The 72089-nt window shown below is 32.2% G+C and overlaps 4 protein-coding genes, 1 long non-coding RNA gene, 1 other non-coding gene and 1 pseudogene across 15 annotated transcripts; 5 read left to right on the plus strand and 2 right to left on the minus strand.

Annotated features, from left to right (window-relative positions):
• The first annotated feature begins 3584 nt into the window (after positions 1-3584).
• LOC136217216 (squalene epoxidase 1-like) lies at positions 3585-6776 on the plus strand (annotated as a pseudogene).
• Positions 6777-13236: 6460 nt separating this feature from the next.
• Positions 13237-19149, plus strand: LOC136224313 (uncharacterized). 4 transcript variants are annotated; one of them, XM_066012616.1, is made up of 4 exons: positions 13237-13356; positions 13851-13890; positions 14034-15650; positions 16564-17084. In XM_066012616.1, coding segments are annotated over exons 2-4 (2013 nt in total). In that variant the 5' UTR covers positions 13237-13356; positions 13851-13889; the 3' UTR covers positions 16959-17084. The 4 variants fall into 4 exon arrangements, with proteins under 4 accessions (XP_065868688.1, XP_065868695.1, XP_065868703.1 ...); XM_066012623.1 differs by lacking the exon at positions 13237-13356 and adding an exon at positions 18431-19149 and having other exon boundaries at positions 13423-13890; positions 16564-16634; XM_066012631.1 differs by lacking the exon at positions 13237-13356 and having other exon boundaries at positions 13423-13890; positions 16564-16634; positions 16831-16968.
• A 4359-nt stretch (positions 19150-23508) lies between these two features.
• On the plus strand, positions 23509-27473 carry LOC136221681 (uncharacterized). The gene is made up of 4 exons (XM_066009133.1): positions 23509-23777; positions 24036-24088; positions 24355-24519; positions 27080-27473. The coding sequence occupies exons 1-4, from the start codon at positions 23618-23620 to the stop codon at positions 27242-27244; spliced, it is 543 nt and encodes a 180-aa protein (XP_065865205.1). The 5' UTR covers positions 23509-23617; the 3' UTR covers positions 27245-27473.
• Positions 27474-30424: 2951 nt separating this feature from the next.
• Positions 30425-34188, minus strand: LOC136224328 (hydroxyproline O-galactosyltransferase HPGT1). The gene is made up of 12 exons (XM_066012644.1): positions 33813-34188; positions 33648-33711; positions 33140-33189; positions 32840-33033; positions 32056-32119; positions 31870-31942; positions 31487-31610; positions 31243-31330; positions 31120-31170; positions 30946-31017; positions 30747-30859; positions 30425-30657 (listed from the first exon to the last, which is right to left on the minus strand). Exons 1-12 carry the CDS (start codon positions 33920-33922, stop codon positions 30635-30637), a joined length of 1026 nt encoding a protein of 341 aa, XP_065868716.1. The 5' UTR covers positions 33923-34188; the 3' UTR covers positions 30425-30634.
• Positions 34189-45049: 10861 nt separating this feature from the next.
• On the plus strand, positions 45050-47821 carry LOC136221762 (uncharacterized). 4 transcript variants are annotated; one of them, XR_010685316.1, is made up of 4 exons: positions 45050-45159; positions 45277-45838; positions 46704-46772; positions 46997-47820. It is a non-coding gene; the product is annotated as an uncharacterized lncRNA (long non-coding RNA). The 4 variants fall into 4 exon arrangements; XR_010685337.1 differs by having other exon boundaries at positions 47002-47820; XR_010685311.1 differs by having other exon boundaries at positions 46952-47819.
• Positions 47822-49770: 1949 nt separating this feature from the next.
• Positions 49771-49850, plus strand: TRNAL-UAG (transfer RNA leucine (anticodon UAG)). Its single transcript has one exon. It is a non-coding gene; the product is annotated as a tRNA-Leu (tRNA).
• A 16149-nt stretch (positions 49851-65999) lies between these two features.
• LOC136221892 (uncharacterized) lies at positions 66000-67567 on the minus strand. 4 transcript variants are annotated; one of them, XR_010685465.1, is made up of 4 exons: positions 67409-67567; positions 66684-66921; positions 66315-66555; positions 66000-66230 (listed from the first exon to the last, which is right to left on the minus strand). XR_010685465.1 is itself a non-coding variant. In XM_066009441.1 (4 exons), exons 2-3 carry the CDS (start codon positions 66919-66921, stop codon positions 66315-66317), a joined length of 423 nt encoding a protein of 140 aa, XP_065865513.1. In that variant the 5' UTR covers positions 67409-67567; the 3' UTR covers positions 66000-66230. The 4 variants fall into 4 exon arrangements, 2 of the variants coding, with proteins under 2 accessions (XP_065865513.1, XP_065865471.1); XR_010685478.1 differs by having other exon boundaries at positions 66315-66569; XM_066009441.1 differs by having other exon boundaries at positions 66315-66499.
• Between the last annotated feature and the right edge of the window lie 4522 nt (positions 67568-72089).

Genomic DNA, 72089 nt, shown 5'->3' on the forward strand with positions numbered 1-72089 from the left:
CATGGAGTTTTTTTATTGAATAAGAAACTGATTTCTTTCCAAAGTTCTGTTGAATTTTAAAGGTTCATTAATTAATGAGTATTCGTGCATCGAATCAATTTTTTTTAACATGTCCTTGTTATTCCTATATCTCTAGCATTTGTAGATTGATAGCTTTATAGAAACATACCTTTCTAGCATTCAACCGAATCTACAAACGGCTAGCAAAACCGATTAATTATTCTGTATCAGCCATGAATGTTAAGAAGATGAACTAAGAAATGAATAAAAAGCTCTCATTTGTTTTTTATATTTTTTTTAAGAGGATGAGTTTAAACCCACAACATCACACCTCTGAATTCATAGGTATACCAGCTACAGCTACGCTCCTTTGATAAAAACTCTCAATCTTCATTGCTGAGAAACATATATGTTACATGTCTTTAAAGTAAAAAATTAGCTATAATACAAAACTCTAAAAAAGAGAAAATAACTAACTTAAAGCCGATAAAAGTGTAAATACTAAAATACTAAGAACATAACATTTGTTTACTAATATACCTATTAATACTTCCCCTTAAGCTAATGAGAGAAGGGAAGAGGAAGCTCTCAGCTTGCTAACTGTAGAAAATAATAAACCACAAACAGGATAAAATAGACAATTTATTAACAATAAAACGATTACAGAATATAAATATATATTTAGAGAGCTAAACTGGAAATGGAAAACACAACAACAAAATAAATAAAGAAAACAGAAACGAAATCAAACTGTAAAGTGAAGGTTAACCCGAAGCCTGAACTACCAGTTCCCTTAAGACAAATTGCACCGATTTGGTGACAGTCTCTCAAGGTACAATAGATTACTGAGGTGAACTCTGACCGTGTGTGAAGGTATCACCAGAAGCAAAAGAACAACAGCAAAAAAAACGAACTACTTAAAATAAGATTTTCAGAGAAATTTGTTTGTTTGTGTTTTGGACAAAAGAACACATACTCATAATATATAGGGTTGTCGGATTCCACTAATTGAATGCAATTCAATTTGAATTCGTAACCTTGAATTAATTATATTAATTCTAATTTGAATGCAATTCAACATAGAATTAATTTGGTAATTAATTTGTACTTGATTGTTGCAATTCAATTAGATGTACAGATTATAGTGGTCACCTTTGAGCATGAATATCTCATTCAATACTCCATCTTTTTGAGCATGTAATATACCGTTAAAAATCTCTCATGTAATAGAATATGTTTATGGAAAATATCATTCAAATTACCATTTTAACCTTGTGTATATAAGCCTCAAAAGTGATGAAAAATTAACATGTAAATTATTATTTTTCTCTAAAATTTCCAACAATCCCCACATGAATGATATTCAAAGCGAAAGAAGTAAAACGATGCGATGATAACTATCTACAACTGGTATCTGCATAGTTAGCACCTTTGAACTTTCCTTTGTGAAAGCATATTTACTCTATTTGCTGACTAGTAGACGCGATGTCCTTGAACTATTCTGTTGTTTGTGTAAATGATGATATACTTCACACAATACCAACATAACATGATTCTTGGTTCTCGTGGTTATGTTCGTTATTGTCACGTCCGTGTCCATAATTTTAGTTATTGTAGCCTAATATTATGTTACATTATAGTTATTTATTGATTGGAGAGTTAATTGGATATTATGGATATATTTTGGGGGCTAATTTCAAGTTTTAAGTGTAAAATTAAAAGTTCAGGGTAAGTTTTAAAGGAGACTAGATTTTAGAGTGACCAAAATAGATATTATCCACTATTGCTAACCCAAATTACATACATCAAGGCATGCATTTCGTGCCATTCTCCAAGACATTTTTTTTTTTTTTGGAAGAATTCACAAAGGTTGTGATCATCTCCATCTCACCCTCTCCATTCAAACTCTCAAATATACCCAACACAATGATTATTTGAAATCAGGAGATTGAACCGTCCGATTGAACCGAAATTTTTACAGTAGCTTCTAGACATCCTAATACACATTGTGGTCGGTGTGATTTTGATTTGGAGATTTCTACATGGGGTTCGACCTAGGCAGATTATGGTGGTGGATTTGAGGTTTTAATGTGTTTTTTCTCTTAATTAGTGCTAAACTAAGTAACTATCAACTACCCTTTTAAGTTTATATATATATATAACTCTATATTTTCCAAAAAATCAAATTTTTCACTAGTACAAAAATGCTCACTTGTGTCGCACCTCTTGTGTCGCGCTTGAAGATAAAGCGACACAACAGAGTAACTAGTGTCGCGCGTTCTGTAAACGCGACACAACTAAGTATTTTGTGTCATCACTTGTATCGTGCTTTAAGAGCGTGCGTCACAAACGTGTTACTTCTTATATCGCCTGTTTTATAGTGTGACACAAGAGCAAACCTGTGACGCTCTTTTATAAAAGCGACACAAAGAGTGTGTCATTTTTGTGACACGCTTTTATAAAGGCGACACAAGGAGTGTGTTATCTTTGTGACACACTTATATAAATACGACACAAAGAGTGTGTTATCTTTACAAAATTAATCATTTGTTTATTGTATTAATAATTCTAAATAGGCATATAATTCATATTGGCCCCTAAACTATACCTTGAAAATCAATTAACTCCCCGAACTATTAAAATTATCAATCAAGCCCTTAACCTATTTAAAAATCAACAATTCTCACTCTCTTATCTCATTGTATTAAGAATTAATAGTAATTACTCATAATTCAACAATTTAACACATATGTAATATTGTAGAGGGTATGAGATATATTCATCTCAAGTCCAAAAAAGGATCCAAGATAAAATAAAATAAAAATTTCACAACAAATGCCGATTTTTTATAATTGGACTGGTTAAGTCGGAGGTCCGATATATTACCGCCTAGGCGGTTCAAGCCGGAGTAAGTCGAGGCAAGTCGGGCTAGACGGGTAAGTCGGGTTAAACGGGTTAGGCGCCTCAAAAATCCGATGAATAATAAAATTATAAAAAATTTACTATAAAATAATACAAATAAAAATAAATAAGACTAATTTACAGCAATAGCACTAAATAAAACTAATTTACAACAACAGCACTAAAAATCTAAAAATTAGAAACTAAAAATCCCAATATCCATCTAATCTTTTAAGTGCCCTAATTTTAATTTCACAATCGCAGCCACCATCTGCTTCTTGCTCATCGCTCGTCTCTGCTCCTTCTTCCTCATCGGCGTCGCTCGTCTCTGCTTCTTCTTCATCGCGCACTCTGTTCTTCCTTCTTTCTGTGTTCTTACTTATTGAAAATAGGCTGAGCTTTATATTTTCCTTCTTCCTTTTTGTCTTCCCAATAGAAACTGTAAATCATGAGCTTTATATTTTGCTTGGTAATTACTATTTATCTCTTAAACTTCAATCGGTTTCAAACTTCAATCTTTGACCTCAGTTGTCGGAGTCTATAAATAAGCGAACAAGCCATTGAAGAGTTATTTCAACAGGGTTCTTCAGCGATACTTCATACGGTTCTAAGTTGCTAAACAGGTACAATCTTCTCTCTTTCTCTTTTCTGTTTGTTATTTTCTTTCCTGAAATACTAGAATAATGGGTAATTTTATTTTGTTAGCTTTTCTTTCTCAATCGATCTTCAGAAACCTGTTCACTTTTACGCATATTACCTGTTCGATTAATCGCTCAATCGAAGCAATTTTATGCATATTACCTGTTCGATGGAATGCTCAATCGTAGCAATTTTATGCATAATTGAAGCAATTTTATGCACATTACATGTGCGATGAAATGCTCAATTGAAGCAATTCTATGCATATTACGTTGGATAAGAGAATTCTTCTTTCCTTCTCCAAAGTTGGATTCTTTGGTCATTTGTTGAAGCAAAGCTATGTGTTTCAATTCTGTTTAGTTGATCCCTAACTGTTTGACAAAATGCCACACTGAAAAATATTCATCCTATCTTTATGGTAAAAGCTTGATAGCACTTCAATTTCATTTTCTCGTACAATGTTATCAATATGATATATGGTTAGGGCAGATTTACTATGTATTTTAATTTCTGCTTAGTTGCTACCTAAATGTTCGACAAAATGCCGCAGTGAAAGATTTTTATGTTATTTTTATTGTAGACGCTTAATAGGACTTTAATTTGATTTTCCTTAACAATGTTATCACCATGATATATGATGGCAGATTTAGGGATAAATGGTGTTAAGACGCTTCCTTGGGTTCTCTGATGGCGAGTTGATGAGGTCGGATTGTAAGACTTGCTCCAGATTAATGAGGCAAACAACATGAATTTTTACTGTTGGAGGAGCATTGGGTTTCTGGGTTCTTTGTAGATTGCATTATGGTATGTTTACTGTATCTGTTTCATTTCTTTTTATGTGCATATTTAGAGAATTGCAATTGATTTCTTGGGAGCATTTGTTACAAATTGAGCTTTTGTATTGCCTTTAGCTATGGGATAAGGTATCAAAATAGGCCTAAGGTTTTTGGGAAAGTACCAATTTAGGCTTAACGTTCAAAATAGCACCAATATAGGCTTAACGTTTACAACATAATATCAATTTAGGCTTAACGTTTACAATATAGCATCAATTTAGGCCTCACGTACAAAATAGCACAAATATAGGCTTAACGTTTACAAAATAATACGAATTTAAGCTTAACGTTTACAAAATACTGTATATCCAATTTAAGCTAAATGTCACAATTAATTAACCATATTATATTCTTTTCCTATTAACTTTATATGTTATCTTTTTATTTAATTCTATTTTCTTATTTATTATAATACAATTAATTAGTTTTCTTGCCCATTAAAGGCTTATATTTGTTTTTCATCAACCATTCCATGACTCCTAAATTCCATAGCTCATATAATATTGCAAACTAAAAGTAATTGAATATTCACTAAATTCCTAAAGTTTATCTTATGTCCTGAAAGGGAAAATTATTTATGATGCAATTTGCTGATCTGTCTTTTTGGGTTGTTGGAGTCTTTAAGTCCCTCTTTTTCGGTTGTTGGAGTTTTTAAGTCCATCCGTACTGAATTTTGATGTCTTACCTTATGTAACATTAGCTGTTGCATAATTTATCAATCTAGAACTAATGAATTAATGCTTGGGCAGGACAAACTGGGATTTAAATATTAACTGGAAAAGGAATAAAATCCTTAATGTTGCTGAGTCCATTACCTTTTTGTTTATTATTTTCTGATCAGCAAGCCATGGACTTACCATCAAATGCATAGTCTGGCTCGTTGCTGTGGAGTTCCATTGATTTTTTTTTCTTCGTATATATCTGATAAATAGAGGATGTGCTTTGCCAGAGTTTCATCGTTCTTCTTGTTTTCTTCTAGTTAGTTAGTGCAATGATTGATTTTGTCTATTGCATTGGATTACTTCTTTCACATAGGATTTCAGGAGAGCTTCTAACATGAGTTACTAATTGTTGATTTGAAAAACAGGAGGGGCGTGAGTGCATGTCATTGAAAGAGACTTGACTGAACCTGACAGAATTGTTGGCGAGTTGCTACAACCAGGTGATTACCTGAAGTTAATTGAGTTGGAACTTGAAGGCAAGATAGAAAAAAAACAATTTTCTAAAGCTACTACTACTATGTTTGATTTTAAATGCATTGATAATGGTCTGGTTACGCCTATATCCTGCATTCATATTATAGTAGGGCCCACTTTCTTAAGGAACCATGACATTTTTTGCAGATTGTGTGGAAGAAATTGATGCACAGCGGGTGTTTGGTTATGCTCTTTTCAAGGATGGAAAACATACCCAACTTGCTTATCCCTTGGAAAAGTTCCATTCTGATGTAGCAGGAAGGAGCTTTCACAATGGTCGTTTTATACAGAGGATGCGGGAAAAATCTGCATCCCTTCCCAAGTATGTTCATTAACCAGTACGAATTAACAAATGTGCGAGTACCTTGTGTAACTTTGAATTGGTCTTAAAATCATGGCATTAGTAACTTTTTGCTTGTCTTTAGAAGAAAAGACCTTATGCATTATCAAGTTGTATATTGTGATCATAATTCAAATGTGATTTATCTAAACTTTGTTTTTCTTTACCTAGTGTGCAATTGGAGCAAGGAACTGTTACTTCTCTTCTTGAAGAGCAAGGGACAATCAAAGGAGTGCAGTACAAAACAAAAACCGGTGAAGAGCTCACTGCTTTTGCACCTTTGACAATTGTTTGTGATGGATGCTTCTCAAATTTGCGTCGCTCTCTTTGCAACCCTAAGGTGATAAATCATGATCTTGTAGAATAATAGTGGATCATTAGTTTAGGATTTTTTTGGAGGTGCTTGTTAACTTCCCCCAAAAATTTCACCTTTATTATTACTATATTATCAGTATGTGCGACGTTCTCTAAATTAATTTTAATTTCTCATATTTTCTACAGGTTGATGTGCCTTCTTGTTTTGTTGGGTTGGTCCTGGAGAATTGCCAACTTCCTTATGCAAATCACGGGCACGTTATTTTAGGAGATCCTTCTCCAATTTTATTCTATCATATCAGTAGTACAGAAGTTCGTTGTCTGGTTGATGTACCTGGCTAGAAGGTTCCTTCTATTTCAAATGGCGAAATGGCAAGCTATTTGAAGAACGTTGTGGCTCTAAGAAATTGTGTAGCCTTATTTTTACCCATTGCAATTTTTTGTTGACCACAAATTAGAAATGAAATTCTAAATTATTTTTATGGTGTCTTGGACTGAAGTATGTAATGAATGTTGCAGGTTCCCTCAGAAATATATGATTCTTTTGTAGCAAATGACGTAAATTTTATGCTAGATGCTGGAAAATTTTGTAAATTTTTTTTTGACAAAAATATCAATATTTTGCATCGCGCGTGAGGAAGGAGCGATACAAAGTGTATCAGATTAATCGGGGAGCTTGTGTCGCGCACCCTTGGAGCGCGTCACAAGAATTATCATATGTTGTGTCGCACACTCTAGAAGCGCGTCACAAGGTTATCGTTCTATTGTATCGCGCGCGTGACAAGTGCGACACAACAAATGAGTAGCTTGTGTCGCTCTCAAGAGCGATGCAAAGTTCTTGTGTCGCACCCCTGTTGTGTCGTACAAAAGTGCGACACAACAACCTGAAAAAGTGCGACATAAGTAAGCATTTCTGTACTAGTGTTTGTTGGGAATTTTTGCCATGCATTTGATTAATTTGAGTTTTTATGATATAGTTTTGAACATGAGTTTAAAGTTAAGTTCAAGTAATTATATATGTATTTGCATGTCAATTTCCACCTATAATATATGTTTATGTATACATGATTTGGGTTTGGTTTTGATGAACTTAGTATATTTGATTAATAGTTGTGTAAGATTTGATATTTTAAAGAATTGATTTGAAGAAAAGGATTTAGAAAACTCTATGATGTTGATTTATGAGTTATATATATATATATATATATTTACATATATATATATATATATATATATATATATATATATATATATTTCTGATTTTAGTTATATTAAAGGAGTGTTTGATTTTAAATGATTTTGTATTTTGAGCAATTTTAGTAAATATTTGAATAATTGGGCTTCTTTTGCGGAAGCCAAATGGTTTATGGTTATGAAATAATTATGAAATTTGATTGTGAAAAGAGATTTAAGCATGTTATAATTTTATGATATAATATTTTTAGTATCCATCAAGAGTAATCCGGATAGGTGGTTTTTATTAAAGTCCGTATTTAGTGAGAAATACGGTCTGTGTACACAGTTGAAAGACCTATCGGGTATGGCAAAGAAGTGTTGAGTAAGACCATGCGGGCTAGGCAAATTATGAGATACTCGATTCTATTATATTGTGGGGGTTGATACATACGGGGATTATTTCTCGGATGGATACAGTTTACGAATTATTTATTGATATACGGTTTCTGAAATATTTATTGAGATACAGTTTATGGAGTATTTATCGAAATATGATTTATCAAGTATTTATTAATTTACGGTTGATTTGAGCAAATGGTTAATTGCAAACCTAATTATTTTGTATAGTTGAGATTTTAAACAAATAATATATATATATATATATATATATATATATATATATATATATATATATATATATATAACTATTTTGGATGTGAGTTTTATATTAAGTGTTTTAATACAGTGATTTACGTTTTGACTATGTGTGGTATTTTGAGAAATGATAGCAAGCCTGATATTTTAAATTGCATATTTGGTTAAAGGTACTATTTTGAGTATTTTCTTATGGCTTAATCCATAAAAAGATCATTTTTAAGAATATGAATTTTATGTGATGCATTTTGAGAATTTAAAATATATATATAGTTATTTTGAGTATAAGTACTTTATGTAGTTGATAATTGCTTACTGAGATTTCTGTCTCACGTTTTCAAATGTTTTAATGTTTTTAGGTAAGAAAGTACAAGATGTAGAGAAGGTTACCCCCGATTAGACGAGGATCGGAAGTTGTTGCTTCTTGCTAGAATTATAATTAGAACTTTAGTATTTAATTGTAATATGATGAAGTTGGTAAATATGTTGAGGTTTTAATGTAATAGGAATATGAATTTGTTTAGAATATATCTAAGAGGAAGTTTTGAAAAGTGTGATATTTATGACATTTGGATAATTTGGAGACTATTAGGTGTTGATTGTGATCTTTCTATTTCACGCCCGATGCCGATTGAGGTCGTTTACGGGTCGGGTGTGACAGTTATGGTCATGAACATCTCTTAGTTCTGCAAGAGTTGAAGAGCACTAAGCCCAATTAGTCTTTTTTGAAGAGATCCCACTTGACTCTCACATAAAAACTATAAACTAATCTAAGCATAGCTTATATTTTTTCCATTTACATCACTATTTACATCATAGGAGTGGACTTGGTGTGACCCTCCAATAGTGACCTCATAAGGATTATGCAATTAGGTTATCTATTTGAACCTAGATCTTGGGATCTCTAGTCAACAAGGTAGGGTTTTTTCCTTCATATAACACCTTAAATATTAATGGGCTTTAGTCCCATTCCTTTCGATGCGTGTTCAACCTGATCTCTAGTTAACCCTTTGGTTAAAGGATCCGTAATGTTATCTTTTGATCCTACAAAATCAATAGTTACAACACCTATTGAGATCAGTTCTCAGTGTTGTGTGGATGACGCATGTGTCGATTTTTACCGTTATACATCACATTCTATGCTATATTAATCGCTGCTTGATTATCACAATGTATACGAATTGCAATCACATATTTAGGCCATCTGGAATATCATCCAAGAAGTTTCATAGCCATTCAACTTCTTCATCTGCTTTATCCATAGCTACAAACTCAGACTCCATAGTTGATTTAGTTATAATCATTTGTCTTCAGAATTTCCAGGATACTTCTCCTTCTCCCAGACTAAACACGTATCAACTCGTGCCTTTGGAATCTTTGATATTAGATATCCAACTTGCATCAGAATAACCTTCTAACACTGTAGGTTCTCTCATATAGTGCAATCTATAGTCACGAGTATCTGTTTAAACTACTAACAGTGAAAGCAATATCTGGCTTATGAAACTCATTAGGTACATCAGACTGCCTATAACTCGTGCATATTCCAATTGGTTAATGCCCTCACCTTTGTTTTTAGACAAATATTGGCTAATGTCTATCAGAGTTCTAGCTACGCCAATGTCACCCTCACTAAACTTGCCAAGTAACTTGTCCACGTAATGTGATTGAGTCAAAATAAGACCGTTAAGTGAACGTTTGATTTGAATTCCCAAAATCACATTCGCAAGTCCCATAACTTTCATGTCAAATCTAGAGTTTAACATGCCCTTGGTACTTTTTACCATTTTGTCATTACTACCCACTATCAAATTGTCATCTACATATAAACATAGAGTTATATATCCTTCATTTGTAGTTTTGACATAGATACATTTGTAGTTTCAGGTGAGCTAACAATTTCTTTATATGTTCGAGGCTCAACCTCTACAATATAGGTTAGAAAATCTGGTCTAAAAGATTTTTCCACTCTAGCTCATTTGCTCCTTCTTGGCTCAACTTCTTCCTCTTCACCAGCCTCAACTACCGTCTCAACTTCATTACCTTGTTGAAGTTCCTCATTGTTTTCATCAATAATTTCAAGAGGGTCGTTTGCTAGATGAAGATTCATCTTTCTTTTCATTACATGGAAAAATATGTTTAAAGAAAAAAGCATTCTTCGATTCTATGATGGTGTTTTTATGAATTTCAGGATTTTGAAGAATCTGAATGAAAAATTAATGTCTTGAGATAATGAAACCTGTCATATATTTCATGGGAAAAATCATTTACCAAAAATAGATATCTAAGGAAACTAGTTTATTCCATTGCTATTATGAAATAAATATAATTTAATCCAATAAAAAGTTGTAATCTTTTGGTGAATGAAACCAATGAATAGATAATTACTTCTATGACTGATGATTTGTATCAATTTATATCATTGTAATTCAATTTCAGCAAGATTTTGATTTTGATTGTAAATAACTATCTATTACTTGTCTTTTCACAAATTTTCATTGCAAACACATGTTTCACTTAATCGACTCTCACTTTCGAAACTCACTCGTTGTTACCTCTTACTTTCATTATCTTATTTATAACTATTTGAAGGATGAAATCCCTTTTCAAACCTAGAGACCTTTAAATAAAATAAAGGTTAGAAAAAAATATTTCACAAATTTTTTGTTACAATGAAATAAACCAACATGAGAAAAGACAAATCTTACAAAAAATAAAGAATAATACATCAATTTACTCATGAAATCCAAAAAAAGTAAAAGATCTTACCAAAATTAATAGGAAGACACTAGACAATCTTTTTTATGAATGAAAAGGAGAAAGAAAAATGGAATATAAAGGGCGAAGAAACTGATACATATAGATTAAAGGTTAGAGAGAATGACTGTTACAACTCAATAAATGATTAATGATGACGTTTATAAATTCTGTCGACAAAGATAATGTAAACTCATCTATTCTCTTTACCCCTAATATTCATGATGACATAGATGATGTAGTATTTGTGATATTGATATAGTATTTATGATGTCAGAGATAATATAAACTCATTTATTCTCTTTACTCCTACGGTGTCAACTAAACCAAAAGATTTCTAAAACACTTCTTGCAAATTATCTATGTTTCCACTGTTATATATAATATTAGATTAAGAAAAAAACGTTGTCGTTATTTTGATTTTATTTTGAATGTAGTGCATTGAATTACTAAAATTTTATTCCAATATATTGAGTTTTTAATTTTTGGTGACATTAAATCATTAGTGACTAGAAAAATTGGTTTTTAATATAAAACTAACGTTATTCATTTTACATGCATTTAAAATTTGCATTTTAAATATTGATAAAATGAGCAATGATGTGTTAATCGAGTTTTATCTTCACAATTAACTAATTTAACAAAAGAAGATTTAAAGTGATAAAAAAAATTTATATCAATAGATTAATATATTGAAATGAAAAATGAGAGATTCGATGTCCTAAAATTGGAATGAGTAAGGGGTAAGATGCCTTCTTGCCATGTTGAGTTTATTTAAAGGGTAATTAATTTATTAGTCCCTATATTTTGACAAAACATACTGTTTAGTTTCTGTATTTTCAAAAACATATGGTTAGGTTCCTAACCTTTTTCTCAGTGAACTTTTTAGTCATTCCGTCTGTTTGTTAGATTTTTTACCGTTTATGACTTCAGAAATGACTAAATTACCCTTTACTATTTACATTCAAACTTCAGAAGAGGAAATCCAATTTAGAAGAAGAAGTTATTTGTATGGAGAACAAGAAAAAGAACAGACCCAATGCTTACGAATTTGAACGATTAAGAAGAAAATCAAGAAAAAGAACACTCAAAGTTGATTTCAGATGCATTAGAGTTTAAAGGAAAGAAAAATAAAGGAAAAGAAGAACGCAAATCCAAATTGACTAACAGAATCTTCATGAGAGTCTAACAGTAGGGACTCAACAGTTCACCGAGAAAAACGTTAGGGACTTTACCGTGTGTTTTTTAAAATACAGGAACTAAACAGTGTGTTTTGTCAAAATATAGGGACTAATAAATTAATTACCCTTATTTAAAAGCTGGTTACTGGAGTCCTTATCTAAAAACATTCATATTGATTAGTGAGGAACACAATTGAGGTTAAATGACAGAAACCGTCAACTGAAAATCTGAAGTGCAATGTTGATGCGTCGTTTTTTGAGGATACGAGACAATTTGGCGTTGGAGCTGTCGTTAGAGGGCATTCAGGGGCGTTTGTGGCATGTTTCAATAATGTGGAGTCGGGCCGCATGTCTGTCCCATTTGCGAAAGCAATTGCGATAAAATAGGCGATGGAATAGTGCAGTTCTGTATCTCTTAGCAACGTAATTTTCGAATCAGATGCGAAAGTGATTACGGATAGGTTAGCCTCTACTGCTACTGACCGGATAGAGGTGGGAGGGATTATTGACGATATACGTCAGTTACTATCAAAACGTCCAGATTATACTGTGAGTTTTGTTTCAAGATTAACGAACGATGCGACCCATACTATGACAAGGCACGCTTGTTCCAATGCTAGTTTGTTGAGTGATTTTTTTAGAGTCAGATTATTTAGCATCAATTTTTTTGTAATGATTTAAGCATGAGTATTTAATAAAGTTTACTTTGGATTAAAGAAAAACATTCATATTGATTATTTGAAATTCTTTTATTAAAAAAACTGAAAACTTTATTATAAAAAGGAAAAAAAAAAAATTTGTAATTTTCTCTCTCCATCCATTGGTCAGATTTAGAAATCTTTAAGATTTCTTCTTTGTGATAGATAGATATGATTGGAGACCGTAATTATTCGAGCTAAAGTATAACTAATAAGAGCTCTGAGATTTGTTGATCTGTTAAATAAATTATATTTGATATCGTAACAACAAATCAGAGTGGCGCAGCGGAAGCGTGGTGGGCCCATAACCCACAGGTCCCAGGATCGAAACCTGGCTCTGATATAAGAGTAGCTTCTGCGAATTTTTTTTAATTTTAAATGACGATTAAAACGACGTCGCTTAGTCTGTCCTTACATATCCCTTTGCTATTTACTGACGTGTCTGAACATAAATGGTCTAAATTTCCGCGATATATCGCCAAAAGAAAAGAACCATAAAAAATAGTAAATAAAAAAATCTGATAAAACGCGAAAAGAGAGGATTACAGAAGGAGAGGGGAAAAAACCCTAAAAGCTCCAAAATATCGCGATAAATAAAGAGAGAAACTTCCATATCTGCCATCTCCGATTATCTCTCCGTCGAGAAGACCAAAGCTTCTCTCTGTAAGCTCTTCATATTTCTCGCTATTTCTCTTTCCTTTCTTTGCGTATTTGCATTTCATTCCCTTCCCCCCTTTTAACAGTTGTAGCTACTGATATCTAACTTTAAGCTCGTTACTGCTCAATCCCTTTGTTTGGTAGCTGAGAAAATGATAGGAATCTTCATACTCTGCAATAGAAAATTAATTCTACTGCTGATTTAAAAAGTAAAATAAAATTGCAGAATGTTTTTTGTTAATTGTAAATTGGAAGTCAATTTGAGTTTTATTTTCCCTTTTCTGGGATTGTAAGGCTGTGGGATTAAATGGAAACAAATGAAGCTACATAATTTATTGTTCAGCCCTGAAATCTATGTTAAAGCTTTTGAAATGGATTTTTCCGAGCTCTCTATGATGAATGCTGATGAATCATGTATTGAGCACGGATTTTTCATTTGCATATTGATAGGACCGTATACTTCAGCTTCTAATAAATGTCTTTCTTTTTACTCATTCAAGGTCAACAAGTCCGGGACCATAAACCATTATCCGCATAACAGTAAGTTGAAGCTAATTTTAGTATATGATTATTGATTGTGTTTATTTCCTGAGAATGTAGCTTGAATCAAATCTGTTCAATTGCTATATCCTGAGGAAGATGTGACATATAAATCTTCTGATTATGTTTTTGTTTGCTGCCAGTGGTTCGAGAAAAAGATGTTTGTTGGGAATATGCTGAAAAATTAGAAGGAAATAAGGTAAAATGTAAGTTTTGCCTCAGAGTTTTGAATGGTGGTATTAGTAGATTGAAGCATCATCTGTCCCGGCTTCCGAGTAAAGGGGTGAATCCCTGCAACAAGGTGAGAGATGATGTTACTGATAGGGTAAGGGCGATAATAGCATCAAAAGAGGATGTCAAAGAACCGACTACTGCTAAAAAACCGAGGCTTGCAGAAGCTAAATCTTCTGCTGCCAAGCCTCTCCTAGCTGTGGAGACTTTGTCTCCACTTGCTAGAGTTTATCCTAGTGTTGCATCAGTAGCACCTTCCTTAAGTAATGAAGAAAATGCTGAAAGAAGCATTGCTATATTCTTTTTCGAGAATAAGCTCGACTTAAGTGTTGCTCGTTCTCCGACTTATCAAGTAATGATTGATGCTATAGCAAAATGTGGTCAAGGATTTACAGGTCCTTCAGCAGAAATGCTGAAGACTACATGGCTAGAAAGGATGAAGTCTGAAGTGAGTTTCCAATTGAAAGATAGTGAGAAAGAATGGGCTACAACGGGTTGCACAATCATTGCAGACACGTGGACCGACAACAAATCAAGAGCATTGATCAACTTCTTCGTTTCCTCACCCTCGAGGACCTTCTTCCACAAGTCCGTTGATGCATCGTCCTGCTTTAAGAACACCAAGTGCCTTGCTGATTTATTTGATTCTGTGATTCAAGACTTTGGTGCTGAAAATGTTGTGCAGATAATTATGGATACTAGTTTCCACTACACTGGAATTGTTAACCATATTCTGCAGAACTACGGAACCATTTTTGTATCCCCGTGTGCTTCTCATTGTCTAAATTTAATCCTGGAGGAGTTCTCTAAAGTAGATTGGGTGAATAGATGCATTCTACAAGCACAGACAGTATCAAAGTTCATATACAACAACGCCTCATTGCTTGATCTGATGAAGAAATTCACCGGATCACACGACTTAATAAAGACTGGTATTACAAAATCCGTATCCAGTTTTCTTTCGCTGCAATCGATGCTGAAGCAAAGATCAAGATTGAAGCTAATGTTCAACAGCAGTGAATACTCTACAAACTCTGCTTACGCAACCAAACCACAAAACATAGCATGTATGAACATCATTGAGGATGGGGATTTTTGGAGGGCAATGGAAGAAAGTGTGGCGATTTCGGAGCCTTTTCTCAAAGTATTGAGGGAAGTATCAGGTGGAAAACCTGCTGTTGGATCTATATACGAGTTAATGACAAGGGCCAAGGAATCAATAAGGACTTACTACATAATGGATGAGACTAAATGCAAGACTTTTTTAGATATAGTTGACAGGAAATGGCGAGATCAGCTACATTCGCCTCTTCATTCAGCAGCTGCTTTTCTGAACCCAAATGTTCAGTACAATCCTGAAGTGAAGTTTCTTGTATCTATAAAAGAGGACTTCTTCAAGGTTATTGAGAAACTACTTCCTACGCCTGATATGAGGCGTGACATTACCAATCAGATTTTCATTTTTACAAGAGCAAGTGGGATGTTTGGTTGCAATTTAGCAATGGAGGCACGTGATACTGTTGCACCTGGTACGTATGCTGTTATAATTGCTTGATTTGCCTCTCTTTGTGGTTGCAAGTGTGTGAATCATAGTTTTAAACTCCATTGGTGAAGCCTATTGTCACGGGGCTAGTGTTTTTCCTACGCAGCACTGGGATGATCTTGCTATAAAAAATTGCTAAGCAAGCCTACCAGTGTGTGTATGAAGTGCAATATGGGCACTTGGGACGTTTGGGAGAACAAAAGATTAAGCACAAATTGTGTAGGAACTTAGATAATTCACTAGCGCAATGCCAATGTCTATGTTGCACGGACACGGAACAGACAACTGACATCGGGGAACGTTATTTCTAAAACATAACCTTCATAAAATATCATTCAAACGAAATCGGACACGGACATAAACTCTACCTGTGTAACATAGGCAGTCTCTCCAAAAGTTGTACAAATGATGGGGATAGCCTATTTATAGTGTTTGGCCTCTCACATTGTCTGGTTTATAAAGATTGATCACTTACTACTAGATATTTACATAGATTATTTTAGGATTATCCTAGATAATCATATGCATTTGTGGTAGATAGTAAAGCTTCTACAAGTCTCCTTTAGAAATCTCCCTGGCCTTGGCTGCTTAGCAACTTCCTTGTGGCTGCAAGGGCATGTCTCCCACATTCTGGCATGTTTCAGCACCTTCTTGGCAGAATGCAGGCGCTGCTGTGCAGATTCTTGGCCAAGCCAAGGTTCCACTGGCCTATTCCTCATCCTCGCAGACTGGAATTGGCCCGTTTGTTTTTATGCTTGGATTGAAAGTTTTCTACTTTTCTTCATAGCAACTAATGTGGTCAAATGGGATGACAGTGCTTGATCCAACACCGTAAAATCGATCTAATTAGTATTTGTTGGTTCCGAGAGTTTACTGCTGAATCTGATCTATTATTGCAGGGCTATGGTGGGAACAATTTGGTGACTCAGCGCCGGTTTTGCAACGAGTTGCCATAAGAATCCTGAGTCAGGTATGCAGCACATTTAGTTTCGAACGACATTGGAGTACATTTCAGCAGATACACTCAGAAAAGCGAAATAAGATTGATAAAGAAACATTGAATGACCTTGTGTATATAAATTATAATCTTAAATTGATGAGACAAATGAGAAAAAAATGTATAGAAAGTGACCCTATCTTATGTGATGACATTGATATGACCTCAGAATGGGTAGAGGAGAGTGATAATCCAAGCCCTACTCAGTGGCTTGATCGATTTGGTTCAACTTTGGATGGCAGTGATTTGAATACAAGGCAATTTGCTTCTGCCTATGACCACATTTTTGGTTTGTAAATTAGACTTTTGCTTGTGAGAAAGTTGTATCATTTCCTTAGGAAGGTAGATTTTTGTGTAGAGCAATCTATGTATTTCTAATAGATCAATAAAATCTAGAAGTGGGTGAAAATATTGTAATTGTCATTTTGCTCACTAAATTAGTTCATGATAGACTGACTAGCTGCAGCCTGCTTGAGTTAGGGTTGGAGCGGGTCCTCGTTCAGCTCGATGAAAGCTCGATCATGTTCGGCTTGATTTATAAATGAGCGAGTTTGAGCACGGCAAAACTTTGCTCGAAAGAACAAGCCCATGAACAAGCTCGATTATAACGTTCATGAACAATCTCGTGAGCAAGCTTGGTTCGATCATTTTTTAAAAATAGTATTTTATAAATGGGGAAATGTAAAACAACATAGTTTTGAGTAAACTTAAGCTTTGTAGGTTTCAAAACTATGTTTTGTATTAAACAAATTTCAAATGAATATAGTTAATGAGATGTTCGCGATTGAAATTCATGAATAAAATTAATGAGCTGCTTGTTAGCAAAGCTAGTAAACAAACTCGCGAACATCTCATGAACATGATGTTGAGCAAGGACTCGGTTTGGTTACAGCCCTAACTCGAGTGGTGGAGTCAGGATTCTAAATTTGGGGTGTAATTACTAGAGGGGATTTGTGTTGTCAATATGACTAAATAATTATCAGACAGTGTGAATCTGAATTAATGTACTGAATTATTGTCTTTCTACTTTTAAGTTAATCTTTCATTTAAATTTTGCCTAAATATATTAAAAATAATTGCAGAATATTAGTTTAAGCAAATTAGTATATCACTTCAATACTGTTATCAAATTAAAAGTCACAATAGCATACACCTATATTTATAGTTATTAAGAAGACTAGAATTCAAATATTTACTCATAAATAAATTGATAGTAATTTAAAGAATATAGGGCTTAGAAAGATTAGGCTTAGAGCATTTATAGAAGTTCGGAGATTTCGGTCTACGTTCTTTCTTTATGAGTAACTTCCGAGAATTTCCTTTATCTAATTTGATTTTTTTTTTTTTTTTAACAAGAATCAAGTTTGTGTGTAGTCTACAACTAAGAAACTATGCACACCCAATGCCCGCTTTACTCTTTAGAAATTATGAACACAAACATTTGATAATATAAGTATTTATCTTCTTTCAAATCACTATTCAAGCTTTACCTCTTTTAATACAAATGTAATATTTTTTGAATAAGTTTCTAAACTTATTTTGCTTGAAGATGATGACATATAGACAAAGAATATGACCATTTGAACTTTTCAAAAAATAATTTGATCAACATAGCTTCATTGGTCTTGTCCTTGAATCCGTTGAGATGTAATATCCCTTTTTCTTCTTTCTTTCGAAAATCATATTTTTGCCATTTTATTTGAAAAAGATAGTAGTTGATTTTGGTTCCTTATATACGAGGCCTTATATCAAGTGTACATGTTGACCAGAAGAAGAAGCAGCATCAAAGCCCTATGGAAAACAAACAGGAGATCTTGCTTCGTAGGCTTCATCGGATGCAGCCATCCTAGTCCTGGACGATGCCTGTGAAGGTGCTTCTTCGATCGTTTATGTGTCCTATCCCTTTTCACTTATATGACTCCTGCAACCGGGAATTTCAAAGAAGTTAGAATAGAGAGAAAGTTAAGGGGATTGACTCCGCTAACTGAACACTTTATTAAAGATGTAAGTCAGTCTTTCATTGTAGGCCTAATACATTATCAGGGAGTAACTTGTATAAAATAGTAGATTGTTTCCTTGAACTTTGCAAGTGTTTTACTAGCTCCCTAAACTTGTTTATTTCGTATCACCAGCTCCCTAAACTTGTCCATAAAAATAGATTAGCTTCCTGAACTTGGCAAGTGTCTCACCAACTCTCTAAACTTGCTTATTATGTAACAACTAAATACAAAAACTTATTAAACCTAAATTCTAAAAATACGTCTTCATCCATTCGAGAGAGGTAATTTTTAAGCTTCTCATACCTTTCAATTTATTATAAGAGTTAGTGTTACAGGTTTGAGAGATTGAATGGATGAGGATCGAGAGTTAGTATTATGGTTTTTGTATTTAGTTGTTACAGAATAAGCAAGTTTGAAGAGTCGGTGAGACACTTGCAAAGTTCAGAGAGCTAATATACTTTTATGGACAAGTTTAGGGAGCTGGTGATACGAAATAAGTAAGTTTAGGGAGCTGGTGAGACACTTACAAAGTTCAGGGAGCCAATCTACTATTTTGGACAAGTTCATGGAGTTGGTGATGTATTAGACCTTCATTTTAACATAGTTTGTAGATAAAATATCTTCTTTTTTAATTTGCTCACCATGTTCAGTTAGAATATATTAAGTATTCGATCTTTTATGTCATTTGGAGGAACCCCAATTCACATTTGGACACATATATTTTGACACCGCATAATAATTAAAAGGGAAAATTACAAAACTGGGTCAAATGGGAGGCCCATTTACATATTTAACCCATTTACTCTTCCTACTACATATCTAGACTGATTTTGTGTGACTTTCCCATAATACTCATAACCTTCCCACTTCCACCACTCGCGAATCGCCGCTCCCCCTATCTCATTGGTTATGCGAAAAGTTGCTCCTGCATTAATGATTTTAAGACTTTTGATCTTCCTTTGTTCGTTAAATTGCACGAAATCTGCACCATTTAGTCAAAATCACAATGAATTTCTCTTTTTCCTCTCTTCATCTCTTGATTCTGCAACTTCCCAACCCTAGAAAACGAAGCCATGGTTTTTCATCTTCCTGTTCGTTGCTTGGTTTATTTCTTCTTGTTACCATCAAAGAAATGGTTTTTCTACGTTATTTCCTTCGTTCTTCCCATGTTATCATATTGTTATTGTCGCTTTTGGGGGTGAACGGGGCGAAAAATGTAAGTATCTGGGTTTTTTTCCTACGTTTTTTCATGAATTCACTTCGCAATCGATAGTTTCACGAAGCTTTGTGAAGAGAACGAGCCTGGAAAGTGACGATCTACTTCGTTAATCGATGATTTCGCGAAGATATGCGAATAGAAATCTGAAACGTATGGATCTACCTCGCGAATCGATTAGTTCGCGAAGTCTGCGAATAGATCCTCACGTTTCAGACCTCGCAGACTTCGCGAAAGCATCGATATGCGAAGTAAAATCACCTCTTCCCCTGCACATTTACATTCGCATGTTTCACTAATCTTCATTTCGCAAAGCCAAAATCGTCTTTTTCCCTGCCTAACATGATTAATTTTTTCTGTAGGTGGTTGAATACGTAACATCCCTTTCTGGAAGGCGACGTACTGAGCTGCAGGGGAGATGATTTTCCTTCCTGTATAGGGATTAACTTCCCTCAAGATTGACACATTCACTCCTAAAATGGTTGGTTAAGAGAGATTGTGCCAATCTTGGGGTGCACCATGGGACACGTCCATCCCATGGTGCCAATCTTCAAAGTGAACCTAACTAATCCGGTACCAATTTTGAATCGGATGAGTAATCTTGATGTGCACCGTGGGACACGTCCATCCCAAAAGGTCTAGAAGTCCAAACCTTCTGGGATGAGAAATGGAAGTCCAGACCTTTTGGGATGGATGTGTCTCATGGTGCACACCAAGATTACTCATTCGTTTCAAAATTGGTACCGGATTAGTTAGGTTCACTTTAAAATGATTGGTTAGTAGATTTCATTGTGGCAATCTTGTTGTAAATTTTGATAATGTTATGATTTGAATGTTGTTATCGTGGCAATCTTGTTGTAAATTTTGATAATGTTATGATTTGAATGTTAGAATCCGTTGTTGTTAGCCATTTTTTGTTATCTACCACTTCGCGAATTAGCTTCAAAACATATCCAGCATTCGCATATGCGAACTAAATTCATCAAGCAAAACAAACTTCAGCTTCGCAGGCTTCGCATATGCGAACTAAATTCATTAAGTAAATATAAACATTAGCTTCGCAGGCTTCGCATATGGTCGAATATGCGAAGTCAGACGAGATGGAGACAGACGCGTGTAAATATTGAGAGTATTATGGGAAAGTCACACAAAATCAGTCTAGATATGTAGTAGATTGAGTAAATGGGTTAAATATGTAAATGAGCCTCCCATTTGACCTAGTTTTGTAATTTTCCCTAATTAAAATAATGAGACCTTTTATAATATGTGTGGGTCCATGTCACACATGACAAAATATGTATGGAAGGTCCTTTAGATGAACTGGATGAAAGGAAGAAGAAGATTATGGCCTAATTAGATTAGTCTCCTCAAGACATATTTTGCAGCAATCGATATTCGCCTCACACAATTAGGGGTGTTAAAAAAAATAACCAATCCAATGGTTTTAACCCAATTCAATCCAATCCAACCTAAAAATAACTAGTTTACTAATTTATATTTGTTCTATTGGATTGGTTATAACCAAACCAATGGATTATTTCATATGGATTGGTTAATTTAACCAGTTATTAACCGGTTAATAACCAATTCAAACTAAACCTTACAGAAAATTGTGAGATTTTGATGGTTAGAGAAATGACTTAATAAATAGTTTGTGAAAAACGGAAAAACTTAGAAAACTGAAAAACTGAAAAAAAAAATGTGAAAAACGCAAAAATAAAAAAACGTACAAAGTAGAAAAATGGGAAAACGTAAATAATAAATGCAAATAAGAGCACTTAGTTGTGAGAGATCTGTCTAATCTACAATATTGATCAAATATTTCGGTTTAAAAAATTTAACTGTTACGTCTTTAAGAATTTGGTGCTTTCATCAAGTTTGACACAACAATTATCTTATTTCACATTTAAATTAAAATTAAACTTTCCATTTGAATTAACTAATTACTGTTCAATTTTGAAATACCTTTAAAATTTAGTATAATAATTTTGAATACCTTTAAAATTTAGTATAATAAAAAAAAAGGAAAACACTCAACAAATGTTAAAGTCGTCTAAATTTGAAAAAGAAAAAGATATATTAGTTTTAATTAAACTGAAATCAACCTCATTTTTTATTGTGGTCATCTATAAAAAACAAAATACCAGTGCAATTATATCGAACATGTTCAAAATAACATTTACAAGTAGTTCGTTCAAAAAAATGTACGAGTAGCAATTATATCATACTAGAGTTGAAAATACCGTATTTTTTTCCATTTTTATGTTTCCCATTTTTTCCGCTTGTCAGTTTTCAGCTTAATTCATTTTTTCATGTTTTTTTTCGTTCTTCACATTTCTTTTTTCCGTTTTCACGTTCTCTATTCCTCTTTTTTTTTTGTTTTTATGTTTTCTTCTCTTTTTTCTCTAAATGATATTATTGAAAAAAATTGATATAACATATATTTAAATAAAATTGATTGGATTATTTAATCTTGATAAAAAAAAAAGTTTGGATGAAATTGATCATTGAATTGGTGGTTAATAACCAATCCAATCCAATTCTATGGAGTATCTATGGATTGGATTTGTTATTTGCAACCAATCCATGGGTTCGTTCCTTTATTGGATTGGATTGGTTTTTTGATCCAATAACTATTGGATTTACCCATGACCCCCTCCCCCCCCCCATAATAATACAATATAAGTGTGAGTCAAACACTAAATGCGTGTATCGAATTATCATCAGAAATAAAATGAACTAATCGAAACAGAAGTTGTGTCAGATAAACAAAATTTGACACAGAGGAAAATGTCAAATGAACTATTGATGTATTTTTTTTCTCAATTAATTCACTTAATGAGGAATTAATCTTACAAAATTAATTTATGTTAACTACAATTAAAACCAGTATAAATACTCAAACGTTTAACAGAATTACTTAATTTCATTTAATTTAATTAACAAGATTTAATTCTCTAATAACACATTGATCTTTTATCTATTGATTTTAATTTTTTTTTGACACATAATCATTTGTTGATGCGTCACTCTTAGAAATATATTTTCAAAGTTAAGTTTATATATATATATATATATATATAATCTAATTTTCAAGAAAAAGTTTCTTTAAATTCACCATTAATTTAAGAACAGAATACTAATTTTATTAAATTGAAGAACATAAATGATAGAATTACAATAAACTACATATAATAAAGTTTTTGACGAACAGTATGAAAGGAAGAAAAATAATATAAATTTTGTCTCAATCGATTAATCATCTCACAGGACACAATATAAGTGTGACTTAAACTTTAAATATGTATGTTGAATTATCACCATAAAATCAAAAAATAAGACGACCAAACAAAAGCAATAATAAAATTTGAAATAAAGAAAAATCTTCAAATGAAATATAAGTCGAACATTTTATGTTTTGAATGAACCAAAAATCACTCTTATATGAAAAAGTATTGAAATATATTTTTTTCAATTAATTTAAGAATTAATTCGTAATTGAAGAATTAATTAATTTTTAACGGTTAAATAACCTTACTAAATTAATTTATGTTAATTACAAATTAAAACCACTCTAACCTCTTATATAACCACAATTAAATTAAATGGAAGTTGAGGTTTTAGAGTTGCGCGCTATTATATGTAGTAATAGACAACCCATTTTCCTACCTGAAACACGATCTTCTACGAAACTGGTTATTTTACTTCATCGTGTTCTTGGTTTCTTCTCTTCGATATCGATGGATTACAAGAACAGAGCAGCTTCACCATACGATGCGCATATTCCTATGCACGGGAAATCTCTCGATCCAAAAATCGGTCAACAGAATCACACGGCGGAGCCAACCGTTAGCCGTCACTCCTCCTATCATCAAACTTCTGCTCCTCCGCCTTTTTATTGTGAGTTGGTTCATAGTATTCAGTATTTCAGTTATTTATCTCTCTGCATTTTAGTCCTTTTCAATAACAAGTATGGAATAACTAATAACTTCCAGTTTATTTTTTCACCGAATTTGTGATCTATTGATCGTCTGAAACTCGATTGCCTCGACTTAAATGAGCTATCTGCTATTGATGAGAGTTTATGATGTTCGATTTAAATTCAATTTAAGTTTTCATTGGGAAAGTTTTATTCTGATTATTGCGTAATTTTTGTAGCAGGATTAGGTATTCGCGTTGCTGTAAAGCCAGAGCTTCGGATTACTCCTCCTGTATGATTTTATTCCTTATTGCACGCCTATAAATGTCATCTAGTTGATATGATCCTGCTTCCCTCTTGAGTTGTGGTGATAAAATTTGCTGTAATATGTAATCTATCATATGTTTACACTTTTTTGGGGTTTTTTTTTTTTTTAGAATGAAACTGTGTTTGTTTTGCTTGGTGACATAGTTTTCATCAATTAGGAATAATCAAGTGCCTGTCCAATTTGGATTGTTTTTAGCCTATTCTGGCAATCACTAATTGCTTTTGTTGCAGCCTCAATTGGTACCACAAGTCAGAGATATTCCAAGGAGCAACTTCCAGTTTGATTTTGAGCTTGAGAGAAAAATCTTAGCTGAATTAGAGAAGGGATCCGAGAACTGGAGCACTCTTGGTTTGGAAAATCTTCCATCCAAAACAGCAGAGTCCACTTCTTCACCGGTATGTTATCTGTCTTTACTTCTACACTGGCATGTTCTCTGTGTTCGTAGATTACAGTTGCAGAGATTCCTTCCTAAATATTGCTCCTACAAATATATATTCTTAAGTGGTTAAGTAAGGGAAGGGGTTTTTTACATCTCTAAAGTGATAAGTTTCTCAATTTAGCTCGAAAATTTGAGCGTAAAATGTTTCTCGGTTTATCTTATAGGATAGAAGTGTCTATTTAACTAGTAAAAATTGAAGGTATACATTTTTGAATTCGAGATGTAAAAATTGAAGGTACAAGTTTTCAATTTGAGCTTATAAAAATTGAGGATCCTAACTTACAATTGAACTTGTAAAAAGTGAGGGTTGTATGTTTTTCAATTTGTCTTATAAACGAGGCTTTGTTAAGATTTGATTTTTTGATTTAAAGTTGTTTTTTTACTAAGTCTAGTTTACTAGAGAATAAATATTTTATTTTTGTTAGTAGAATTTGACTGTTCCTTAAGAATCTCTTTCATTATATTACAAACCTTTAAAAGGGTATAAATACCTTTTTAGTTGTGCAAAACATTGACAGATTCAACAATTGGTATCACAAATTCATTGATATTTAAGAGATCGGTGAGTATTTGAAAGAAAATCTAACCATAGTTCCAACCACTAATTAGGGGTGTACAATAAATTAATTTTTTGTATTTGGGTTACAATCCAACTCAATTCATTAAAAGAAATAATTCATGGGCTGGTTGTTAAAACCAACTCAATCCATTAAATATTGAACTTGAATAGGTTGAGTTGAGATTGGTTATTAATTCAAATAATTTCAAATATAAATTTATAGCTATTAAACATTAGATTAAATTAATGAATTTACAAATATTTGTACCAAATAAAACGTAAATGACATTAATTTTTGAGTTAATTTTGAAAAAAAATTCACGTGCTTTAACGTTTTCGTAGATCGGTACATGCTAGTTTTTTTTTGCACCAAAACAAATGACTTGACACATTTAAAATAGAACGATATTTTCGAGATTTTTTAAGTCATTTTTTTACATTTTTAGTGACTTTTTGACCTGCTTTTTTCTTTCAGGTAGAATTTAAGATTTCTGAAATTCTAGAATTTTCAAATTTTCAAAATTTCAGAATTTCAGAATTTCTAGAGTCAAAATTTTAGAATTTGCAAAATTTTAAGAATTTCTAAAATTCCAGATTTTTGGAATTTCAGAATTTCTAGAATTCCAGAATTCCCGAAATTTTAGAATTTCTGAAATTCCAAAATTTTTAGAATCCCAGAATTTTTGGAATTCTAGAATTTGTAAAATTTTATAATTTCTAAAATTCCAGAATTTTTGAAATTCTAAAAATCTGGAATTTTGAAATTCTAGAGTTTTTTAAATTCCAGAAATCTGAAATTCCACAAAATTTTTGAATTTCTGAATTTCTAAAATATCATTAATAAGAGCTTAGGTTTCTTCTTTGTTATAATTAAAATTTTGAATACAAAAGTTAATTATTTATTGGGATAAAGTTCAACCTATCCAATGATAAGACACAAAAATATCGATAACGTTGATAGGTATGAGCAATTTTATCCATAAACTTGACAGTTATGACCAATGTTATTCATAACGTTGATATTTTGTTTTTAATTTTCAATTTCAATTGCGTAGCAGTTGATTCTAATTTTCATTTTTTTATGTTTTTTTTTTCATTTTACCATTTTTCTTGTTTTTTTTCCGTTTTACCATTTTTTCTATTTTTCTTGCTTTTTCATTTTTTTCGTTGTTCGTGACTTTCACATTTTATTTTACTTTTTTTCTAACTTATTAGTTTTTCTCATTTTTTTGTGTTTTTAAAATAAATAAGGTTTCCATTTGCACATATTTTAAATTACAATTTGTTATTTAATACTCTTGATTTAATATATGAATTATAATAATATTTTGTAATAAACTTGTTTTTAAATGAAAAATAAAAAAAAAAATAAAAAAAATACATGCAAATATTTGAATAAAAATTCAACCCAATCCAACCCAATCCAACCCAATGAATACATGGATTGAATTTCAATCCAACCCATAGATGAAACCATTAGAATGAAAATATATAGATTGGTTATGTTTGATGGGTTGGTTAATTTTTGTACACCCATACCACTCATTAATTCTTTCTCCTCTAATTTTTAATGATAAAAATTACCAAATTTGAGCTGTCAAAATGAAAGCTTATCTGAGAGGTTTGAGTTTATGGCAGTGAGTTGAATCTGAGAGGGAGACCACCTCTTAGAAACAATCCAACACGCTTTATCAATAATTCATCCTCCTGTCTCAAAATCATGATTTGTGAAATAGGAAAAGGGATTTCGAGACTAAGTATGAAAGAAAAAAAATTCGATCAAGTTGATGGCGGTGGTGAACAAAATTCGTTTGATGGGAGAAGATCTACCCGACAGTAAAATCGTAGAAAAATTGTTTATGAGTTTGCCTAAAAGATTGAGGTGAAATTGTCATGTCTTGAAGATTCAAGAGATATAAGTGAATTAACTTTATCTAAATTAATTAATTCTTTGCAGGTTCAAGAACAAAGAAGGGCAATGAGAAATGGAGAAAATGAAGGAGTGACTGAGGAAGTTTTCTTTGTCAAAGCTTCAAAAGGAAAAACGAAAATTCCTCAATGTAGTCATTGTGAGAAACATGGTCACGAAGAAAAAGATTGTTCGTATAATGGGAAGCCTTAGTGTTTCAAATGTAAGAAATTTGGACATATTCAAAGGAATTGCATAATAATAAAATAGAAGAAAATGTCTAGATTTGATTTTTTTGATTCAAAAGTTATTTTTTACTAAGTCTAGTGTACTGGATCTAGAGGATAAATATTTTATTTTTGTTAGTGGAATTTTATTGTTCATTTAAGATCTATTTTCTTGTTACATTATAAACCTTCAAAAATTACTTAAATTTGTACCTTTGCAATTGAGCAAAGCACTGACAGATCCAATAAAATCTTTAACACTATTTTTGTTATTAATTTCTTTTATCCTTTTCTAAAAAAAAACCAAGAAAAACCCATCAGCTCGAGAAAACGAGAAGATTCATTTAATTGGGTTGCTTCAAGTTACAAAGCTATTATTTCTTCTCTCATAGTGGCATGTCCGACCTTATTTCAACATCCCAAATCTCCTGTCACTCAAGCATCCCAAATCTCCTGTCACTCAACCACTAAAATCGCCAAAGATACTCTTAACCACTTTACCAACCTCAACCCTATTCTCAACTTCTATAACCACTTTATCCTTCACATAGTTCGCATCATCTTCACGATTTCCTTCATTTTCCAACTTATCCTTTGAACTGAGTCCCAACACCTGTAGACATCATATGCAATTGCGTGAGTCTACCTTACATTCTAGGGGTCGATTCACTGCTCTTCTTGCTGAACTTAGTTGTGGTCTTACAAGCTACACCCATGGTATGGACGGATCTTTTCTTCATAAATGTATAAAAGAGATTAGCTGCACTTAAAAGCCGAGTACTCTACCATTGAGTTAGCAACCCCCCCCCCCCCCCCCCCCAAGGCCTCTTGCTTTTTCTCATGGTTAATACATTGGTCAATTTGATGTTTCAAATGCATATTTTCCATGGCAATGTATCCGAAACTATTTGCATGGACCAATCACATGTCTTTGTTAACAAAGACGATCTCAATCATATTTGTCTACTCCAAAAATCATTTCTATGGACGTGTGTTATACACGCTTCAAACCCAAAAAGCATTCGCATGAGGGGGCATGAGAGATAATAATAATGAAAGCTATTCTCGGGTCTTAACTATCAGTTTAACTTCTAGCTCAATTGGTTCTATAACAGTTGTTAGTTAAGATAATCTTTATCCTTATCTCCTAGACTTTGTTCTCTACTAGGATTCTAATTATATTAGGCTTTACTTATTCATACATTTTTTTTTATTTTCTTTTTTCTTTTTTAAGAGAATGAGTTTGAATCCACAACCTCCTACAATACCTTAAGACCCCATTTGGTACGCTGTAATGAGAATTTAATGGACTACTCATTACAATGTAGACTTATTATCATGTTTGGTTAGCCATATCATATTTGTCGTAATGGAATCATCATTACATCATTCAATTCTTCTTCACAAATTTATGTACTGGGCATTACGAACAAAATACGCATGAATTCTCATTGCAATTATCCATTATATTTTTATTACTAATGGCGAAATACGGAAAAACATGAAAACATAAAAACCGAAAAAATGCGAAAAAATGAAAAAACTGAAAACGAGCAAAAATGAATAAAAAACAAAAAAATGGGAAAAAGACGAAAAAAACATGAAAACGAGAAAAAATATGAAAAATGAAAATGGCAAAACGAGGAAAAACATGAAAAATGTGAAAATTAAAAAAATATGGAATTTTTTTTAGAAAAACAACAAAAAAATGAGGGAAAAAATGAAAAATGGAAAAGAAATAAAAATACGAAAAACGAGAAAAATGTAAAAAACATAAAAATTGTATTTAATTAAATACCGTATTCAGTAGCGTTCACATGGACCAACTAAACATAATAATACCATACAATCATTATTCCATTCCATTACATATTTAATTACATTACCATTTTAATTATATTATATTATATTACAACCTACCAGCTGACTCTAACTACACAAACAATCCTTCTTAATATTCCTTTACATTTGGGACCAACTATAGAGACAATCCCCGATCCTACGATTGATTGGCTTAAAGTTACAAAGGTACTTGTGCATTCTATCCACTTATTATATTCAACCAATTTATTAGAGTTGTAAATGGAACCGATATTTATATCGTTCTTGATTATATGTTTTGGCTTCCATTGTATATAATGACCAGCTATATGAAATAATGTATTCATATTTACTGTTTGCATTTAAATGCATTTTTGTCTACCATTCTTTATGACGCAATATCAATGTCGTCGATTTTACTCCACTCGATTTTGCCCACAAAAATTATTGACGAGTTTTGATTCTATTGTTAATTTCTGATGGATTACAACAAAATTCCTTGAAAAGGACAAAATTGAGCTCCGGCAAAATTAAACCCTAAAAGTGTAATGTTTATTTAGCGGTGCAATTTTAAACTTTATGAATTTTTTTTTATTCACATATCATGTACAGTTTTAAGCTTTATTGGATGGTCAGAGCAAGTGCGAAATAGAATTGACATAGCCTGTATCAGTAATTTTGACAAAGTGAATTTAGTCCGTCATCGTTAGATCTAAACTTATTACCATCATATGGTGGGGATTAAAACAATTGTACGCCTTAAATTTAAACCCCCTAAATCTAACAGTGACAGACCAAATTCACTTAATCACTTACCAGGTAATAACCACCGTGGCATGTATATAGTTTCAAGCTTTATTGAATAGTATAGTCAGAACATGTGCGAAAGACCAATCCATTGTGGAAGTATAATTACTCTTTTACTCAACATTGGAGGATTAAAACATCAAATCACATTGAATTCCAAAATAATTATTGCAAACACTTCTATTCTACTCCCTCCGTTTTTTGTTATACGACGTTTTAGCTTTTTAATTTATTTATTTTTATGTCGTTTCATATTACCAATACACTTTTAGAAATACTTTCTCAATTTTACCCTAAAAAACTTATTTATAATAAAAGAGAAGTTTAATATTAATACAAATAAACCTAATTAAACCATCAAATTTAAAAAAGAGAGAATTTTTGTATAGAAAATAGAAATTTAGTAGAGACGTATTAAGGGTAATTTAGTCATTTTAATAGTGTAATTAGTATTGCATTAGTCTTGATGAAAAACCTTAAACGACTTATAAAAAAGAACGGAGGGAGTACGATTAGAGTAAAGACAACAAATAAAAAGGAACTATGAAAAAGGGTGCTGATTAATGGTAAAAGTCTTGTTCAGCTCAGTCGAATTACAATATGTGCTTACACAAATGAAAGAATTAACATACATGTTAGATGTGACTGGATTCTCTGTAGGTATAACAAAATTTCTGAATCCAAGATATCATGTTTCTTTGATGAAGAAGAGTACACACACTGTATTTCAATTCCCCCAAAATACTAATCAAACTCCAGCACAAATTGCTCCTGAAAGAGGAAAAACACAAAAGGAAAATTAATTCATAGTGTCACCAAGTAGGATAATTTCTAATTTTGTAAAACTGTAGGGAAGATACCTGATGACCAAGATGAGCAGCAAAACTTTCCTTCATCTACATGTTTCACATCAACCCCAATAAACCAAGATCCAGCACTTATATCATCATGTGCATAAGTGCGAAGCAATGATCTGCGCATTATCTCATACAAATCGTTACTCATCCCCTGATATGTCCTATATATGCAACTGATACTCGAGGCCACGCAACAATTTACCTGTTTATTGAAATAAATCTTGCTAAGGCTTGCGAGATGGCATACATCTCGCCTGAAGCATGCCGAAAGTACCTAATCAAGAAAGATATGCCTCATTGAATACATGAGATATGATAACATAAACTCTATGTGGAATATGATTAATGAACTCTAAACTGGTTGATGTAAACTTACGATTTCTTATCGCCAAACTTCCACCAATCTGGTTCATACCACTTATGATTCCTGCCAAATTCAAGGAGATAAAGATGAGAGGAAGTAAAAAGACACCAGTTAACTACACAAGGAGAAACTCACTTTTCAGAGAACACTTCACCCGACTTCATACAACCAATATAAACACGAGGCTTGTCAAGGTGAGCTGCTAGTGTAGATCCAAGGGCATCTGTAAAGAAACACCGCAAAAGCTAGATCTTAATTCATAGCATATTAGTAGTGTTCAGAAGCTTTAATCATGTTTCCTAATTACTGTCACAAGAATTGAACTAGTGCCACTTGAAAAGCTTGCGGTGATCTTTGATAATGTCGGGGCGATACTAACCGATATTAACATAGATATTGTCATTGACTTTAACATAGTATTCAGCATCCCATTTATCCACAGCATGAGCAAAGAATAGTTTAGCCTTCTTTGGAAGCCCATCAGATTCCTCCACGTGGTTATCCTGAAAATAATAATAATAAATAAAAAAAAGATAATCTTTAACAATATTTTCTGCTTGCTTTCTCTGGTTAATGATTCACCTAAATTGTGCTTAGTTAGCACAAGCATAACATTTCAACAATGTTAGACAGATTATACCACAAGTTCGATGCACCAATGCCATCGATTAAAGTGCTACCCAGAGGATTTTGTGAAGTTAGAACTTCAAAAATAACAAAGGTTGTGGCTTTTCGTATTTAAAAATTAATTTGTAGACATACGAGAATGATGAAGTCTTTAGTCTGCTTATTTTCATTGTCAATTGCAGTGTCCAAACTGTCCCCACGATTTGCACTGCAAGGTAACATTTTAACCACTTAGAATAACTCGATCACGGATCATAAAAGAAGAGAAGCATATGTCAGTGATTATAAGAACACATCAAATACAAAAGCATCGTTAGCTACCTTCTGCCAATGACAAAACGTGCAACTACACCCTTCTCTTTCTCTATTTTCTTTAATGTTTCACCTGAAAGAATGATGGCCCGAGTATGAAACTAAAATCAACAAAAAATAAATGGCTACTTCTCAAAGAACATACCTTGTTCAAGAAAAATGGTATACGATCAAATATGAAGTAAAATAGCTTGAATCGTGTGAGATAACAATCATAACATATACACCAAATCTAAAACAGAAGAAGGTGAGACGCTCATCTCGTTGAAAGAACAATCAATCAAGGAATTTCATAATGATATTTGTTAAATGTTTCGCTACTGTAATCAAAGCCTCTAAGTAATTACTATCCCAAGAGTTCACTCGACTTTACTTAATGGCGGCCTCTAGCAGTTGCATGAGCTTATATTTGTGTTGTGCAACATAAGCATGCTACGCCTTTTTCCAGACTGATTCGGTCATATAGTTATAACCTTGAAATCGATGTGCCAGATATAGTCCATATAGCATGCAAATGCCAGATTCGGCACGTTTCACATCTGTATATACTAACAAGAGGCCTAAGTATATTCGCAATTTAGGAAATCTCAAAGCTATGCTCCTATATTACGTGTTCTTATTTCTTATTAGGTTAAGAGCCGCATCAGCAAAGAAAATGAATGATGACTTTTACACTTAAACCTCAAACAAACAGAATCCAATAGAACAAACAACGATTAAAAGAGGAATCCTCCACAAGAAGGATATTCTGAACGAACAAAAAGTAAAAGAGTTCTATGACAGTATTCCCTACCGATTCCCATCCATGCTTTACGGACTGCATTCCTACTGTTCTTTCTGCCAAAATTTGTTAGTATTCCTATCACCACTAGATGTCTCTTCTTTGAATTAGTTCCATCATTCTCTGTTAATAGGTTCAAAGTAAAACCCTCCTGTTTAGCCGCTGACAATTCCATCTCAAGGGCCGATAATTTCTTTTGTTGCTCCCTATCAAGAAACCATCACACCTATGAAGAACTAATAAGGCACATAGTCCGAAAGTAATATTCAAATGCCTCAATTATATGAAAACAAAATCCAATAATCGCGTTACCTGCAACCTATTATTTTCAATGTATCATCCACTGATATGGCAGATTGTCCCTACAAAATTAAAAAAGAAAAAACAAACACAGAAACTCAGCCTGGTAATTTATCAAACAGTAGATCAGCAAAACAACCGAATGAGACAACTTGTACAAGAAATTTAGGGATGTCAAACGGGTTGCTGGTCATAATCATATTATGTGATCTACATGTTCCATATGATATATAAATGCGACAAAAAAGATAATCTGTCGAATGGGTGGTGTCATGCGAGTTGAGTCTATAAATTATGTTTTCTTGTCAAAAATTCACAACCCTAAAGAATTCAGCTTTAGGAATTTTTCAAAATCATATCCAAAATTATATTATCTCATATAATAAGTTAACTGTGAGCATGATATGCCATATTTTTCTCCAATTGATGAAATATCAAAGCAATTCAATAAAAATAAGATATCCAGCTGCAATGTAATTTAAATTCAATTCCAATATATAACAAAAAATAGAGAAATGACCTGCCCAGTTATTCTATCAAGCTCTTTAATCAAGTAAACCCTACTCTCTGAATCCTGCCATAACCTACATCAGACATATATCAAACCCTAAACATAATCAGAATTCATTTTGATTGTAAAATGAAAATCCCCAAAATTGAAAGAAGTAAAATTGAGGTAACTCACCTGCCAGCGACGTATATGGAAGCAAAAGTAGCGACCATTGAGAAGAAAAGAGTTGAAATTCTCGATCCATATGCCGAATTCGATGCTCTGGTATTGGATCCTTTACTCATTTTACTCTGCACTTCCAATTTGATAAAGTGACAAAAACACCAATGTCACTAGATCTTAACCTTGAGTATGAAACTTCAAAGATTACACCTTTACTCTATAGGGATTGCAGAAATTGATTTGAAGTGAAAATCGAAGTTCGGGGGAAGGAGAAGAAGTGGGTGAGCTGCTGCCGGACAAGGTTGGTCTCACTGGGCTCTTCTTCTTCTTCACTGCCACCGCCCAAAGCAACGACCTTTTTCTTTTTGCTGCTAATAAATAAATAAATAAAAATTCAATGTTCCCTTTTCTAATTGCAAAAACATGAGGAGATTCACGGAAAAGTACACGAATAAACTTTGTGTTACATCTATTAGTATTGTTATAGTTTAAAAATTTACAATGTTCATTCCGTTGGTAAATACAGATCAAATTGAACGGTTTTTATCCAAAATTAAAGAAAAAAGAGTTAATTTTATCCTTATATTTATTTATTTTATAAATTAACATCCTTATTATCTAATTATCACAAACAAACCCCAAAATAAAAAATAAAAAATAATTACACAATCTTCTCTATTTCTCTTTAATTTCTTATTTTTCTTCTACTTTATCTCTCTTCTCTTTATTAATTTCTCCCTCTCTCGAATCAATTTAACATAAGAGTAATAGAGTAATAGATGTATGTGTTCAGGTATATGAAAAACTCAACTTCCTCTTCCTCTTTACCACCAAATTGAAACAATAACCCTCAAGGTACCATTTTATAAATGGCCTAATATACAAATAACCCCTTGAATTTGTCCAAATATTGTAACTGTCCCCTCCAACTTTCAATTGTAACAACTTACCTCTTAAACTTGTCCAATTGTAAAACATAACACCAAATTGGGAATTTTTCTACCTCGAACTTGAAGCAACCGTAAAAACGTTTCCTCTAATTCGTATCACGCCAAAGATCTGATTATCACACTCCACGAGTGTTGCAGTTTTTGTATTTCATGTGTTTCTTCAATTTCAGTCCATGTCAGCAATTTGGGGTTATGTTTTACAATTGGACAAGTTTTTGGGGTTATGTTTTACAATTGGACAAGTTTGAGGGGTAAGTTGTTACAATTGAAAATTCGGGGGGATAGTTGCAACATTTGGACAAGTTCAGGGGGTTATTTGTGTATTAGGCCTTTATAAATTTTTAAACCATAAGGATGCCTATCGAAAACAGATATAACCACGAGGTTTATTTTTATACTTTTCGCAATGTAAAATTAGTAAGATATTCATTTTGATAAATTGGGATATTATTTTTTTGGAATTTTGGCTAACTCTAATAATAGAATCAATAGTGTAGCTCATGAACTTGCTCGGACTGCCTATTCTGTGCCAGGATAGATGGAATAGTTAAAATTTCCTAATTTTATTTATTCTAAATTGTATTGAAATTTTCTTCTCCTTTAAGAAAAACATAATTGTGTTTCTCTTATTTTATTTTATTTTTTCCAATTTATTTGATTTAAATAATATAATTAATGAATAAGAAGATGAGTGGTCATGTGAAGAATAAGGTTAGTTTTTATCAATTAAGGAATGTGAATTCAAAATATTCTTGTAGGTTCTAAATTAGTATAGAGATTAATGTCATAATTTAATATTATAGGAAAGAAAATCTACTCATACCCCTTCAAAAAAGAAGAAAATTTACTCATACTTAGAAATTTTGGGCTTTGGCCCAAAATAAGAAATTACATGGAAAGTCAAAGTTAGAAGACCCTCTGCAATTTAGTCCAATCCTTTTTGAAATATATTGAATTTGAACCCAATTAATACCCTACATGAATCTTAAATTAATTTTAAATTTATCTAACTATTCAGTTACTATTTAATATTTTCATTAATTATTTATTTTTCAAACGTTTTTCACGTTGCCCCTCAGTCTTGATCACATGCACCTTAATGAGCATGTAGAATTTACTCATTCACCGTTAGATCTAGGCTTATTAGAATCCTAAGGTGGAAATTCAAAGCATCCTGAATTTAAAATTCATGTACTTACCATCTGTTTTTTTTTTAATTTCACCTACCATCCGTTTTTTGTTTTTTAATTTCGTTTCTGCAAACCTGATGTTATTACAAACATTCTTTTCTAAATCAGCACAGGGCCGGTCCTGATGTTTTAAGTGCCCCAGACGAAATAAGAGATAATGGACCCTTAATAAAAAAAATTATATAAAATAGAAATTTTGGTACATTTTAGATCTAAAATATCATATTATTTGGTCAATTTTTAGACCTAATAGGCATTATAACTAAATTTATAACAAAAAAAAGTATATATTCAATAAAATTGAAATTTTTAGGCCCCTTTTAGCCTTGGGCCCTAGACGGACGCACCCCGGGCCTATGCCCAGGGCCGGCCCTCAATCAGCGGAATAGAAGAGTTGTTTCAATTCCAAATCTGAATATTTATTCTTCTTTATCTACCATCTTCCTAAATTTGCATCGTTGTCTTGTTCAACATTTTGATTTCGTATGGCAAATTAACTAAATTATAAGTATTGTTTGACAAAAAAAAAATTAACTAACATATCTTCTAACTGTAAAATTATAAAGTACAAACTCTTATTTGTAACTTTTAAACCATATGTATTGTGGTTATAAATCGAACAAACCATAAAGTTTATTTTTATATTTTTCATAAATTTAAATTCCAAATATAAAATTTGTGCAGTATTAGCACTAATTATTTGTGGATGAAGCTATTTCAAGCTCTAATTAAAGGGTTTATCAGGCCTGTAATTTTAGAGGTGCAAGATGATCCAATGCACAGAGCCCCCAAATTCAAAGGCCCAATTTTATTTTTATCTATGTTATGCTTAAAATAATATTTGGGAAATTTGTACTGAAATTCACTTTTTAAAAACTTATATGCAATTATTGTAAATAATAATTTAAATTATATCAAACTAATAAAATTATTATTATTAATTTATTTTAAAAATTAGGATTTATAAATTAAAGTTCTAGGATATAATTTTCAGGATTTAGAATTTATGAATTAGGGTTATAGGATTTGACTATAATTTTATAACCAATTGTGATATTCATGGAAAAAGCCCAAGGAAAATTTATATAAAAAATCATTTAAAAAAATTATTTACAATTATGTTAAGTAATAATTTTATTTATATCAAACTAAATAAATTATTATTTTTAATATATTGTAAGGACTAAAGTTTATAAATTAGAGGGTTAGAATTTATTTTTTAAGATTTAGAATTTTATGAATTGGGGGCTAAATTTTTTAAAGGTATAAAATCATACTTTATTTGTGATATATTAAAAGTAATTTCATATTGAGAATTAATTATTATCATACAATTTAGTTATAATTTTATAGTTAATTATGATTTCATGTAAAAAGGCTAATAAAAAAAAGACTTAAATTAAGACCACTTAGACCAGGCCCATAGATTTAGGTTCAACTAAAAACATTATAAAACAAAAAAATCTCACCTAAAACTCTAATTCTAGTTAATTTTGATTGTAGTTATAATTTTATTTTTCTAATATTTAGGATGTTGTATGTCATGAATTTCATGTTCCAAAATCCAAATCTAGTATAAAAATTCACCGAGTGAAATTTAATGAATGATAAATTTAAGACTGAAATTGTAATTTTCTCCCCTATATGCATTAGACAATTTTTCATTTTTTTTTAAAAATGAAATTAAGATTATGTAATAAGTTTTAAACCTAGTAACTTATGGAATTTCTATGTAGTAATCTTCTCTACATTCTATTACTAATAAAAAAATCTTTTTTTTTTCATTAAGTTATACTATTTTTTGATGTAAAATTAATTTCATGTTTACAATTCATTATTTTGTTAAAATTCTTCTCTACTTTGTAACTAATTAGTTTTTTTAGATTGAATTTTGTTTGAGACATAATGGATGGGGACTTCGCATGTTATAGATTTGAAATTTGAAACTTAAGCGTTCCGGATTTTTTTCGATCCATTTGACATTTTTATTTATAATTTTGCATGTTACTATTATTGATGATTTTGCATCAAAGAGCATTAAAAGGACATTTGTAAATTTAGGGAAAATTAAGCTTTTAAGACAAGTTTAGAGACTCTTTTATGTATTAAGGGTCTGTTTGGCTACTTACTGTTTGTTGTTCCTATTTACTTATTAATGTTCCTGTTTACTGGTTGCCTTTGGAAAAAACTGCTTTTTAGAAAAAGCAAAGATTCCATGCGTTTGTAAAAAGCTACTTTTCAGTTGTAAAAGGCAAACAAGAAGTGTCTAACCAAATACCTAAAACTCTGCATTTTAAAGTGAAGAGACAAATATGAAATGAAAAGTAAGTAAATAAATACCCCTTAGAAAAAGCAGAGATTTCCTGTAAACAAACACCCCTACGTCATACTTAATTAGTAGGAGCAGTTTTATATGCAAACTTAGTTGTCCAAAAGAAAATTTGTGAATGCTTTTTTTTTTTTAATCATTTTAGTGTCTTTGTCACTATCTTAATATTTTGTTTGCTTCTCTAAGCAATCCAATGACTACTACTTCAATATTATACTAAGTAATTCTACCAAACAAATATTGACTAATTGATTGATTGATTTAACATAACAAGAGAGGCAAATTTTGTATTCTCTTCTTTCAATAATTAAAAATATGCTCCTCTGAATAATTTTATTATTTTAAAAGATCTCCAATAGGATGACCTAGATTCTGACCTCATGGCTGCGATTCCTTCACCGGTGGACGGCGACTCGCCGGCCATTGCTCACCTCTTTGATCGGAAAGCCTTTGCCTTTTTCTCCTCGAACACTATCGAAGCTAATAAGAAACCTTTGCCCGCCAAGCCTTCCATCTCGTTTGCGGATGCCGTCAAAGGGTCCATCTCCTCCACTGCGGTTCCTGCACCGTCCCCTCCGCTGATTTCGGAGGAAGGAGGCTTCCGTGCGGTTCGTATCCCTCAGGAAATATATGAGGAACGAATAAAGTCAGTTCAGTTCTCAGTCATTGGCAGGGTCTCTCTGAACAAAGGAGATCGTCCCTGGCGACATGCCGACCTCAAGCAAAAATTGAACAGAGCTTGGAATCGTAATCTTGACTGGAAACTTATATCCCTTGGGAAGGGTTTCTATCAAATTATCATGCCTAATGAAAGCGCCATTCAGGATATTTGGGGTCTTGGTGCTATAGCTTTGAAACCTGGCATCATCAGATTCTCGCCCTGGAGTCCAGGCTTCAATCCTGATCTTCACAAGAATTCCTCTGCTCAGGTATGGGTCCGTTTCTACAACTTGCCCTGGGAATTTTGGGACACAAGGATCCTTGCTAGCATTGCCAGAGCTGTAGGAGTTCCTATTCGTTTTGATCAAAATACGGTTAGTGAGGAATTTGGGCATTATGCCAGAGTCTTAGTTGATGTAGACCTATCCAACGAGATTTAAACAGAGCTCCGGATAGACACAAAGGATAGTAAGTAGTGGGTCTATGTTGAGTACGAGAACCTCCTTATGATCTGTGGTACCTGCTCCTCCATTGGCCACTCATCTTCACTATGTCGTCGTAATGCTGACCCAGTAAAGCATAGAGCCGCGAAGGATAGGAAGCAGGAGAAGGCCAACGAAAGGTGGCGTAAAGTCTCCTTGTTGACCCCTGGGGAGGACCAGATTGAAAAGGAGGGTAAATTGGCTCCTAGTGAGGATGGTAACAATGGCAAAAACCAGTTGCAAGTGGTTATTCACAGACCTGTGCTGAATGTCCGCGGGGATTGTGCTGAGCAACCGGTTAGCGAATCTATTGCTGCTAAAGATAGCAGTCGTCTGGACGAAGATGAGGGGGAAAGGGAGATAGCCACCCAGAGGCAAATTGAGGTAAATTTCCTGGCTGAATCTCTTGAATGGGATCAACATCTTCTCAGAACTAAAAATAAAGGTACTAGTAATGATACTGGCTATGCGGCGGAAGGAAGTGACTGGATCACCACCAGGAAAAAATCTAAAGCTAAATCAGTCGATTCCCGGATGAGAGGAAGGGCTCGATTGTCCGCCAAATACACATGATCTGTCTATACTGGAATTGTAGGGGGATCCTAAACACGGGTACCCAGAGAGCCCTAAAGCTTCTTTGCAGAACTAATCGTCCAGATTTAGTCTATTTATCTGAGCCTTTAATTGACTTTGATAGAACTTCTGTGTTCTTTTGGAACTCTATTGGTCTCCAATTCCTTTTTAGTAATGACAACAATTCCTTGTGGTTATTTTGCAAGATTGGCTCCAACAATTTCTGCCACCCAGTCTTAATACATGAGCAGCACATTTCTGTTAGGTTCAGCTTCAATTCGCAGGTTTACCTCATTTCCTGTGTGTATGGAAATAACAACGCTGTAAGGCGCCGTTTGCTCTGGGAATCAGTACTGGGTCTGGGAAGCAATGAAAAGAGGATGGTGCTTGGAGACTTTAATGCAATTAGAGGGGCGCATGAAAAAACAGGTAGGCCACCTTCTCAATCAAGCTGCAGGGAGTTTCGTGAATTCATAAGCATGGGAAATTTGACAGAAGTGGAGAGCTCGGGCTTGCAGTTTACTTGGTCGAATGATAGACTTGGGGATGCTCACGTGGAATGTAAATTGGATCGGGCTCTGGTCAATGAGACATTCATTGATTGTTGGGACAGGATCCAGTGTTCCGTTCTCCCTCGGAATAAATCTGATCACAGCCCGATTCTTGTTTCTTGCACCAATGGGACTGCACGCAAGGGCAGATTCAGGTTTCTATCTATGTGGACGACCCATGACTCTTTGCACAAATTGGTTTCTGATCATTGGTCTTCTTGCTCGCTATCTCTTCCACCCGCTCAGCTGTTATGCCACAAGCTAAAGACTCTTAGACCTAAACTCCGTGCGTGGAATCTTGAGGTGTTTGGGAGGGTTGAAAACAACATCATAGATGCTATGAAAAAACTGAATGAAGTTCAGGATGAGATCTCCAGACATGGTCTAGATGATGACAGCGCTGCTGTTGAACTGGCTGCTCAGCGCGATCTTGACCTGCAGTTGCTCAGACAAGAAATGCTCCTCAGGGATAAATGCAGGGAGAAATGGCTGGCTGCGGGTGATCGTAACTCCACATTCTTTCAACGGTCAGCTAAAATTAGAAAGGTACATGCTTCTCTGAACAGTCTTCTTATTGACAATACCATTGTGAGTGATGAGACGGTGTTGGCTCAGCATGTTGTTGACTATTATGAGTCACTGTTTACTGGGAGCATACGACATGTTAATTACGAAGCTATTGGCGCGGTGATTCTAAGGAAGGTGTCGGATATTGACAATGAAGATCTCACCAGAATGCCGTGCGATACGAAGATCAGAGATGCGGTTTTCGGCATGAATAGGGACAGTTCCCCAGGACCGGATGGGTTTGGAGGGGCGTTTTATCAGTATTGTTGGGATATTGTTGGCCCGGATGTGTGTAGAATGGTTGCCAGTTTCTTTGATTCTGGTTATATGCTTCCCGGTCTGAACTCTAGCATCATTTCGCTCATTCCAAAAGTTGAAGGAGCCAATGAAATTCAGTAATTCAGGCCAGTGGCCATGGGCAATTTCAATTATAAGATCATCTCCAGGATCCTTGCAGACAGAATTGCACCGATTGCCGCCAGAATCACCTCTCCAAATCAGTTTGGGTTCATCAAAGGCAGAAGTATTCATCACTGCATTGCCTTGGCTTCTGAAGGTGTCAATTTACTAAAAAAAAATGCTTTGGGGGCAACATGGCTCTGAAAATTGACATTAAAAAAGCATTTGACACTCTAGACTGGAATTTTTTGCTGGCTGTCCTAGATTCTTTTGGATTCTCGTTGAAATTCAGGAACTGGATTCTAGAGATCTTAAAATCAGCAAGAATTTCAATAGCGATTGGGGGCGGGATCAAAGGCTTTTCAGCTGCTCGTGTGGTGTCAGGCAGGGTGACCCGCTATCCTCCACTCTTTTTGGCCTTGCTGAGGATTTTCTGGGAAGATGGATAACCCTTTGCATTGAAGATGGGAAATTCTCTCCAATGCGCTATACTGTCAAGGATAGCTTCCCGTCTCACCTTCTGTACGCAGATGATATGATGCTATTCTGCCGTGCTTCGCTAAAAAATATGAGGTGTATCAGAGACATATTTGGCTTCTATGAATCAATGTCGGGACAGGCGGTCAATTGGGATAAATCATATGTCTTCTTTGGTAATCACATCAACGCCAATCAAAGGAATCGGCTTGCAGATACTCTTGGCATTAGGACTGGCTGTCTCCCTTTTAACTATCTTGGTGTCCCGATTTTTCAGGGTGCCCCCAAAGCACGATACTTGCAGCCCCTTCTGGACAAATTTCTAAACAGGTTCAATCTCTGGAGAGGTCAATCTCTATCAATCGCTGGACGGCTTACTCTTATTAAATCCTCTCTAACCGGCGCACTTGTGCACTCATTCTTGATCTACAAATGGTCGAGTGAATTAATTTCACGGATCAATAAGGCGGTTAGGAACTTCCTTTGGACTGGGGATAGAGACAAAAGGAAATCTTTCTCGGTCCCTTGGAGCGTTTGCAGCTTGAATACTGAGCACGGCGGATTGGGCATCAAAGATTTCAAGATCTTCAATATGTCCCTCCTATCTAAACTCTGTTGGGACCTGCTGCAGGGTCAAGGATTTGTTCTATCTCTGCTAAGATCTCGGTTTTTGGACATTTCTGGGCTTGAAAAAAGGACCATCTCCAACTCCTCCATCTGGAGTTCCTTAAGATTTATGTTTGGCATAATCAGAAATGACGCCATCTGGTGGTTTGGCGAGGGCTCCAGGCTCAATTTCTGGACGACTAGATGGATATCTCCCACTATTGCGGAGCAATTGGACATCCCCAGGAAATCTCAAGCTAAGCTCTACAGGCCCTTACATGAGTTCAGGAATCAGGGCGACTGGGTTCAGAATAATATTAGGCATATTAATAGTTTTGTTGATGAGGACTGCAGTATTTGGCTACCTGCAGAATCAGGAACTTTGTCGGTAAAAGAGGTTTATGCTAATTTGAAGCAAGGCGAACCTGTTAGCTGGAGCAATCTCTTATGGAACTCTTTTATTCCTCCCAGGCGTGCTCTTACCTCTTAGATGATCATTCACGGTAAGCTTGCGGTTCAGGAACTCCTGCAACGTCGTGGCTTCGCCCTAGCTCAGAGGTGCGAACTATGCAAGGAAGCTGGCGAAGATTTAGAGCATCTGTTCTTTCAATGTCGCACGGCGGAGAGGCTTTGGAGGATGGTCTGCAGTGAGCACCTTGTAAGGTTCCAGGGATTTTCTATCAATAACTTCTACAATCAGTTCAGAGAGGTTCAGCTCAGTCCAACAAGGAAAAAACGTTGGATTTTCTCGGCTTTAACCTGTATATGGTACATCTGGTACATCCGCAACTGAGCCATTTTTGATCAAGATCTCCCTTCAATCCAAAGTTTATGCTACCGTCTTCTGCTCCTAATCAGAGAGGGGGCGTTGAATGTGGCTACTCGCCTGCGCCCACCGCTTGAGCCGAACTACATTATCGTAAGATGGATACCCCCGCCTCCTAATTGGTGGAAAGTCAATACAGATGGAGCCTATAGCTCAGACAGAAGAGCTGGGGCTGGAGGATTATTTCGGAATTACCGAGGTTTTGTGACTGGATGTTTTGCGTCCCCGCTGTCGAATTCTAATGCACAGTTAGCTGAACTGCATGCAATCATTTTAGCGGTTAATGCTGCCTGGGAAAGGAACTGGAAAAACCTTTGGATTGAATCTGACTCCTCCTATGCTGTCAAGCTCCTTAGCACCTCCTCAAAGGAGGTTCCATGGAGAATCAGGAGGGACTGGTGCAAATGTCTACTCAGGCTCTCTGAAATGAATTGGAAGGTAACGCACATCTACAGGGAAGGCAACCAAGCGGCTGACCGCCTCGCTGAGCTTGGGCAATCTGCACAATCTCTGCTCTGGTGGCCGATGGCTCCAGACTCTTGTCAGAAGTTTGTGTCTGACGATGTGAACAATGTGGCTCACGTTCGATTTCTGTAATTTGGTTTGTTTTACTCTTTTCTGTTTTTTTCTTTTTTTTGACTCTCCATCTGTATTCTTTTTTCCTTTTTTTTTAATAAGATTCGGGTTGTTGGCTGTGCCGGGGGTGCCAACCTAGTTGGGATGTCCGGTCTGCCTTCGCGTCCCAACTTTTATTCAAAAAAAAATTAAAAATATGCTCCTCTAATTATGTGATTACATGCTTTTAAGAATAAATAAATAATAATAATATTGGAGTTGTTGGATTAAAAATAAATAAAACTCAGTTATGAAATTTTCAATATTTTACAAATTGGTTCAAATAAAAATTCATTTCAATATCTAAAATTTTATCAAATTTGGATTAATTTATCAAATGTTGCTAACTTTAAAATTTAGTTAAGAACTAAATTTCGATTTAGACTAAATTAAATCTGTCTCTCAATTTTAAGAGTTATATTGATCTTAATTCGATTATAAATACTCCTTCATTCTAGGTTGCTTACATATATATACATTTAAAATATTATCATAACAACAAGAGAAAAAGAACGGAAATGAAAATTATATTAAGAATTAAAATATAAGAATCAGTGTGGTAGTTCTCAATATGGTAAAGCTATGGTTACTTTATTTTTAACAAAGTAAGTCTTACTTTGTGTCTTTTTACCATTGGATGAATTCTACACTCCATCATCTAATGGTGAAAAAAAACAATGTAATGTTTATTTTGTTAAAAACAAAGTAACCATAGCTTACACCTAGATTATAATGATATGGGAAAGAAAGAAAAAAAATGAAAAAAATAAACGATTTATGATTATAAAATAAGATAAAAGGTGATTTTGTTATTTAAATTTTATCTAATGTAATTTAGTCATTAATCCAAATAAAATGACTAAATACTTTATAAAAACAAAATTATAAGGATTTAATAATTAATTCTAAAAAATTACTGTAATCTATAAATTACTGTAGGAAGTTTGAGCAAGAATTCTAGATTCTTTCCATCTCACTCTCTACATATATAAATAGCGTGAAGTGAAGAATAAAACAGAACAGGGGAAGAGGAGCTGCAGTTACGTTTGCAATGCCCAAACCTAAAGACAGAGATTCTAAAGATTGGTGCTTCGTTTGTAAAGATGGCGGAGACCTAATGCTCTGCAATTACGGGTTCGTTTTTCTTAATTATTCTCTCCAAACTTAATGTATTTGCTTTCTTTCTCGTCTACTACTCTCACTGGTCTTCTTCTTCTTTTGGCTGAGTTAAAACGTTTGTGTTTGTGGTAGATGCATGTATGCCAGAGGAGGATCAGATGGCTGTAAAGAATGAGCTGCTTTTAATTGTCAGAGTATTTGCCTGAAAATGAATTGGTTGCTTTTGATTTGATGGTTAGGGTTTATGCCATGGGTTTCTCGGAATGCTCAAGGGTGGTTATGTTTTACTGAGAGCCTGATGTTTCAGTCGAGCAGGTAAATGGGTATATCAAAGGTACTGGTTTGTTTTTTTTTTTCTTTGTTCATTATTTTATTAGATAAATTACATCTTCTGCAGCTATTGTGTTTCTGTCAATTAGGGATTTCATCTCAATCCTATTTCTCTCATCCCCAGTTTCCTTGAATAGCTAAATTGGAAGCAAATCTTACATTGCTTGAATGGTATTTTTAGTGCAGGTTTTAATAATTGATTGATGTTTTATTAATTGTAAGTTGTAGTGAAAGATTAATTGAAAGAGCTTGGGAATTTTGTACATGCAAGGAGGACTCAGCACGAGACTGGCAGCAGGTCCAGATGAAATTCAATTAAGAATTTAACCATTGGAAGGCAGGTGATCTCAAAACCCACAGAAATGTAAGTTTTCATCCATCTACATTGATTTTTAGACTCAATTCATGATCAATTTACACATTTAGATTGTTTTTAATGTTGCTTATGTATATGCGGACCATTATTTTCCTAATAACTATCCATGAATGAATTCAATGTTGAAAATAGAGGACTAATAAAATTATTATTTACTTTTATTAATTTTTGGTAGATACTTAATACATCCCACTATAGCTTACCAACTCACAACTCTAAACTCACACACTTAGTCTATGCTTATTTTCCTGGTTACACATCTCATAAACTATGCCTATATTTGTACTATATTAAGGACTAATTTCCACCACACAAAGTTTAGGTCGGTGGATACAAAAAAATCAACATCAATAATTATAAAAAAATCTACACAATTCTAGACAATTCTTTTTAAGTCGGTGTTGGTTTTTTTTTCTTTTATTATTTTTAATTTTCTATTATTTTAATATTCAAAGCCTAAAATTGATGATATCTTATTGTTATTTCACATAAATATGGAGTTTTTTTTGTTAAAGTTATATAGAGTTTTTGACATCTGCTATAAAATATAAATTGGGTTAAACAATAGATAATTGGTTGCAAACATTGATTTGCATGTTAGAGCACTTGCTAATTCAAACAGGATTACCTTATGAATTGTAAGAGCTTTGCATATAAAACTAGACATATTGCTTAATTAAGAGGTTTGTAATGCTCTTTGCAAATCCATTGAACAAATATTTTAACTAATGCTCTGGAAAAATTCATTTCAATTGTTATATTTAGTTCTGTCGTAACCTTCATCCTCTCTCATTCCATCTTCATGTTTCACTTATTCTTCAAGGTCGTGAATTGTTTTTGGGTTTTATGGCAGGTTTATCACATTCAATGTACAACTCTCTCATTTGTTTTTAAGGCTAGATGAGTAGTCATTATATGTTAGGTAAGTTGCTTTGAATTTCGATTAAGTTAAAAAGTTCAGGATTGATTTTCTTTTGGATTTATTTTGATGCCTTTTCATCTTACTTATCAGTAGATTAGAGTTACATTTATGAAAAAGTAAATAATTTATCATTCAATCTAATTCTCATTTATTTTTCAATTTTGTTTGTATTGATTCAGTTTTGTTCTTATATATAATTTCATGGGGATGACATCTTTGTAAAGCAAAGTTGGAGGAGGAGGAAACAATGCAGAGGATGTAAAATTATCAATTATATGACAGAAAAAAATAAAAATATTAAGGCCGAATTATATTTCTGATTTTAGACTCATATATGTAAGGGTAATTAATTTATTAGTCCCTATATTTTGACAAAACACACTGTTTAGTCTCTGTATTTTCAAAAACACATGGTAAAGTCCCTAACGTTTTTCTCGGTGAACTGTTTAGTCCCTAACGTTTTTCTCGGTGAACTGTTTAGTCCCTACCGTTAGACTCTCATGAAGATTCTGTTAGTCAATTTGGATTTGCATTCTTCTTTTTCTTTATTTTCATTTCTTTTAAATTCTAATGCATCTGAAGTCAACTTTAAGTGTTATTCTTCTTGATTTTCTTCTTAATCGTTCAAATTCGTAAGCATTGGGTCTGTTCTTTTTATTGTTCTCCATACAAATAGCTTCTTCTTCTAAATTGGATTTCCTCTTCTGAAGTTTGAAGGTAAATAGTAAAGGATAATTTAGTCATTTTCGAAGTTATAAATGATAAAAAATCTAATAAACAGATGGAAGGACTAAACAGTTCACTGAGAAAAAGGTTATGGACCTTACCATGTGTTTTTGAAAATACAGAGACTAAACAATGTATTTTGTCAAAATATAGAGACTAATAAATTAATTACCCTATATGTAATGAGATAAAACAAACTTACATCATAAACTATTTGTATTTTTGTATTATTCTTATTAGGATTACCGATTTTCTTTGCGATGAATTTGAAAACTTCCAATCCTATATATTTTCTATTCTTAGAGATAATAGTACTGTTGGACTTATATTTTGATGTCAAAATTGGCTATCGAAAAGGTAAACATATGAATATAGCATGTGTGGAAGCTATAAACATCTTCAAATTTAATGTCAATTCATTATTCCTTTCACTCCTTCAACAACTACCAACATCAAGTCCTAAAATGCATAAGTTGAGAGTCTTAAACTTATTAATCTTTAATGTAATAGATTAAAAATAATATTATTACCGGTGCAATAGGCTTTTAATCTTTAATATTCAAAGAGGATTGTCCGGTGAATTTTAAGATGTTTTCAAACATTGATTTTTTTTATTCAATTAGATGTTAAATTGCATTTTTTTATTAATTTACTTATATTTAATATATTTAAAAATATAATTTATACCGTGCATCGCACGGGTACAAGAGTAGTATATAAAAATACAGAGACTAATAAATTATTTATTCTAATTTTAATAGTTATTTTAGAAGTTGGATTTTGGCATAAGTTTGATACTTATTTACATAAAAACAAAAGATAAAATTTAACCTGAAATCCTAGTATGAGTTTATATAATTTTTTTTTTTTTTTGGGTAGAAATGAGTTTATATAATTTAATTTCGTAAAAAGATGATAATTAAGCTTGAATCATGCAGGTTCCTTATCTAAACAATTACATGCATGATATGGTGGTGTAAATATATATGAATTATGTAGGTGTGTAAATTCTACCATTTTTTTTCAATACAATTTTTTTTTTGGATAAAATAAGTACATCATTTCATAGAAAACATCAAAGTACAACGAGAAAATAAGGAACAACACCTTACATAAGTACATGATATACCTAGTACAGAAACCATAAAGGTAAAAAAATGACTACAATGAGCAAAAGAAACCATTAAAGGCACAACAAAAACAAACAGAAACATATACTTTTTGAAACTCCAAATTTGCAGATAAGCACTTGTAATCCAATCTCCATCATTTAAACTTCTCTGCATTTTCGGATCTCGGTCCTTTCTTTTGCAACCATGTAGATATAGTGATCTACGTATAAGATCTATCATTTATGCTCTTGCTAAAACAGAAAATGTTACAAATGAAAAAATAATAAACAACAAATGTAATTGAAACAGATTAAGAGATCCTGTAAAATATATGTAATCTAACACAATCTTATTGAACAAAGAAAAGAAGAAAAATAAAAAAACAGAACGATATAAGGAGGAAAAAAGAAGATAATCTTCCTTCTTGCTCCTGAAATAGAAAACTGCAACTTGTAAGATAAGAAAATTTCAATCAACAGGAAGATCAGTTGATGAAATTGATAAACAGTTTAGGAAATTGAAGAGAAGAAGAATAGAAGTTTTGAGAGAAGGAGAGAAACTGCTTCGCCAAAAACTCAAAATGTCTTTCCGGATAAAAAAAAATACTATTCTTAAATTTTTTTTCAATACAATTTATTAGGACGTGAAAAGTATCGTAATGTTTTAGTCAACAGTTCTTTCTAGAAAAATATTTTTCAACCATTTTAGATCAGAACTATTTCCCTAAACATCACAAAATGTTTTTTTTTTTTTAATTTGGGTTAGTGTGAGATTGATTAATCCATTGACTATTAATTTTAATTTAAAGACTTTGTTATCCTTATATTATTTATATTATTGTATCCATTAATTAATTTTTTATTTGTTCCCAAAGAGAAAAGCAACTAGGTGTATTTGATAAAAGTTAATTAATATGTATGAATTGAATCAAAACGTCATGTATTATGGAATAAAAGAATTCTATAGAAAAACATCTATATTATGGAACAGAGGAAGTATTATATATTATATCGCAGAGCTAGAAAATATTATATCTATTTTTTTAAGACAAAAAAAAAAATTATATCTATTAAGTAACCCAATAAAATTATATAACAAACAACCATTAATCATTACTTTATTCAATAACAATAAAAACAAACAAGAAGTTCACACTCAATGACAGTTTGGCCGAGTGGTCTAAGGCGCCAGATTTAGGCTTTGGTCCGAAAGGGCGTGGGTTCAAATCCCACAGTTGTCAATTTGTTGATATTTTTTTTTAAAATTATGGGATACGGTGCAAAAATACCCCTATCGTTTGAAATATTACCCCTTATTCTGCATCAATTGCATATCAATTGGTTTTAGAAATTTCATATTTTTTGTGATATAATAATAGAATTTGAGATTAATATCTTTAAATCTGGCAAAATATTTGATTTTTTTTCCAACTCGTATTGCAAAAATACCCCTATCGTTTGAAATATTACCCCTTATTCTGCATCAATTGCATATCAATTGGTTTTAGAAATTTCATATTTTTTGTGATATAATAATAGAATTTGAGATTAATATCTTTAAATCTGGCAAAATATTTGATTTTTTTCCAACTCGTATAAAATACATTATATATTTTTTTTTATTTTTCTTCACGTCTAATTATATGTTTATGATCTGTTACTAATTAGTGATATCATGACGCACATGTGAAGCATGGATAACAAGCTTAGTTGCTAACTAGATTTAGGCCCGTGCAATGCACGGATTATTCTATTCTATTCTATCAACTAAACAATAATGATTTCATATTTTAATAGAATATGTGGTAAATTTTAATTCAGTTAATTAACACACAATGATTCTTCCTAAGTATGGGGTGGATAGTAAAAACTGCTATGATTGAATCCAAAATGTTTGAAAGGTACTGTATAAAGGAGATTATAAAATATATTGTGTAAATAGAGGTAAATCAATTAAAGAAAATATTAATAAGACCTAGTTTAAATACTGTTGAGAATTAGGAGATTACCGCATAAAAATAAGGAACTACATCAAATTGAAAGTCTAAGCTAATGACATTGAAATTGAATAGAATAAAGAAATTGTTATAGAGAAAGAAGGATTGAACTACATTAAGTAGATTTTAAAAAGGAATGATTAGTTCAAATTAATTATGATAATTAATCAGTAAATGTTGTGTTTATACTTGATGATACTATCATTTTAATATTCTATGAACTCAAATAATAGTTTTTTTTTTTTTAGGATTCTCAAACTTGTAGGTTTTTTGTCACACCCGACCCTAGACGACCTCAATCGGCATCGGGCGTGAAATAGAAAGATCATAATCATTCCTACTACATTAGTCATTCAAGGACCTCAACATATTTTACAATTGAAATACCAAAGTTCTAACCATAACAATAAGCAGCCAACTTCCAAACCTCGCCTAAACGGTCGATAACCTTCTCTATATCCTGTACTTTCTTACCTAAAAACATTAAAACATTTAAAAACGTGAGACAAAAATCTCAGTAAGAAACTATCAGCTATAAAAATCAACTTTAAAAATGCATCACAAGATTCAGGCACGAATCTGATTTTCCAGCAGCACCTATATAGACAATTCTCTATATCTCTAGCTCAATGTTATGACTTACTCATAACCCATATCACCAAAATTTCAAATAATTTACTATTTTTCATACACATAGATATTGCTAACCATCAAATCTCATTTTTAGTCCTCATTAGCTAGTTACTCAATCCTCGAAAAATTCCAAATTATTTCTTAGCTTTCACCAAATATCCATATTCCTCAATTACTATCGATTATTTCTTAGCTATCATCAAATATCAATATTCCTCAATTACTATCAACCATAGGTTCGAAGAATTTAACCTAGAGCTCTGATACCAAACTGTCACACCCGACCCTAGACGACCTCAATCGGCATCAGGCGTGAAATAGAAAGATCATAATCATTCCTACTACATTAGTCATTCAAGGACCTCAACATATTTTACAATTGAAATACCAAAGTTCTAACCATAACAATAAGCAACCAACTTCCAAACCTCGCCTAAACGGTCGATAACCTTCTCTATATCCTGTACTTTCTCACCTAAAAACATTAAAACATTTAAAAACGTGAGACAAAAATCTCAGTAAGAAACTATCAGCTATAGAAATCAACTTTACTCAACATAGCTACATATATATATTTATAAAGGGATTTAATCAAAACCTTCTCAAATATACTCAAAACTTAACGTTTCATCAAACCATTTCATAATCAAATAATATTTTATCAAACCAACTTGTAATCAAATAAATGTTTTATCAAACCAACTCGTAATCAATCAAACGTAAAACCTTATATCAAAATCAATCATAACCGAAAACATAATCCAAATGAACTTAAAACATTGTATCCATCCTCGAGTTTCTCCCCTTAAGTATCCATCCATAACCACATATATAGTCGAGACGTCTCTTAACATTGCCTATCCCATATGGTCTTACCCAACACTTCGCTGCCATACCCAATAGGTCTTCAGACTGTGTACACAGGCCATGTCCCTCACTGAACATGGTCTTCAAATATAAAACCACCGATCCGGATAACTCTCGATGGATATAAAATCATAAAATCATAACGTGCTCAAATTTCCTTTCACAATCAAATTCCAAACTATTTCATAACCATAAATCATTTGGCTTCAATTAGCCCTTTTGTATCATAAAAATCATATTTGGACTTCAATCCAAAATAATAACAACAATAACCGCAACAGATTTCTCAATCCAAAAACAATTCGTAAGAAATCATCAAATTCATTTTGTTCAATATAAATATATATTGAAACCAAAAACATATATGTATATATGTAAATCAACCAAATTAAGCCTTAAATCAACATAATCAAGTAAAATCTGAAATTCACATAGAAGCATAATCAATAGCTTCATTTGAACCGTAATTTCACAATAAAAAGCAAAATCATGAAAAACCTCAATTTTACAAAATTCCTGTATAACCCTAAAATATCAATTTCTGGAAAATACTTTGATTATATATATATCTATATACATAAAACTCAAAATATAGTTGATAGTTACTTACCTTGGCTATTAATTGAAGAAAACAATTCGTTCAATTCTCCTCTAAATTCTGTCTAAGATGTTTCCCTCCGATCACTGCCGAAACTCAAAAACTCTTCGGTTAGGACTTAGATCTATGCATAAGGATGCTATGGTTTCAATTTCGAGTGATTCAGACGGTCAAATCTCCGTAAATCAAAGAAACGGTGGAGAAACGATCGAAGAACGATGAATTGACAGAAAAGAAAAAAAAAGAAAATGAGATAACATCGCCCACCTCTTCGCTGATTTGGATTATATATATCCAAATTTGTTAAATATCACATTTGATCCTCCATCTTTGTATAATCTTTTAAAACTTATTCTAAACTTTGAATTTACACATAAAACCATCAAATTAACTCCAAACTTTTCCTATAGCATCAAATTAACTTCACACACCCAATAATTATATATATACTAATATCAAAATATAAATTTTAGAAATTTAGACACGGATGTGACATTTTTGTAATGTTAGTAGTGAAGTTTCTTGACATTGATAATTGCAGTAAGTATTGTTTAAAATCTGTATAATTTGTTTGTGCTGCATAATTATTTCTCCTCTTCTAAAAAAAAACTGTCTGCATATTTTGCTAATAATTTATCCTTCATTTTGACCATTAAATTGGATGTTTCTCCACTTCATATATTTGAGTTGTGTAGATTTAATTGTTTTTATTAACAACACACAATATCCCATTTTTCCCTTTGTTTTTTGGTTTCTAGAGAAAGATTGAAAAGCAAACAGAATAACGTGAGAATATTATGCGAGTTCAGTGCAAGAATTGGACTCGTATATTCATTTAAATAGAATAGCTAAATTCGTTAATGGTGTTTTAGTATTTCAATTATGTGTTTTATGAAGTATTTACTGGTTAATATTTATTCAAGTAAATATAAGATTACAGGACTAAAATTCTGTGAAGGTTTTAACTTGTCTCAAATTTTTAGCTATAGTCTGTAAAATCAAAAGAGCCAATTATAACCCATTCTCAATTTTTCCATTAAACAACCATGGAAAGACCATATAAACTTATTTAGCTAAATATATATGCACACAAGAAATTATTTTGTGAACCGGGTACCAGTACACTTATTTCATTGAATAATTTTAAACTCTTTCCATGACTACCTGGACCCGCCAAGGTACAATGGAAAGTTTGAGCTAATCCCATTAAATTTCAAGCGAATGAGGAAATTGCTGTCCAGAAAGAGGGAAGGAAATAGACTTTAAAAAATTCTGCTTAAGAAAAAGAAGGAAATAATGAGTTCAAATTAGTTATGATGCTTAAGATCAGCAAGGACTTAAACATGGTTGTCATTATGTGTGAAGGACGCTTTAGGACATACAGAACCGTAGAAACTGATTACAGTACATGGGATTTAAGAGACACAATATGTATTATATATTATAATCTCAAATTCAGTAGACCAATAAAAATATAGAGCAAATACATTCTGTTTTTACATGAAATGTTATACTAAAGTTTTTTCATGCCTTTTCTTTCTATTAAATAACACACACATTTGCAAACAGCTCTCACTTCCATCAAGAGCAATGCAAAAATACTCATTTTCTTGCATTTTTTTAATCTCAAAATGCTAGATATCATTTTAAGGAAAAAATTTAGCCAATAACTAATACACAAAACAGTTGTCCATCCATGAAAATATAATAAAGAGAAGTAGAGATGCCACATAGAAGTAAGCAATGAAAAATGAGCCAACACTAAATAGAAATATATACATAAAATGTCTACATAACTAATACGTAGGCAGTTGCAATATGAGGGGAAACTAATTAACTAAATAATGTCCTATTATGTTGAAAAGAAATGAAGTATGTCACCAAGTGTTCTGTCATGCTTTTATACATATAAAAGATGAGAAAAATAGAGAGAGAACCTATAGAAACACCTAATCTCAATGGAAAAAAGATGTTGAACTCACCAAAAACCATCCAAAGAATATACAAGCAAGAACGTCGCACACGAAGATCTGTAATAAACAAAAGGAAACAAATAAACTTTAGAATTATGATTAGAAATTCTAAGCTAAAAAATCTCATGTTTGATAGTAACAACAAAGAAAATTATTCATTGAAAGATTTTAAAAGAACAACAAATAACATTAGAAAGATGAGACCTCTAGAATGCAGAAAGGATAAAAGATTCAGTACTGATCAGAAAGGAAAAGAACATCCACCTTAAAAGTTGTGATCAATCGAGGCTTTGCATCACTAAGCACAACACTCCAAGCTCTGAAGACCAAGTGTCTTCATTGCAGAAAGAATAATGTCCAATAATACCACGAGTTCAAAATGTGATAGTATCTGATTCTTTGGTGTCTAAGCATTTGTCTTGTAATCCACTCGGTTTCCAATAAGCCACAACCAAGACAATAGCTATTCCACTTGTATCCCAATAAGAATAAAATTCATGTAACCTATTAAAAGAATTAGTTAAATTGATGTAAACTGCTAGAAGAAATTTCTTAGCTGGAAGTCACAAAACCCAAAGTGATTATAAAGCATAGAAAGCCAGAGGTGTTATATATTATAATCTCAAATTCAGTAGACCAATTTGTGACTCTATTAGCTATAAGACTCATGAAATTTGCATAAACCAAAGTATGGTCTTATTTGTTTATCCTTTCTGTTAATAAAATGAAGTTTATAGCTCTGAGAGTTGCTTCAGTGCTTTAAACATCTGTTAGAAGTGCTAATTATCATGTTAAGGTATCGAAATTGTCTTTAGTTTAAATTCAGCAAAATTTTCATTGTAAACCACATAAATTAGTCTATTTTTAAAGTCAAATTCAGCCATTCTCTACATAAAAAACAAAGCACAAGTATATTATTCATTCGGAAATCGGAAACCAATATATTTAATTCAGTAAAGTCCAAAATAACAAACTGGAGCTGACAAGCTGTCACGTCCGTACCTAAAATTTCTAGTCGTTAGATCTTAATATTTGATTTGGTTATTTCCTTTAGACGATAAATAATTGATTGAATTGATTGGGTAATATGGATATAATTTAAAGCCTAATTTTATGTCTTTAAGTGAAAATTAGAAGTTTGAGGGGAAATTTTAAAATAAAGTATGAAGTGAAGGACCTTGAGTGATATTTCTAGTTAATATATTAATTTTTAAATATATATGTAACCCTCCACTAACTTTTAATTTTTATGTATGATGATAATAAAATGATAAATATATATATATATATATATATATATATATTAAAATAAATTGATAATAGAAAACATGTATGTGAATGACACATGTATATTACATGTCAATATTTTAAACTATCCTAAATACACATGTTAATTTAATATAGTTACCTAAATATTTACATATACAAATACACATATCCTAAGTTAATTTATAATTATGACATATGGAAACACATGTCAAGTTAATGAAATGTCAAATTAATTTATATATATATTGAGTTATGGATGCCAGGAGAAAGGGAGGAAGTGATTACAAATAAAAACATTACAACAAATATCTAATATTGTGACGAAAATTCGTCTGACAAAATAAATTTTGTCACAATTAATGTACTTATTGTGATAAAAAAATAATTAGTAAAAAAATGTGAAAATTCCAAACAAAATTATGACAAAATAATGTTTCGTCCAAATATTTATCACAATAAAGCACCAGTCAATCGATATTATGACAAAAAAAAATTGTCACACATTTTTGTCATAAATACATAAGGTTGTGACAAAAATTCATACGTAAAAATAATTTTTTATCACAACTAATGTATTTATTGTGATCAAATAATAATTAGTAAGAAAAGGTAAAAAAACCAAAAGAAATCGTGAGAAAAAAAATATTTTGTCGAAATATTTATCACAAGAAAGTAGAACTTAATACGTATTATGATAAAAACAAATTGCCACGTCATTTTTGTCATAAATATATAAAGATGTAACGAAACATTCATACAATAAAATAACTGTTTTCGCAATTAATGTACTTATTATGACAAAATTACAATTAGTAAAAAAATGAAAAAACAAAACCAAATTATAACAGTAATATTTATCAAATTAGACTAATCTATTGCTTCGGAAATCAATTTACAAATTTTCATATTTATTTGGGGATTAGAATGTGTCAGAGATTAATATAAGATATACGATTAAGCCTTAATCATTTTGAGCTTTTAGTTCAAACGGTTCCATGACATGGTATTAGAGTTGCTTGGACCAAACAGTCGAGGGTTCGAGTCCTGGCAACCTCATAAATTTGTAGAATTAAAAACACATAGCGGGTTGGGCCTGTGTTGTACACGCTGTAAGCCCATTGTGTGGAGGTGTGTCAGAGATTAATATAAGATTTACGATTTAGCGAGTTGGGCCTGTGTTGTACAAGCTGCAAGCCCAATGGGCATTTGCGTATGGGGGTGTGTATGTAACATTTTTCTTAGGGTAAGTTACATAATAGTCCTAATTAATTAAATTATTTACAAGTATCTCATATTCCAAAAATAATTCTCAAAATATCAAATCCTTAAAATTTAAAACTACTTACAGAAATTCACGGTGGAAAAAAATAAAAAACTGTAACTACATTTGACAAAAGCAAAAATAAAAAAATGATAGCTTGGTAAAAATAAAAAAATAAATGGAAAATGACAAGAACCATAAAAAGAAGTTGCAAAACTGTAAAAGAAAATTAAAAACTGATTTCTAACGTAATATCCTCTTTTTCTTACTACATTATGTAGTCACAATAAATCATATTTCACGGTTATTTAAATTTTATCATAATAGCTAGATTAATGACAAATTATAGTTGTAACAATAATTAAAAACTAATTATGAGGTAATACAATTTTGTCACTAAAAACTTATTAAGACGGGCTTATTGTGACTAGGATGGTGACAACACACTTTGTAACAAGAAGTTTCTTATGACAAAAATATAACTTATTTTGACAAATTAAATTGTCGCAACAAGCTTGAATTCTTGTAGTGAAAGGGAAATAAAGCTACTTGTTTCATTATGTTTGAAAGTGTTCGGTTCGACGTCATATACCGATGATACTTCACCGATGAATTTTTAGTGACCGATGACATTTCAGTGACGAATTCTCGGCGATCGATGACAACATTCGGTAACTGTATTCTAGATTTAAATTATTTTTAAAATGTTTTAGGTACGATTTTGTGTAAGTTTAGTTTGGGTAGTTTCGTTGGATTTTAATAGGGTTAAAATTAGTAATTTATCAAGCCTATGAGTTACTAATAAAAATAAAATAAAATTTAGATAGTTGTCCTTTAAGGTGAAAGTTAATTCGGTATTAATGAGCTTTTAGCAGCGTCATAAGTTTAAACATACAATCGGTCGGAATTAACGATGTCAGTTTAAATAGTCAAAATTCGAATATTTATAGATTTGGACAATTACAACGAATTTGAAGATAAAAATTTGTAATGATAGACTCCTATGAGTATCACGAGTCTAACTGAACCTTAAGTCGGAATTGACGATAACGTTTAGTGTTACGCGTTACAATTTTGGCGACAAACATAGATAGTCTCATATGGTGACAAACATAAATAGTTTCATAAAAGTGTTTGGTTTAAAATTTAGTTTTATATAATAATTAAGTGAGTTTAATTTGTCTAATTAAAATAAGAAGGACAAATACCGATATTTTCTAATTAGAGTCGATATAAAGTTAAATATAAAATTAGGATGAATATACTCTTAGTAGTTTAATTTGGTTTAATGAGTCTAATAATATTTATAGTTCGAATCAATTATTCAGTTTAGAATTTTTATTTCGGTAACCGAAATTAGTCCGATAGGAATATTTACTTTTAAACGATATTATTTTATCGATATAATATTTTGAGCTATTAAATTCTTGGAATTCGATTAAATTACGAATCGATGATTTTATACGATATTTTAACTATTTTAGTTATATTATTAAATGATTATTTGACTTTAAATATTGTGATTATTTTTGCGAAAATAGTTATTGAGGTCAGATAATTTTGTGGTTATTGAATGAATTGGAAGTTTGATTGTGAAAGGAAATTTGAGCACGTTATGGTTTTTCTGAAGTTTTATATCCATCTAGAGTAATCCAGACGGGTGGTTTTGATATTTGAAGACCATGTTCAGTGAGAAACATGGCCTGTGTACACAGTGTAAAGACCTAGTCGGGTATTGGCAGCGAAGTGTGGGATAAGACCAATGTTGAGCGATTTCCGCAAGTGCACGGTATACGCTTGTAGTAATAAAAGATATCGATCCCACAGGGAACGTTTTTCGAACAAAACTTATTTATAATCGGTTAAATTTACTTTTAGGTTTATAATATGGAAAAATCGTTTAATCGGTTTTGGTTTTGAAATTGCTAGAATGAGAATTAGGTTAGATTATGAAAACGTTAGAAAATATTCTGATTTAAGAATGAATTTGCAAGATAGGAACGTTTAGTACTTTTAGAAAAGTAAACAAATGTATTTATTTGCATTAAGCAAAGAAAACAACTTTAAACTTTGTACGAATTATAAGGATGAAATAAATGACGAAACCTCTAATTAATTGGCTTTGAACATGACAAAACCCTTCCGGGATAATTGCCCTTAATCAAATTAAAACTCTTTCGAGATAATAATTTGCCTAAGTGTTCAACAAAGTTTCCTTGTAAACGATAAAATTAGGACGAATATACTCTTAGTAGTTTAATGTGGTTTAATGAGTCTAATAATATTTATAGTTCGAATCAATTATTCAGTTTAGAATTTTTATTTCGGTAACCGAAACTAGTCCGATAGGAATATTTACTTTTAAACGATGTTAAATTTTATCGATATAATATTTTGAGCTATTAAATTCTTGGAATTCGATTAAATTACGAATCGATGATTTTATACGATATTTTAACTATTTTAGTTATATTATTAAATGATTATTTGACTTTAAATATTGTGATTATTTTTGCGAAAATAGTTATTGAGGTCAGATAATTTTGTGGTTATTGAATGAATTGGAAGTTTGATTGTGAAAGGAAATTTGAGCACGTTATGGTTTTTCTGAAGTTTTATATCCATCTAGAGTAATCCGGACGGGTGGTTTTGATATTTGAAGACCATGTTCAGTGAGAAACATGGCCTGTGTACACAGTATAAAGACCTAGTCGGGTATTGGCAGCGAAGTGTGGGATAAGACCAATGTTGAGCGATTTCCGCAAGTGCACGGTATACGCTTGTAGTAATAAAAGATATCGATCCCACAGGGAACGTTTTTCGAACAAAACTTATTTATAATCGGTTAAATTTACTTTTAGGTTTATAATATGGAAAAATCGTTTAATCGGTTTTGGTTTTGAAATTGCTAGAATGAGAATTAGGTTAGATTATGAAAACGTTAGAAAATATTCTGATTTAAGAATGAATTTGCAAGATAGGAACGTTTAGTACTTTTAGAAAAGTAAACAAATGTATTTATTTGCATTAAGCAAAGAAAACAACTTTAAACTTTGTACGAATTATAAGGATGAAACAAATGACGGAACCTCTAATTAATTGGCTTTGAACATGACAAAACCCTTCCGGGATAATTGCCCTTAATCAAATTAAAACTCTTTCGAGATAATAATTTGCCTAAGTGTTCAACAAAGTTTCCTTGTAAAGATTTTGAATTAAATACGTTTTAATGAAAACACCAGCAGTCACTTTAGTGGATTGGTTACCATAAGTGCTGCATAAAAATCTATCGAATAGAACGGACTTTATTAGATGAAATATAAATTGATACAAGTTTACAGAGAACATGGAGCATGGAAACATTCGACGACTTACAAGTGAACGGGTTGTCAATCCTTTGCTTGGGTTTCGTTAGAGTTTGTCAGGCTCAGGGGCGGATCCTCTACTCAATCTTCTCGTTGAATCTTCGTAATAGAGACTGGGTCGGTCTACTACCAAAATGAAAACTAAACTGGAACAATGTCTAAACGCTACTAAACTTGTTATTATTGAATAAACAATGTGTGTACATCATATTGTTTTGAACAGAAATGAAATCTAATCTCTAACTCATTTCTGAGTCAGAGTTTCTGCATAACTCTTGCACTAATCTTCTCTTCGAACTCTCTCATTATTCATGTTTCAACTCTCAATCAACTCTTTATTTATAGATGTTGAAGAGTCGTGAATGAAGTGTCGTGTCCGTTGTGGAGAGTCGTGTCCGTTGTGAAAGGACGTTCTTATCCACCCGAACGAACGCGTTTCTTGGATTTTAAACATGTGTTTGTTGTGCTTGGCAGAATTTCTAATCTTACCGAGAATGGAAATTCTCTGCCGAGAATGGGAAATTGATTTTTCAGCCTTCGGACGAAAGGGCGTGTCGCGACCGAGAATTTGAGATTCTCGGCCGCAGCCCCAAATTCTCTACCGAGAATTTGCATTTTTCTCTGTTTCTGACTTCGTCTTTGTCCTCGTTTAGGTGTAATTTGATCTTCGTCGTTTTTGACTCCTTTTGTAAGGTTTTTATTTTGTTTTTGAGCTCTTTTCGTTCCTATTTGGATTTTACCAAATATTTATGTACCTTACAAGAAAGAAACATATTCGAGAGTAAAAGCATTCTAAACAGTTATAAATAGCATAAATTCGTAGCAATATTGATGTAATTAACAATGATATTTTAGGTATATTTTGGGCTTAACAACCAATACGGGATTAGGCAAGGTTAAAGAGACGTCTCGACTATGTGATAAATGTGGTTATGGATTGATACATAAGGGGAGAAACTCTAGGATGGATATAAGGTCTTATGTTTTCGATTATGAGTTGATTTTGATATAAAGTTTTACGTTTGATTGATTACGAGTTTGATTAATTATGAGTTTGATTGATTACGGATTTGGTTTGATAAAACATTTTATTAATTACGAGTTGGTTTGATAAACCATTTGATTGATTACGAGTTGGTTCGATAAAACGTTTGATTGATTACAAATTGGTTTGATAAACGTTTGATTGATTACGGTTGGTTTGATAAAATGCCGATATAAAGATATCGATATTTATTTATAATTTGATTTAATTTGATAATATGATTTTTTTAAAAAAAATTTAAAGTTTCGTATTGTTGAATCGATAAAGTATTCACGTATATATAATAAATAAATTTACGATGGTCTGAATAAGCGTTTTTAGTCTATTTCGTAATTAAGTTAAGTTATTATAAAATTAAATTAAGTTTTTAAAGGGTTATAAATCGACGAGTCGAAATCGTAGATCAGGATATTAAATATATGGTGAATAGTAGTAGTGATAAAACGAAATTATATAGCTATAAAATGAAATCTATTAATTTCATCAGTGTGTAAATAAGTTAAAGAGAACTACCTAAAATAGGTAGAACTACGTGGCTTTGATTCCCGGTTTAAATATTAAAAGATGTCCGGGATACGTAGGAAGCTCGATAGAATTATCGAGTCCAAGCCAAATAATTAAATAAAACTTTAGGTAGTCCAAATAAATTTTTATCTATTACAGAATACGTTTGGCTTTTAGACTGTTAGAAGTTCGTTATCCTATTCTCCGTTCATACCCGATGCCGTTTAGGGCCGGGTGTGACACAAGCTTATTGACAATAATTTCAACTTAAGTGCTCCGCTCTCTCCACCAGTGCAGGAAATTCTGGCCATTTAAGCAAAAAAATGTTTTACGAATTCAGTTTTTTGCTACTTAGTCCATTTTCGATTAATTGACAGGGTTACTAAAAGGAACAACATCCTGCTCAACATAAACGAACTTGCAACATTCTTTTTTTTTTTTTTTTTTTTGCTTAAATGGACCTAAAATAAAAAAAAAATGGCAACATTCAATTTTTTCTTTCATTATTACAAAGCCATAAACACCATCTTTGTGAAATAAATACATATTAAAAATGCATAGTGATGAGCCACATGCAATAAGATCAGTTAAAATTGGTGACATTAGCATAGTACTCTCAATATGCAATAAGAGCATTCATTACAACATATGGATCAGAAAATTTACCCTCTAAAGATTTTTGGATCATATGGAGGAAGAATCAAGTAGTTACTAGCATGCATCTGACACAATAAGAAAGCAAAAATTAGGACAATCAGAAACCTAAAAACCATAGATGGGGATACACAACAAATCTTTGATTAGAACATGCAGAATAAAAATAGATAATCAATATTTAAATGAAAATGAAAGATACTTGGCAAAACCACTATGGTGATTCTATTGATTGTATTCTACGAATTAACCCAATCTGAATTAACTGCATCTTGAAATCATTGCATGATAAAAAAAATCCCAAACCCAGAAACACAATCCAGCAACTTGTTCTAATATATAGCTTAATTTCAGAATGTATGATAAGATAATTGCTCAACAACTTGTTGTGTAATCATGAGCACTTACCTCTCACACCCTTAACTATATAAAAGAGATAATTGGACACAAAGAATGAGAGCTTACCGCAAAGAGAATGAGATTTAAAATCATAAAACTGAACTACGAAAATTTGAAAGATTAAAACCTTCATCTTGGCTGCTAAGAGCACGCGGCTGCCTCCAATCTGAAACCAATAGAGATAGATTACACTGGCCCTTTTCCTTCTAGGTTTTTTTTTTGCTGTGAGAGGAAGGAGGGGAAGGCACTACTGTGACAGATAAAGGAGAAGAGTAAAGGAAGATAAGGATAATCATCCCGAAAAGTGAGGCGTGCTTTAATATATTTTGAATTTTGAATCTCTTTTGTCAGTTTTAAGTGTCAGTTTTGGTTTAATTAGTAGATAGAGTTCTAATTGTTGCTAGACAGTTTTCCAGAACACGTTGGGAGGGAAGGATAAAAGAAGTTAATAATCTTTAAAAATTAGTGAAAATTTGTAAAAATTACACATCATCACCGTAAGCTCTAGTATTAAGCCATGTGTTACTTTTATTTCCTCCTTTTATATATATAATAGATAATAGATGTTAAAAGTAAAATTTTACCATTTTAAATGTCAGTGATAAAATTACTCATAGTTGTAAATATTAGAAGCATTTTGGACATTATCCTTAAAATTATAAAAAGTCAAAACAACATAAGATACAATATCCACTAAAATTAGGATCTCAATGGCATGGCAGCTGCAGCTTCTAATTTTTATTATTTTTCTTCACGTCTAATTATATGTTTATGATCTGTTACTAATTAGTGATATCATGACGCACATGTGAAGCATGGATAACAAGCTTAGTTGCTAATGTTAAAAGTAAAATTTTACCATTTTAAACGCCAGTGATAAAATTACTCATAGTTGTAAATATTAGAAGCATTTTGGACATTATCCTTAAAATTATAAAAAGTCAAAACAGCATAAGATACAATATCCACTAAAATTAGGATCTCAATGGCATGGCAGCTGCAGCTTCTACTTTTTATTATTTATAAACTAATTTTTTTTACAAAGCTAAGAAATCAAAATTTTTAGATAATTTGTAAACAACGAAACACTTAGTAGTTGTATTATTATTAGAGTAAAGTAAAAAATAGAAATAATATGGTTTCACCTTTTCAATCTCACATCTTCCCAAACCTTTATTTTTTAACCAACTCAGCGGTTCCCTTATACCCATTGCTTCTCCATCTTTGAGTTGATAGTTTCCTGGGAGAAGTTTAGAAAACGTACCACAGAACTGGCCTTCACGATTGTGAAGCACAACCCCAACCCCTAACAAACCCGAACTCGGAAACACGGAAGCATCAACATTACTTGTGAACTTGGGGAGGCGGTCTGCACCATCTATGTGCTAATGAATTTTGTGTCGAACCATTTCTGCCATGATGCAATGTTTTTGCATCATGCCATTCCTTCAAACCCAGATAAGCCATTTCAAAAACCACCATTGGAGACATCTTAACCTTGTTCCAAATATAATTATTTCTACTTGTCCAAATACCTCAGATGACCATAGTGCACACACAAATAGAGTCAATAGACAGTGTATTAAAAATAAAGCTCACCCACTCCTTGAATAAGTGACCTCTCCATTTTAGAATTCTTTCCAATCCTACAATCTGCCAAACTCGAATGGAAATGTTGCAGCCACATAAAACATGCATAACACTCTTCTCAACCGAACCACACAATGAACATATGGGACTTAAATCCACATGTCTTTTAATTAAATTATCAGCAGATGGGATATTATGACATGCTCTTCAAATAAGATTTCTCACCTTCGAGAGAACTTTAAGCTGCCAAATTTTCTTCCACAAACTACGCATATATTTTCAACTGGAATATTGCAAAGCTTCTTATAAGCACTTCAGATAGAATAGTTTCCATCATGTTTGAAATACCAGAACCAATCATTCGTAATAGATTTTGAAAAATAGGAATACTAAAAATATAATTTTGATCCTCCGAATTGAAAAGATCACGAACAATATCTATATCTCATCGTCTCTCACACATAACAAAGAGAGAATTGACAAGAGCAGCAACAATAAGCTCTTGCAACACAAAAGTTGGGACTCCAAGAGGAGCTCCTAGCACACAAGGATCATGTCCGATACGTAAGTTATTACCATTACTAATATTTTATTAAATCTTAAGAAAAAGAGAAAAAGTGAGATTTTTTTTATAAAATTGAAAAGATCACGAACAATATCTATATCTCATAGTCTCTCACACATAACAAAGAGAGAATTGACAAGAGCAGCAACAATAAGCTCTTGCAACACAAAAGTTGGGACTCCAAGAGGAGCTCCTAGCACCCAAGGATCATGTCCGATACGTAAGTTATTACCATTACTAATATTTTATTAAATCTTAAGAAAAAGAGAAAAAGTGAGATTTTTTTTATAAAATTTTAAGAGTGCAAAGGTAAATTACATTTATGGGAATTGAACTTCACTCACTTTCACGACATGACTACTAAAGCGTAATATACATTAGGGGTGGGTACGGTTCGGTTAACCGGTCCAATAAGGAAAATAATTAACCGAACCATTACCTTCGGTTTTTCAATCCTATAAACCGAAACCAGTCCATATAAATCGGTTAACCGAATAACCGGTTAACCATTAATATCAGTTAGGTTTTTCGGTTAACGGTTTTTAACCAATTCATACTGGTTAACCAAAAATCAACGGTTAAGCACAATTTTTATCCAAACGGTTAACCATAATTTTTATCCAAACCTAAATTTTTAAACAATATTAAAAAAAATCCACATTAAGAATAATTCAAACGAAACGAATTCATATAGAAGTTCAGAATTCAAACATAAACAACGAACTAAAAAACAATCCATCAAGTTTACATTTAAAACATAAAGAAACGTAAATAATATTTCGTCAAAGTACTTAATACAACATTAATTCATCAAATCTTTTCAATCCCTATTCATCACATCTTCTTGATCATCAATCATCAATTGTGCAAAGAGGATAATCATCAGTGACACAAGAATCCTCTACAAAAAAAAATACATATAGTTAAATTAAATATCAAATTTTAACTAAATTTAATATAACAAAAGTAACTAAATTCATGTTACCTAGGTTGATTGCCTCGAGTTGATTGCCTCGAGTTGTTCCAAGATATTATCCAAATGTATTGGTTGAGATGAACATCTCAACCAATTTTGTGCACAAACAAGAGCTTCCACAATCCTAGGAGTTAAAGCACTCCTAAATGAATCAAGCACACGACCGCCAGTGCTAAAAGCAGATTCAGAAGCAACTGTAGACACAGGAATAGCCAACACATCTCGAGCTACCATAGCAAGTGTAGGATATCTATTTGCATTTACCTTCCACCAATTTAATATATCAAAAGAATCTATATTTGCATCTATTCAAGTGATTACTCATACAACTAGTGCCACTAGAAGATCGATATACAAGAGACGTAGAGCAATACTTACATGAAGCTCTAGGATCATCATCGTCATTGTTTTTAACAAAGTGCTCCCACACCCATGATTTTGGTTTTCTTTTACGCGCCTCTTTAGTACCAAGTTTAGGGATAGGTGGCTTTGATGCAGTGTATTCCTGAGTTGTATCCTTGGATGTAGTTTTCTCAAGACTTTCCACCGTTAGCGGAGCATTTGAAGTACCCTCGCCGGTAGTTTTAGTTTTATCATTGTCTCCCGTGCTAGACATCTGAAATTAAGACAAAGCAGAATAGGACCAATAAGTTGGAGCAACTACAACATAGTCATTTTGAACAATCAAACTCATTGAAATTTCTCAAGTTTACAGAATAAATTTAACATGGCCTGTTAAAATATTTAAGACGCCCCATTCAAATTCCTATTTTTTTCCTGTATAAAGTTTCTAACTTACTCTTATCTCTTCCTGTCCCTGATCATGGTTTTCAAACTAAAAATCAGAAACTTCCTTCAAAGGTTCCTTTTGAATCACATAACAAAGCTTGTTGGAACCAAAATAAAAGCTCTGAAATTAGTTATGAATAAAAACTTTCATTGAGAAAAACCTTAACATGTTATCAAACAACCAAACAAACAGCAAAATAAGCTATCAAAACCCAAACAAACAGCAAAATAAACTATCAAACAACCAAACAAACAGCAAAATAAGCTATCAAACAAATAAACAAATAGCAAAATGAGCTATGTAGCAGAAATACCTCTTAATCGGAACGACGGTGCGAGATCGGAAAAGAAACGGCGGCGCTGTGAGAGAGGAGAGGAAGAGAGACGACAGAGGCGGCGCGATCGGTGTGAGAGAGGAGAGGAAGAGAGGCGCTGTTCTTGTAAAAAAAAGAAAAGAAACGATGAGTGAGAGTCTCTGAAGAATAGAAAATAGGGTTAAGGGAGGCGGTGTATTCCTGTTTTGTTTTTTTGTTAATAGGGTTTTTATTTGTTTTATTTTTTAATTTTACATCTTAATAATATAATATATGTTTATGTTACAGATCATAACTTTTATTTTTTTTTGAATGTACTGATAATAACTTATATATTATATTGAATTTGAATAATAACTTAACTTATATATACATTGATATACATTAATATATATTTTTTAAATTTATATTTATTAAACGGTTCGGTTAACCGTTAACCGCGGTTTTTCCTATGCGAAACCGAAACCGAAACCGAAACCGATGCCCATTTATTTTTTTAACCATTACGAAAACCGTCGGTTCGGTTAACCGTTTTTTCCGGTTCGGATTACCGGTTTTCGGTTCGGTTACCGGTTTGATCGGTTTTTTTGCCCACCCCTAATATACATGTCACTCAATTTTACACTTTGTAATATTATGACCATTAAACTTCAATTAACGACTCAAAATGACCATTGATAACTTCAAAATAGAAAATTCTATAAATTGATGATATTGTAAGAACTTTAAATCTTCAAAAATTTTGTTTTTTGGTGTTGTTTGCTTAGAGGAGAGAAAGTAACTTTTTAGAGAGAAATATCTAGAAATTGTGATTTAAAAAAATAAAAACTTTAATGCCATGGTAAATATAGTTCTAAACAACTTTAATTTTTGAACATTTTCATTTGAGGTCGTCAACAGTAATTCAAGACATTAATTGAAATTTAATGTTCATACCATAAAAAAGTAAAATCCAATGGCGATGTGTATAATTTACCATAAGACTGCAATATAAATATAAATAGAAAACTTGTATAATGTTTGAAATATATAAGTGTGTCCATATTAATTTGACACGTTGAATTGATTTGTAACATGTATTGTTATTGTTTACGTGTTATACATAAAGTCTAAAATTCATTTTGTGAAAGGAATAATTGTTAAAATGTTTTGCACTTATTATAAATAGATAAAAAAAAATATGTATCAGGATTATTTACAATGCGCATTAGAAAGCCCGTTACAAAACCCTATTTAGTACTGTAATGGCTTTACACTCGTTATTAATACTAATAATAATGTCCGTATTTATAATGAGCTAGCCTGTAATAAAAATCTTGGTTTGTATATGTTACTAATGGTGTTTTTTCCGTTTGTTTCCATTATAAAAACAACAAAGAGCAATATGACGGAGGAAAATTAGTAAAAAATGGAGAATATATGATAGAAAGTAGGCGATCATGGTGATAAACAAGGTCAGTGGCGAATACAAGATTTCTTCATGGGGGGAGGGGGGTATAGGCTAATTTTACACCTACGTGTGTACACTTTTTGTTTGTTGAATCAAACCCGCTCAATTTGTGTGTGTAAATATATATGTTATCATCTGAGTGGCCCAGAACCAATTTTTTCGTACCATTGCAAAACCTCTCAAAACAATAAATTGTTTTTTTTTATATCGGCGTTATCTCACACTATTTGCAATGCGAATTAGAAAGCATGTAAAACCTATTTAATATTGTAACGGGTTTAAGCTCTTCACTAATACTATTAGTAACGTCTGTATTTATAATGGACTAGCGCGTTATAAAAATCTCGATATTGATCAGTTACTAATAACATTTTTTCCAGTGGATGTTATTTGGTGTGGTTAGAAGAGGTAATCTGCAGCTTTCCATTATAAAAGGAAAGAGCAATGAATGAGGAAATTAATAATAAAAAAAGAATTCCATAAAACAAGAATCTATTATATATACAAAAGGTGGAACAAAAAGCAATATTTGGCAAAATGACATTTATTTGGCTGATGTGTCAATTTAATAGAATTTTGAGATTTTTTAATTCATTTAATTTAATTTCTAACTCTCTCTAGATATCTTTTCGTGTTTAGCAGATTTTTCCTCTCCCAACTCTATCTTGCAGTCCATTTTCTGATTGCCAAACCCTAACACATCTCCTCGTGTTTAGGGAAATAGCTTTAATGAAAGTGATCCTTTGTCTAGCTTCATCTCTCTTCCTATTTGCAGCCCGCCTAAGTATTTCCCTTTTCATTTCATTCTAATGTTTTGAATTATCCATTCTCTTTTTTTTTTCAATTCATAACACTACAAAAAATATCTAATATTGTGACGAAAATTCGTCTGATAAAATAAATTTTGTCACAATTAATGTACTTATTGTGACAAAAAATAATTAGTAAAAACATGTGAAAATTCCAAACAAAATTATGACAAAATAATATTTCGTCCAAATATTTATCACAATAAATCACTAGTCAATCGATATTATGACAAAAAAAATTGTCACACATTTTTGTCATAAATACATAAGGTTGTGACAAAAATTCATACGTAAAAATAATTTTTTTATCACAACTAATGTATTTATTGTGATCAAATAATAATTAGTAAAAAAAGGTAAAAAAACCAAAAGAAATCGTGAGAAAAAATATTTTGTCGAAATATTTATCACAAGAAAGTAGAACTTAATACGTATTATGATAAAAACAAATTGCCACATCATTTTTGTCATAAATATATAAAGATGTAACGAAACATTCATACGATAAAATAACTGTTTTCGCAATTAATGTACTTATTATGACAAAATTACAATTAGTAAAAAAATGAAAAAACAAAACCAAATTATGACAGTAATATTTATCAAATTAGACTAATATATTGTTTCGAAAATCAATTTACAAATTTTCATATTTATTTGGGGATTAGAATGTGTCAGAGATTAATATAAGATATACGATTAAGCCTTAATCATCTTGAGCTTTTAGTTCAAACGGTTCCATGACATGGTATTAGAGTTGCTTGGACCAAACGGTTGAGGGTTCGAGTCCTGGCAACCTCATAAATTTGTAGAATTAAAAACACATGGCGGGTTGGGTCTGTGTTGTACACGCTGCAAACCCAATGGGAATTTGCATGTGCAGGTGTGTCAGAGATTAATATAAGATTTACGATTTAGCGGGTTGGGCCTGTGTTGTACAAGCTGCAAGCCCAATGGGCATTTACGAATGGGGGTGTGTATGTAACATTTTTCTTCCAATGGGCATTTACGAATGGGGGTGTGTATGTAACATTTTTCTTACTACATTATGTAGTCACAATAAATCATATTTCACGGTTATTTAAATTTTGTCATAATAGCTAGATTAATGACAAATTATTAAGGAACCTGCTAAATGGAGTCTCCAAAGTACATGTTTGAAGGAGATTTAGTAATTTGTTTTCCCTATTTATCGTTACAGGCTTGTCTCGAGTACCTTAAAACTGTATCCAGTTAGCTTTTGACCTGTCGTTTCAACATAATTATAAGATCAATGAGGAATATCCTTTGTTTTGGTTCTTGTCTTTCTTCCTGCTGTAGTAATTTTGTTTTAGGAGGTAGGGGATGAGTTGCACAGAATGTTGAATGAGGTATAAAACCATTTTCTATGTTTCTGTTTTACTTTGCATGCTGTGGTACTATATTTTTATTGGAGAATGATGTTTGAACTGAAGATCTATTTTCATAGCAAATGTAAATAAATTTTAGTAAAATTGTCCTATTTAAGATGTGAAGCACTTGGATTAACGAGCCATTTCTATCAAACATAATATCAGAATTTATAATGATGAACAATTGGATATAGAGGGAACATGTTTAATCATTGTAAAGCTTCATCATAATACTTTTCTTTGTTCATTATGATATGGCTTCATTACATGGAGGATAGTTGATCTTCTAATTTGATTACAATAACTACTTTTAGATTGAGAAAAGTTTCCTTATTTTTATTGCTTTGAGTAAGAAATTGTGCATAATGTATGAATTACAGTCATCAGATTAAGTGAATGTTGAATTAAAGAGTAGTTTTGTAGATGAGTAACTTCACTCTACAAAACAGTGAGAAATGAATCTGAGACTTTATTATGTACTTGAGACATTAAAAATGTAATATTTGATTTTTTTATTATTTCTCTTTAACTAAATATGTGCTTTATTGTGCTATGCATAATATAAAGAGAGAAACATAACATATAACTTTGTTTTGCAGAAAACCCGATGTGCATAATTTATTACGATATACTATATAAAGCTGAATCAAATAATATTCACATGTCATCTCCATAACATTTTATTTCTTCATTTCTTCTCCAACTTAATTCAATATCATTATTTACACTCAACTGCTAAACATGATTTGCTTAAGTTTCAGTTTTATTGAATAATGACCTCAACAACTTTTGTATTATGGGTAGATTGTGTCAAGTTCGATTATCACTTCAGACAAGGGAGGCAATCCAATTGATGTCTATTGATACACAAGAACATTTAAGTCCTTCCACATGTAAGTCTTATTTCATATCTTTTATTCCTAATTTCCAATTCAAACAAAGTTTAGTTTTTTTTCTTTTGTCTTGAACATACAGATGCCATTTGCTGATGCATACATGTTTGGCCTGATAAAATAATTGAGCAAGGTTGT

This window comes from Euphorbia lathyris, chromosome 1, assembly GCF_963576675.1.
Source record: "Euphorbia lathyris chromosome 1, ddEupLath1.1, whole genome shotgun sequence".
Taxonomy (NCBI): domain Eukaryota; kingdom Viridiplantae; phylum Streptophyta; class Magnoliopsida; order Malpighiales; family Euphorbiaceae; genus Euphorbia; species Euphorbia lathyris.

What these genes read in the sequence shown, in the direction of transcription:
- LOC136224313 (XM_066012609.1), top strand. Translation starts at nt 13,668, where the DNA reads ATGAAGCTACATAATTTATTGTTCAGCCCTGAAATCTATGTTAAAGCT. An exon ending in AAACCATTATCCGCATAACA is followed by an intron (nt 13,891 to 14,033) that starts GTAAGTTGAAGC and finishes GTTTGCTGCCAG; the next exon opens with TGGTTCGAGAAAAAGATGTT. An exon ending in ACGTGATACTGTTGCACCTG is followed by an intron (nt 15,651 to 16,563) that starts GTACGTATGCTG and finishes CTATTATTGCAG; the next exon opens with GGCTATGGTGGGAACAATTT.
- LOC136221681 (XM_066009133.1), top strand. Translation starts at nt 23,618, where the DNA reads ATGGATTACAAGAACAGAGCAGCTTCACCATACGATGCGCATATTCCT. An exon ending in TGCTCCTCCGCCTTTTTATT is followed by an intron (nt 23,778 to 24,035) that starts GTGAGTTGGTTC and finishes TAATTTTTGTAG; the next exon opens with CAGGATTAGGTATTCGCGTT. An exon ending in CAGAGTCCACTTCTTCACCG is followed by an intron (nt 24,520 to 27,079) that starts GTATGTTATCTG and finishes AATTCTTTGCAG; the next exon opens with GTTCAAGAACAAAGAAGGGC.
- LOC136224328 (XM_066012644.1), bottom strand. Translation starts at nt 33,922, where the DNA reads ATGAGTAAAGGATCCAATACCAGAGCATCGAATTCGGCATATGGATCG. An exon ending in TAAAGCATGGATGGGAATCG is followed by an intron (nt 32,120 to 32,839) that starts GTAGGGAATACT and finishes TCATTCTTTCAG; the next exon opens with GTGAAACATTAAAGAAAATA. An exon ending in CTGCTCATCTTGGTCATCAG is followed by an intron (nt 30,658 to 30,746) that starts GTATCTTCCCTA and finishes TTCCTCTTTCAG; the next exon opens with GAGCAATTTGTGCTGGAGTT.
- LOC136221892 (XM_066009399.1), bottom strand. Translation starts at nt 66,921, where the DNA reads ATGTCTAGCACGGGAGACAATGATAAAACTAAAACTACCGGCGAGGGT. An exon ending in TGATGATCCTAGAGCTTCAT is followed by an intron (nt 66,533 to 66,683) that starts GTAAGTATTGCT and finishes TTGCTATGGTAG; the next exon opens with CTCGAGATGTGTTGGCTATT.